Here is a 72,089-nt window from a genome sequence, read left to right as displayed (position 1 = left end):
TTACAATGTACCGGATGACTTTGGTACTTCTATCCAGAGCGTCAACGTGGTTAACCTGGGGATGATTTACCTGAGGTTTCGAGGTGGTAACTCTAACCCAACTGTTACTGAACCTAATGTTCCAGAGAAAGAGGGATGTGTGGCTAAAATACATCCAAACTAAATGAAGAGATATTAAATGTAATTCATGTTGTGCTTGAAATGTACCATGTAAATATGGTCAAACAGAAAAATGTAAAGCGAGTTATGCATTTATTCCAAATCTATGGCGGTATGTAAATTACCCCACGGCACACACACTCTCTGTAGGTCCCCAGAGAGTCGTAAGCTGAAGGCTTGTATAAAATAGTGTTGAAGTCAATACCAATGCATTGGAGCCGAGCAACACAATCATCCTCTTCCACTGACAGTGATTCATTATGTGTAATTGCCCTATCTGATTGTTTGAAATGGTCAATTTATAACTGTCAAGTTAGTATTATGCTATGTCTCATTGCATATTTGATTGGCCCTTTGTCTTTACAAAAGGACAAAAAGGGCAGGGAAAAAAATAAGAAAAGTCGAACAATTTCCTCATCAGAGCAAATAGCATTAGGAATGTATTACTTTGGACCTCAGATGAAGGATGAAGAATAGAACATAAGCCTGCTTCCTCTGTCTGTGTGAGTGGCCCTTGCTGATAGAATACAGACATGTCTGAGACAGCCTCACAGCACTGAACATCCACGCACCCCCTCTCAAATTGTCATGCGGTCGGACCTGAAGAAGAAGGAGGCTTTGTTAAACAAATAAAGGATATATAAGATATATATCTTATTGTTGATCACAGTGCATTTATTTATTAACATATTTATTTTTCGCTGGGTTTTTGTTTTACTTCATACAAAGACGTATGGACAATAATATTGAAAAAAAAAACTACAACAAAAAATATGCAACATGATGATTTAAAGGAGGATAAAAATTAATAACCATTTGGAGGCATACATTATTTACACTAGAACATTATAACCTACATATTGTAGTGTGAGTGAGGAGCACTAGTTAATCTGTCGTCTGATACACCTTATACGATTCACAAAGTGTATTCAGTCCTTTGTTGATAATATGTAATCAGGATTTGCAGAGAACATGCATGAAAACCACATGATGTACTTTATTTTTGTTTATTACCCTATAAACCGATTAGTAGTTGCAAGGAATGCTGTACTGTGGATAAACTGAGTCATTTGAATGTGATAGATGATCATTACTGTTGCCACACAATATCAAATTCACTGGTCCTGATCATTTCCAGGACCCACCTAAAAGTATGGTTGTAATTGTTATAAGCCCTGGGGTTTTACCTACCATTATCTTTACAATACAATGGTTTCAGGTTATATTGTCCTATTTTCTACAACAAAGGATGAATATTAACCTTAAAAAAGTCATGATAATGCCACTTTCGTGCTAATGAGACCACATAAGGCACCCATGCTACATTTGGCAGGCGGAAGTTGAATTTAATTTACTATAAAATGACCGAGGGCCTCTGACGGCCCTCGTTCATCAGCCCTCAGTTCATCGGCCCTCAAAATGTTTGGTGTCAATCCCCACATTGGCCCCGCTTCCAGAAACAACAAACAACACGTTGTGACGTTACTGACTTACTCACTTAGTGACTAACGTCCAGAGAAACATGGAAGCTTCCATGACAACAACAGCAATGCATAGTCCATGCAAACACGCTGTTGTCTCCCGGTTGAGAAGCAGAGCCAGCTAAGGACAGTAAATGTTGTTGTTTTTTTAAAAAGGGAAGCTCACATGTCCATCTGACGGTAGCACCTAATGGAATGTAAATCGGCTTTGCTCATCAGATTAGAGAGCGATGGATGGATGGATAAATGGACAGCAGGTCTGTCTATGACTTTCCTTAATGATAAAGTCCTATGATGAATGTGTGTTTGTGTGTGTGTGTGTGAGTGGGTGTGTGTGTGTGTGGGTGTGTGTGTTTGTGTGTGCTTGTGGGTGTGTGGGTGCGCATATGTCTTTGCACGGTGCGTGCATGTGGAAGTAAGCAGGGCCACTATTGGAGGAAGGCAGCAGACGAGAGAACTAGCAAGTGGACCAGAGGAGAGAGTTGAAACCGTGTTGTGGTGGGTTTGGTGGGGGATGGTTTATGTGTTAGGATGTGTGTCTTTCACTCACACAGTACTCTAAGTGGCTGTCTTTGCGCCTGGCTGTATGTGCAATGTGGCATATTACATGGCTGTCTCAGCTAGCACTCATTTGAATGAATTTAGAAGCAGTATCTGAGTTGATAGTTAGTGCATCAGTACATTTGGGAAAACTATAAATATACTGATGTCTTGATAATTAATTGTATTAAATAGTATTTTTTAATAAAACACACAATTTGCAATATATAATATTAATATATAATATATTATTCAGATATGAAACCACAATACAATTTATTATAATGAATCATTTTTTAAGCATCCTTGGTTGTTGGATATCCACCATTTTAATAATTTAAAACAACAGAAGCAAAGAATATACAGACTTAAGGAAGAGTTGGATCATGCTTAAATACAACACAAATCCCAATGAGACTATTACACATTTCTAACCACCTTGAACCCTCTGCTCTAAATGTGCAATGGTTTACTGAAGGCTTTCAAGTGTTGATTCACTCAGAAGCTAAAGTCGTCTCTGGTTGAATCCTTAAAACTTTAATCATATGGACTTTTTTTTTGACTTAGTAGCCAGCCTTCTCAATAGCTTGCTTGTAGAACTTTAGTATTTTGGATTACTATCAAAATGGGTGCTTGGTAACTTAATGTGTACCTGTGTGTTGTAAAGACACTGGTATCAGACAACCCATTGTACGGCTTGTAGACTGACAAGGGATTCTGTTCATGGTATTTGCACCAACCAAAGAAAAATGAATGCAATTCAACAAACATTCAAATGAGATTACACATATCTTCTTCGACACATCAAATATACAACATTATAGAGATGTGTTCACCACACATAACAAAGGTCTGGTCCATTATCTAATGCAAAGCAAATGTTTTGTCCGGAGCTATGAAGCAAGTCCTGCAGAAGCTTAGCAGGACATCAAGGTGCCGGTTATTGCTCAGATTTTCTTTTTATTCTTTCTTTCTTCTATCATTTCTAAATTTAAGTTTTCATTAGAACTCTAACAACACTGAAACGGTTATTCATAGTACACCTTTTATCTTTACATGCATAAATATTAGGCTGAGGCTCAAACTATAAACCTTGTCAGTTTTTTTTCCCTCTGAGCCTTGAGTCCTTGGTTTGATCACTGATAGGAGCGAGGGGCCACTCCGTTCTGTCACCAAAACAAAGAATCTATAGAGCTTTTTCAACAGCTCTGTTGTGGAAAGAGTGTTTTAATTACACATTTTGCATATTGGTGAATGCACATTGGTATTCATGCAATAGATGTATATTAATATTAGAGATTCCAACGATTTTGGAAGCGTAGGCCAATTTTGAGCCTGATAGAGCTAGTCCCCTTCCAGGGGAGGGCAGTTCCCATGAGGCTACGAGGTGAAAGTGCACATGGAATTAATAAAAAGAGCGAGAAATCTTTTTGTGGAATTTGAGGGTTTTTGATTTCGTTTTTAGAATATTTTTGTATTTGTAAAAATATGTAATACGGTTTATATTAATAAAAAAAAAAATTGTAGTTCTGAGTCTATATCTGAGGCGAATCCTGAATAGGATCCTTTTGTGCGCTTGCAGGATTGCTCCTTATCCTCCTGTCTGGGCTCAACCATGTCCCAGGACACTATCATAAATAATTGTGAATTGATCCTGAAATCACTCAATTACAGACATAATATTTGATATAGTACATCAGAATTTTCTTGATGAGAACATCGTAGAACTGACTATGTATGTAAATGAGCAAGGCAGGAGAGAGGGCACCGGCTTCTAGGGCTTGACTTCCAGCCGTTCAAACCAAAATTAAAACCCTCGAAGTATCTGCTGCGATGCACTGACAGCGACCCGGTTCAGTCCCTGAATGTGAACACACCCACACTGATCAGACAAGAGGCTGAGGTTGTCATCTAATTGGTCTTTGAAGTGGCATTCTGGCTGGAAATGACTTGGTTGAGATATGTAACATATATATATATATATATATATATATATATATATATATATATATATATATATATATATATATATATATATACACGCGTAGTTGAATCAATTAAGGAGAGTTTGACTCACCAGAAGATATATTGCTCTCACAAATGATTCCTGGAATACGTTGGAATAGCATATCCCCGCCCAGTTGTACAATAACAATGTGGTCATAGGCATCTCCTACGACCACCTCTGAATGTTTTCTAAGGTCTCAGTTCAAATGCAGCTCTAATTTACTTTGCGCCCACACCTATATTGTAACTGTGTAATGAGTCCAGCACGTGAGCTTGTATTTATAAACCTGTGAACAAACGGTTTGCCCATCTAAATAAAATAATAAAACAATCCCATTCCAATGAAATCAATCACCTAAACTATTATCCATTAAGTAATACTGTAGATTAATGGATGAATTTACCCTGGGCCAAAAAACAATAATAATTAAAAAACATATTTGCATAAAAATGTTTTACGGTGGATTTAAGGATGCAGAAAAGCTTGAGCTCACCCGTGTTCCATGTTTTAGACAAAGGAGTCCCACCTTAGAACATCTCATCCCAGCCTATCACAATCATCCAAGGAAAACACAAAGTAAATTACAAACTTTCAAAATGGCTTAACCCTTATTGTGTATTATTATGATATTATTATAATTAAACAAAATTTGCTAATGTCTAAAATCATCGCACTATATCATGTCATTGTGAAACGAATGGGGTAACAAGTACAAAGTCTTGTACAAAACAAAGCAAAACACTACTTAAACACACATACCCTTTATTGTTATACCTCATGAGTAAAATAATTGATAGGGTTGTAGAAAATTGTCCCGGTGCCGATTTAAATTTTAACATCTAGATAAAACAGTCGCTCATCCTCTTAAAAAATAATGATTCAATGATATAGCACAATCATAGACAAATATTGTGAAATAGCTTTGTGTGAATCTCTATGTTCCCCAGTAAGGCTGATATTCTACGATACAGGGACGTTTTACCAAATAGCTGAAGTCGATTGCGATTTTGCAAATCATTTGGAATATCGCCACAGACAATCTTTGAAACGTCCCGTTATTAAAGCAATGAGGGGTTTGTCCACCCTCACTCCCACCCCAACCCCACAGGGTGGGGTGGGAGACAGTCTAATTCTGTTTGCCTATGTCAGACTCACCCGCTCTGCAATTATCATTGTGAATGGTGCCTGTAGACAATAATTGCTTTGTTTTTCAATTATTTGATGAGGCTCCTGGTAATTTACTTCATTCTATGAAATATGCCAATTACACATTTTAATTATAGTTTTCACTGTATCGCTTTTTGCTGTCTCTGAAAAGATGTAATACCGCTATTAGGAGGAGAAGAGGGACAGTTTAATATTGCATATGGAGATTCACTGCTGTCTTACTTGTCCTTAATATAGAACTAGAAAAGACAGGGCCCAGGTAAAGAATCACTACAGCATTTGAGTTTGGTTGTTTGGTTTCTATGTTTTTCTAAATAAGTTTGAATGTGTAATGTGCATGTTTTGTATCCTGTGTATTTTAAATCTAAGCTTTGAGTTGTATTAAGTGAATGTTGACTAAGCCTATGACTGACATGATTGTGTGGGCTGTAATTATAGTGGCGCTAGCGAGGACATTCCATAGAGAGACAACCAGTGCCCAGACCCATGGCTCAACAAAGGGAATACAACATCACATGAATCATTATGTACTGATGATCCTGTCATCTTGAGTTATGTAGTGTTGCCTTCTTCACTTGTTGAACTTCTGCTTCTCCTTGATGAATAACAATGATTTCCTCCAACACAAACACATCTTTGGAGATGCCATCACTACACGAGGAACATCTTCATCATACTGTCTAAATAACAAAAGGACGTATACAAAAATCCCTATGGGAAGCAAGTACATTTTTAAATCTCAAAACACTTAAATTTCAGAGTTCTCGGTGTGTTTCAGTCTGGTACCACAGAAACACTTAATTCCTCTCTGGGCTCCCAAGATGGGAGCGCTTAAGAACCCATTTTATATAGTATCTGTTCAATGTACATTTTTTACCCTGCATAACTTTATTCACCTCATATTTTAAATGTTGTACTTAGACTGCTGCATTTCTTATCACTACTCACTACTGTGTTCTTTTTGTTGAGTTGATGACACTAGCTTTACCATAGATGGCTTTGACTGATGGTGGAAACATTCTTGAAGTATCTCATCTCCTAAGACCCCAAAAGGTGTGGAGAATACAGTGATGTAGTATCCTTTTAGTAGCATGGGATAGCATGGAGTGTGTTTTTAACACTTGTGAGACATACCATATCACTACACTGTCTTAACATTCATACATTTTACAAATGTTTTTTTAATTCAAGGTAATGGAAATTTAATGAATTCCTTATTTCAAATATAGAGGTCAATGTGTGTGTGTTGTGTGTGTGTGTGTGTCTGTGTGTGTGTGTGTGTATGTGTGTGTGTATTTGTGCATGTTAGAGTGTATGTGTGTGTGTGTGTATTTGTGCATGTTAGAGTGCGTGTGTGTGTGTGTGTGTATTTGTGCATGTTAGAGTGTATGTGTGTGTGTGTGTGTGTGTGTGTGTGTGCGCGTGTGTGTGTGCGTGTGTGTGTGAGCATGTGTGTGTGTGTGAGCATGTGTGTGTGTGTGTGTGTGTGCGTGGGCGTGTGCGTGATAGCTCTTTAGCGTGATCCAGACAATCTGGACACTCGGTAGAACTAACACACTTACTCGACCCCTACACCACTTCCTGGGAGGTGTGTGTGTATGTGTATGTGTGTGTTATTGTCAGTGATGCATTAGGGGAAATTCTGGATTTATGAACATGTAAACGTTGGGATCGTTTTTGGAGTAAGGTGGTGGTTGGAATAAACATTGCCCTTTTGTGATGTAACCTTTTAGAGTTAGACTAGTGATTAGAGCTCATGCATTGGAACACGTGCTGAAAATAATGTCTCATACGCCATTCGTCACAAAAATAACAAGCATTGTTCTTGTGGTTTGTATCCAAAGGCACAGCCCAGACATAATACATTTCTAAATGTTAGTATGTTCTGTGCACCTTTCTTCATTTTACATCCAAGTGGTTTAAACACCACTTCTTCTTCTGAATAACATTGATTAAATATTTGGGTTGGGAAGATAACGTGGAAATAAGCCAGACTTCAAATCAATAATAGGACATTAGGATTCCCCCACCCTATCTCTTGAAGCCGGTAACAGGCATGGCAAGTGTTTTCATTTCCATCGAAGAAAAGCCCAAAGGATTACGTCTCATCCCTTATATGTTTTGTTGTGCGCTATAATAAGCAGTTTTACTTGGAAAGTGTCATATTAGAGAATATACTCTAAAATACATTTCACATCATTGCACCCATTCTGAAGAATATCAGTTGAGTAGTGGAGAAGTTGGACCATTGACATCATTGGTCCAGAATTTGCATCCATTGGTTTGAATTGGAAAATGTATGTCAATGGTCCTACTTCTCCACAACTCTTTCATTATCTTGTTCTCTTTTTCAAAACATAAATACTGTGTTGTATTAGAAAATAGAAGAACGGGAAGACTCCCTAGGTAAGGGATCAATTAAACATAATAATTAGCGTGCCAAGCAGCAGGACTTTGCAAAACACAGCTTTTGTAAAGGTTAGGCGAGGCTTTTTTCAGGTCTATTGCAGCACCAGCATACTGCCGTGCTATAAATACTTACTGTAAATATGACACAGGGATAGTGGTTGTGTCAGCAGTGCATCTGCACTGCCTTGTTGTCCCTAATCGTGTCGCATACATGCTGGCACATGTTCACATGATGCACACTACAGATTATTACTTTTTCTTGGGAGAGAACCAAGTTCCATGTAGGATTAGACAGCTTGCTTTAATGGCACGATTTGGCCCCATCCACTACCAGCTCGACCATCGCTATTTGTCTGTACATTTAGAGACTAATGTTAGAATTTAGAAAGAAAGTTAAATGTCTATATTAAGATAGGCATAGTATAAGAGTTCAAAACAATTAAGTCAGCCCTGCATTGCTGTGCTTTGATTATTTATTTAAAGCTTTTCTCAGCTTTAGCCAACTAAGATTGAATGTTGTTAAAGGGCATTTCGGACAATCTTTTTGGCAAATGGAAGCAAATATATACTGGAGAGAGAGCACCAGAGAATGACCATATATGAAAACACACGCAGTCAACGCAGGGGTTCCCAAAATGTCTTCATGCCTTGACCCAAATGTGGAGGTACTAAAGACAGTATTAGACTATTGTCTTCAAACAACCAAACTATAGATGAATGAAACAGATGACATGCCTACCGATGATTGCATCCATATTCAGTTCATTGTATCCATCCCCTGATCCACTTGGCCCACTGCTGGGCCACAGTTTGAAAAGCGCTGAAGTAGAGTAGTGAAGTAATTAAGTGAACTGGGAGCACATTTCAGTCAGGATGAATTAGCAATGCTTGGCAATTCATCTCTCTGACAAATCTAGACTCTACAACCCCATTTGAATGGAGATGTGTTGTCCTTAAAGAACTGCAAGGGCTAGGAATCATAATAATGAAGAAAATAAATGTGCATATCCTTCCCTCCTCTCTTTGTATTGGTTAAGGACTGGTCACGTATGAGCGCGTATCACGTGTCTTTCTGTCTAGACGAGAACCTACGGCTAATCAATCTACATTGAATGTAGCGACGACCACCTTTCGTGGTGGTTTTGATAACGGTTGTCTAGATCTTTCGTTTTTGTTATGTGACCCAATGCATGTGGCATACATTACAAAATAACATTATCTGGCCTGCTTCTCTACCCCTCAACATTATTTCAGAACCAAATGTCTTTGCCTGTGTCCCTCCGATGCATGATGTGGAGCCTTGAGCAACTGTGGTTGCTCGAAGGGGTGAGAAAGGGTCACTGGTGGCAAATTTTTTGAAAGTAGGACATAGTGTTGAAACGCCTCAACCTCACCCGGTAGAGCTTGGCCCCTGAGCTCTGCCCAAGCAAGGTCACCTGAGGATCCTGATCTTTGCTTGGAAAGCTTGAAATGCACTTAGGTGATCCGGAACAACCCCCCAGTGGTCCAAGGTCAACCCTTTTTACCGGCTCCCCCTGATGTTACTGCTGCTTGCCCTTTGCTTTGCATGCTTCCTGCGGCCACCTCTCGCTTGGCCCGGCACATGCCATGTTATTAGGGGATGAACACATAGGAAGTCCCATGTTTACCTGGGAGAGGTATTGCTGGCTTTGTCTGCTTCCTTAGTATCTTCTTTACTTCACTTCAATTGGTCAACTGTAAAGGACTTTATATTTTTCGTAGGTTGTAGGACATATTATTTAGTCTACAAACAGGAATTACGTTTTTGCCACAAATTTATTCTATTGTTCGATCCACATTCGATAATGAATAAACCATATCATTGGTTGTAGAAGACATTGTGGTAGTTACACATTTAAATCAAAGAGGCCAAATTGAGCTTTTTGAACCAAATGATGTGACCACTTTTCTCCATTGAGGGGCACTTAAGCGTAATTGTCTCGCGGGATCTGGGGGAGCAAATCCCGTCACTAGTCCATGTTTGAGTTACTTGCAAGGGGGTTATCCAATTTCCTCCTGCCTCCAAATACCTGGAGGCCGGCTAATTGAAGATCATATCTTAAGCCATAGCCTGCGATTTACCACAAACAACTGGGCAAAGAGGATGACTTGGTGAATGTGGATGTCTCCATACGTCTGGATTGCACTCCATGTTGCAAATGAAACAATTAAAGGTTGTTGAAAAATGTGATGAACAGAAATCGTGCTGCTTAAATGACTTTAAATGTCTTTGTCTTTTAAGGTTTTATATATTTCTGCCCGGAGATTTCTCTGTGGAAGTCTGCATTTCTGAGTGATTGACATGACATTAATACAAATGCAATTCAAATGCAAAATATCATGTCTGTACAAGTGCTCTACGTGGCTTAAAAAGTCACTATAGAGGGTATTTGATATCCTTTTTTACAGTAATTTATTGATGTTTTTCCAGCTCTGCCTTTTGAAATAGCTTTAATATTCACAATACATTATATTAACGTACATAGCCAGGTTAATTTTAATTGGAATGATGTTGTTCCATTTTTCACTTGTCATTCTTTATGTCTTCATTTACGGATTAACCCTTGATTATTTAATGTTTCAAATAGTTTGTCAAATGTCAAATGTCGCATAGGTCATTTTTCTAATAACATTGTATTTAGATTTTTGGTTTACAATAGAACAGAATTAGAAATAAAAAGCACAAAATAGTTTAAATAATATTATACATATTGATAGCAAAGGGTATGAGGCGAAATGCATTTAAAGGCGGCTCTTTGTTGCCACGTTGGCTTCTATTTAACAAAAAGTACCTATAGATTTATGTGTAGGTTATGGCCCATATCTAATTGAGTGTTGTAAAACAAAGTCTGCTTGCTGGTATACCAGTGCCCAAGGCTGCAGGCAGACGTTTGGACTAGGCGACAGCAGCAGGAGCATCCTATAACTTACTGACTGCTGCTACTTAATATATAATGCAATATTCTACACTGTGCCATTTGTCATTTGAACTAAGACACAGATTATGGCTCAGGGCAGTGCATCTGTCCGAGGAGTTTCTCTGAAATTGGCTAAAAGCTCCCCCAGCTGAGGCTAACCGTTCACATGTTGGACCTGGGGTCACCTGCCCTACTCCTCCTCCTCCACCTCCTCCCTCTCCTCGTCCCTCTCCCAACCTCCTCCTCACCCCCCCCCTTCTCTACCCCCCCCGCCCTCCTCCCATGCACACACGTACACTGTTAGTAGTTTTACACTAGTGTTCTTCAACATGCTCTTTGATTCACTTTCCCGTTCTGTTTATTTTAAGCTACACCCCCCCCCAACACACACACACACACACACACACACACACACACACACACACACACAACACACACAAACAAAAAAACACACAGATATAAACATTCTAAACAGTCTATTTTCTTCATTGACAATTGCGAAGAAACATATCTGAGCTCACGCACCCAGGACCAGGGTTGCCAGATTGGGCGGGAAATTGGGCCCAATCTGGGCCCAGGAGCCAAGTTTGTTGTGGAGGTTCTGTCCCCCGCCCCCCCAACCATCAGCTATCGGGCACAGTGTCCTAAGATGCTGCGGTCCTACAACCTGCCGTGTCACTGCCGTGTTGTGACACCTCCTCCATCACCAGCCTCCTGGCGGGGAGAAGAGGTCCGGACCCCCGCAGACCCACGGAGGGGGGAGAACAAGGCACAAAAAGTGGGGGGGGCTTTAGAAAAAAAAGACAAAATAAAACGCTATTCAATTCATCTCTCCGCACACCTACCACCCACTGTTTGCCCTGCACGCAGCAATTTATGCACACGCGCCACAAATGAAAAGTGGAAGGGTGTTTGTGTGTGTGTGTGTGTGTGTGTGTGTGTGTGTGTGTGTGTGTGTGTGTGTGTGTGTGTGTGTGTGCGTGTGTGAGTGGTGTGTGGGGGAGGCGAGGCAAGAGAACTGTCAAGCCCCTTCAATTGGCTCCGACATAAGTTACAAGCAAAATTTTAATTAGCCGGGAGGAACGGAGCAGTAATAATTCAGAGAACGGAAGCCCCCCTTCCCCGCCCCTCTCGCTCTCTCCCTCTTTGTCAGGGGGAGGAGGTGGGGGGGGGCGGGGGTCTTGTCGACATTGTTGTCGCTCCATTCACAGAGCATCTGGATACTCCTCCACGGGCCCCCGGGGGGGGGGGGGGGGAAGGCCTGGGACCGCTGCTCAAGAGAGCAGACCTGCCTCTGCTGGAGTGTGTCATGAAAAGGTATAGGGCCCGCCTCCGAATTAGCACCCTCGTGTTTGAGGTTGATATTCAAGCTAAGGATGCTTGTGCGCTGACTTGTGACCTCACAGCATCTTCAGTGAGCGGACAAAAGGGTATAAAAAGAAACACTTTTAGGGCCAGGGCGGAGCAGGAGGGATATCGACAAGAGGGGCCGGCAATGAGGCCATTTTTGTCTCGGCTAAATTGGGAAATCTCGCCCGATTTTGTAATGAGGGGTGTAGTACAGGCAGCGCTAAGGAACGGGACCTGGCGGACGGAGACTTATCCAGACAGATATCTCTTCTGTTCAAAACGGGGCTAAGCTTGGAACCAATTGTACAGCAAGTTGCCCCTCAGTCGCTCCCACAGCGGGCTGTGAGGAGCGGGAGGAGGAGAGACTGCACGGCGAATCCACAGCATTCATATTTAAGCACGGCTGTCACATCCGTCCTTGACGATCCCAACATTTATGGTAAAGTCTGGCGGTTACTTCCATTATTTATTTACTCACAGAGTGCGTGGCCTGGTCTTCAGTGTTGGGGGGGGGGGGGTGGTAGTAAGAAAGGACAGCTTTGGGATCAGAAAGGTGCAGCCGCCCCCCTCATAGCCCCCATCTGTGACTGGCAAAATGATCCCTGCCCACACACAAACATACCTCTCCCACACTCACACTGCTCACCCCGCCCCTCCACACACACACACACACACACACACACACAAACACACACAGAGTAACGCACAACCAGGCAGATTGTGGCAAACTACATACACGCAGTGAGAAACAGACTAGATCCTAGACGGTGCTCTCAGGGGGGCCAAGGGGGCGATCAATATGGCGAGTCTGCATGGAGAACTGTTAAGAGGAGGAAAAGGTGTTTTCTACTTGTTCCAATGAGTTCTCATGCACAGATTTTAACTCACTTCAAGTATACACTTAATCAAACGACCAGGTACTATCCTGACCGTACCCTTTGGCCGAGGGGTTTGCTGCCAGGCTCTGGTGGCTCACACACCACACAGGACCGGCGTAGTGTGTGTTCTGCCTCCCATTGTCCCTTCCCCGTTAGGGGTCAGGGACACTGGTGAGCTGTCTGTTTAGCAACCCTCCAGCTCAGAGCTCAACTGTTGCCATATGGCCCCCTGAGCTCGGCCCCCCCTTCCCGTCCATGGTAGCCCTGATTTATCCACCGCTAGCCCTAGGCTAACTGTGGGCTCGTCCTACTCACCCCCAGTAGGAAACAATTGGCCCATTGATTGATGATTAGCCCGAGATTTATGCTTTATTGTCTTTACAGTCTTTTTAGCCCTCTCACAGTGACACTAGCCTGGGGATGTGTTCTCTGTCTGTAATCACCCCTCAGAAGTACTTAGGGATAAGCCCGCAGCACACGGCCACATCGGGATAGACTCAAAATCATGTTTTTGAATTTTGGTGTCCAGAATAGACTTGAACACAATAACAATGTACAGCCCTAGCCAGATTTGCTTGGTTGTGTTAAGTCGATATGATTATTAAAAAATGTATGGTCGCGCTCCAGATATGAATCGATATTCGTGCACTGTGTGATTTCTGCTTAAGTCAGTGCATTTTCTATTGCGATTTAAAATGCTCTGTGTTCTTGCTGGTGACCAGATCTTCAGCGGCTGACCCTTGTTTGTCTGGCAGTCACGTAGCAACTACCAAACGCTGGCTACTTTGCATGAGCACTAAATTAGCCCTCCAAATTCATAACTGTTATTAAAATGCTATTTCCTCACAAATGGAATACTTTTGTTTGGATTTAAAACGCTATTACTGCTTGAATGCTGCGTCAAAGTTCAACAGAGAAAGTAAAAATGCGAGCATTTCCATAAATTTGCCTAATGCAGCCATCGGGCTCAGACAAAGGACAACGTTTGCAGGATACTGTTAGGTTACTGCCTTTCATCCTCAGCTCCTGATTTTCATATAAAAGTCTTTTTTTGATACTCTGTGTTGGCAGACAGTGCACTGATGGTCAAGGGACAAAAAACAACTGTGGATATTTAACATGTACCATTGCTTTGAATTAGAAAGGATGGCAGGAAAATGTTATATTCATCATCAGATAACAAAAGGCCAATTAGGAGGTCTGTAGGATATGGGCAACTGACTACTGCTGGAGTCAGAGCAGCACAGGGGAGGTTTCCAGAGCACAGCTACTCCTTTGCTTCCCTTTATATGAGAGTTATTTGCATCATTGTTTTGGTAACACATAGATTTCCATTGAAAAATATTTATTTGCACAGATTTTGGGACTAATTCGATTTTTGGAACAGGATTTTTTTGTCCTAGGTAGAGTGAGACATAAGAGTTATCAAATCATGTTGACGTGTGGATTTTACATGTGAAATATCGAAAAAACTGTTTTCTTCTGTTTGTATTGTTGGAAAAAAATCCTTAGATCTATGAAACAGAAAATAGTCTCTTATTAAAATTTAATCTAAACTGTAAATTCTGCCAAAAGGTCCTTGAAATAATCAGTTGAAAACAATCTCCTGAAAGGGCTTTTATGTACGCATTTTGCTTGATGTTTAATTTCATAAAGCAGTTTATATTCAGACAGGAAAAGGAAATGCATGAATGCTAATGGCCCTGAAATCAGTTTGAATTATTATGAAATTGAATATGGCTAACATGCAGTGCAGCCATTGCATTGTTTCTATCATATGTTGTTCCTGCTATCGTATCAGATGTTTTCTTTGACGAAGACATCAAGGAAATATTTAATCAAACAACATTTCACAGAGCGAAATGTAAAACTCAGCCAAAGCATAGATGTCTACGTAAACCAAAACATAGAAACTTAGAAACATGGATGCCGTAGATTAATTTAGCTGTCTGTCCCAAGATCTGGTAAACATTTTTTTTTACCTTACAGGACATCGTCTCTTATTACTAGAAAGCATTTTAAATGCGTTACTTTAATAATCAGCCACACTAAATCCACAGCTGTGTATCACACATCGTCCATTTAAACTCGGAAGGTGCGTTGAGGAGTCGGTGGAAAGCTTTAGACGGAGGCAGCCTGTGAGGTGGTGTATTTACACCACTGCACCACCAGACACTGTGACCATTAACATGAAGAGTACCAAAAAGCTCCTCTCGTGCACTCATAATTAATCAAGTTACATTATTTATCATTGGTACGGTGTGGTATTGCTGTGGTGTGGTTTATCATGGCGTTACTTTAAATCAATTACAGTTCATTTGAAACATTCTTCGACCATGTGTTTAGCTGCGTCACTTTATGAACGAGAACATATTATAGTTGGATGCTATGAGCATGAGTGAGTTGAGAAAAGAGGAGGGGCCGTTTTTAAACCAAGTGTCTGCACTGAACCCAGTAAAGCCAGCCAGCCCCGACGAGGCCCCCCAGGTCGTTCGGACCCCCGACACCAGCCAGCAACAGGGCAGAACACAACATTTGTATAAAAAAAGAGAAAGGGGGAGGATCTGATTATGTATTCTCTAGGGGGAAAGGAGACTGGGAATGGGCTGGGGGGGTCCTGGTTAACTAGATTGGGTTAGTGTTGGGGCACCAGGAGGTATAGAGAGGGAAGAATGGCTTGTGGGGGGGGGGGGGGGGGGGGTTGGCGTGGTTAGTACAGCTGGAACAGGTGCCCCCCCCACCCTCAGCTGGTGCCACTTTGAACCCTGAACTCTTACTTGACCTTGTGTGAGGCAAGGCCACTTTTCTTTTTCTCTCTATCCCTCCTCCTCCTCCTCCTCCCTCCTCGTCCTCCTCCTCTCCCTCCTCCTCCTCCCTCCTCCTCCTCCCCCTCCTACTCCTCCTCCTCCCTCCTCCTCCCTCTTCCTCCTCCTACTACAAATTGTTCTTCTGTTGCTCTTGCTCGGCATACCTTACTTCATCTCCGCTTGGAAAATACTTAAAAGCAGCGAAGAAAATCAGAGGACCTACAAAGAGAGAGAGAAAAAGAAATAGAGAGAGAGTGCGGGAGAGAGAGGGAGCAAGAGAGAGAGAGAGAGAGAGAGAGAGGGAGAGAGAGAGAGAGACAGACGGAGAGAGAGACTGAGAGCGGGAGAAGAAAAGACAGTATAGGAGGGGGTGGGAGGGGTTTAAATGTTACTGTACTTGCTGTGCAGAAACAATTTCAGAATGAATAATGCTTTTTCAGTCCCTGTGGGGCACTCATGTCTTTCTCACTTTCTCTTTTTAACCTCTCTCTCTCCCTCTCTCCCTTTCTCTCTCTATCTCTCTCTCTCCCTCCCTCTCTCTCTCTCTCTCTCTCTCTCTCTCTCTCTCTCTCTCTCTCTCTCTCTCTCCTCTATCTCTCTCTTTCTCTCTCTCTCTCTCTCTCTCTCTCTCTCTCTCTCTCTCTCTCTCTCTCCCTCCCTGTCTCTTTCCCCAGAGGAGGTGTAGGAAGAAGTCGGCATTAGCATAAAGGAACAAGCACAACAACAGTGTGTCTGAAAGGGCTAACTGGTGGGAGGATTAAGTGTGCCATTGAAAGGAATTCTGTGGTAAATGCAAGGCTGGGGGGAGGGGGGGGGGGGGGGTTGGGGGTAGGGTACAGCCCCCCCCTCCCCTCCCCTCCCCTCCTCTCCATCTCCATCTGGTCTTTTTAGAGAATACCTTGTAGTAATTACCCCCCAGATGGCTTTGTGTACGCGCGCAGGCCGTCCGACCAGGTGCCTGCAGGACCCGCTGAGCTCCGGCTATTTATCGGCACGGCACCCGGTGGAGAGACATGAACCAAGGTCACCGAGGGACTCTGTCTGCCACGCGCCCCCCCCTCCACTGAAACACACACACACGCATACACACACACACACACACACACAGACACACACACACACACGCATACACACACACACACATACAAACACATACATACAAGGATAGCCACACGCATATACACGTAGACACAAGCAAGAACACACACACACATACGCACACACATATGCACACACACACACACACACACACACACACACACACACACACACACAAACATACATACACAGATATACAGTGTATATCAAAAACACAAAATTACAGTACTTTGTGCAGCACCCACACAATTCTTTTTTCAATTACCTCAATGGAAGAAATAAATATGACTAAATAATAAAACTAAATTATCTTATATCATATATTTGTATGTAATGTATTTTATATAATCATGAATAAATGGTAAGGAAAACCTATTTGCATAATGTTTATTTTGAATGCCTTGGTCCTTTCAGAGTGGCCTTCGATTTTTTCGGTCTTTTCTGTCTCGGACGTCCGTTCCCAAGTGGCCTGAAACTCCCGGGAGGATTTTTCTTTCTGAAGGAAGTTTGCTTTGGCCACCCTTTATGCACAACTCAAAGCAATGACTTCCCCACTCTTGACCCTCTCAAGGGGACACAACATGAAGAAGCTACAATCAGGAGTACAATCTGCTGTTCACTTCTTTATTTTCAGCATCTGGTAGCCAAATGCACACACCACAGGGACATTGATCCTGTCTGATGAGATCTAAAGATCTGTGTGTAGTCATTGGCCTGACAGAAAAATAGCTTTCTTCTTAAGCACAGTTCAGGATATTGACGTTCTGAGAGGGAAATCAAAGGACATAATGGCCGCGTCCTTGACACAGCTTTTCTCTCTCTCCGAAGGGCAATGAGTGATTTCACATTTTGGAGAACGTAAAGTAAAGTTTCTCACTAATGGTCAGATTCAATTAGGAAGATAATTCCATTGGTCCTGATTTATGACCAAGGAAATCTGTGTGAGATGTGTACATTCATGGTCAAAATAATATAAATATAAGCTAATTGATCCTCAATACATTTCATTTTGAAATTGGGATTGAAATTGTTTAGCTGTTTTTTTTTTGCTGTCCCTTTACTATACCATCTCACCTAGGCATATATGTATGGTCCTGTCAGACGTGTGATCCTCAACCCCCTCCTCAAGTCTTCTGCACCCCCTCCCTCCAACCATCCAACAGAAATGTGTCGTTCTCTCAAGCTGAGCTCATGAATAACAGGGTTTTTAGTAAACAATTGGTGTTTGACCTCTGCCATTGACACTTATAGAGGATCCCAGGGCACTCATCAGTGTGCCGGAGCTTTTCAGGTTTATTAATGGAACAAAAAGATGCACCAAGATAGAGCAGCAGAGGGTCCCTAAGGTGGTCCTCACTATTATACTCCAGGGAAATTCCATCCAAACCATAAACAAAATGGCTAATGTTAGGGTATTGTTGTTTGTGCTTATATTACTTTGCAAAGTACATATCATTAAATGACTTATTATGTGTGTTTTCCTGTCAAAGGTGTCTTCCCTTTTTTCTGCCGTGGCAGATATAATAATATATAATAATTATCAATGTTTCGGAGCACAACAATTGATGGAGAAAATAAGGCAACAGTATCACACTGTTTAAAACATTGTTTATTTATAGTGCTGAACGTTAAACGCGGCGACAGGGTTTCACAGAGCAACATGTGTGTCTCCTTTCATATTTCCTCTCATGTTTTCTGCCTAACATGAACCCCCAGTTGATTAGCAACAAAACTGGTGGCGGCAGGCAAAAGACGCTAGGGGCATGTAGCTAGGGGCTAACGCTAACACGGTAACCAGGACTGTCTTCTACAGATGGCAGAGCACTCCCTTAGCCACCCGGCCCCCCCACATGTTCCTCCCCAGCGCACCCAGAGGGATATTGATTCTTTATTAAGGTCCATGAGGAGCGTGCCGAGGCAGTTTGCTCGGAGAGAGAGGTGCCATTTATCTGCTGGGACAAAGTGCACCCATTGGGCAGTGCAGGTGTCCACCGTGCGGCCCTCCTCAGACGTATCTAACCCTGGTGACATTTATTGGGCCCTCATGACTCAGCTGAGAGCCTCAATCTCCCCGATCTGCCCCTCCCAAGAGCAGGCAGCGAGGAAATATAGTTTCACACACCGCGCACAAAATCAAAATAGAAAAAGTTTGTCAGAATGGTTGTTTGTGATTATTTGCGTTGTCAATCAATATACACAATGTATGTTTTTTTATTTATGCTTTAAGTGCACCCAGTGTTTATGGCATAGCTTACCTCCGAAATGCACTCACTGTTTACTGATGTCCATCCGTGCTTGGAGAGGAAAACCAGTATCAATGGATTAAAATCCAGAACAGGCAGACTTGAATCCGTTTGCTCGACAATAACCACGGTAATCTGCTCCAAAGGGTTCTAAAATATCCTGAATCAAAGCCTCTACACATGTTTCACTGTTCCATTCCCATCCCTTCCACAGATTTAGTTCCCGTATTTCCAATCTTTCAAACAGTAGGCATTTTACTTTTAGTTCCATATTCAATCCAATTTGCTTTGTGCATTTTACAGCAAATCCTTTAAATACATATTCCTCAAGATAAATATGTTGTAGTGTTTTCTGGTCAAATTATTAAAATGTTAAAAACATATTTTTGAGATCTTTAAGTCAACAAAACCTTTGAAATATAACCATACCGTTTTACCATACTTTTTCAGTATTTAATTTATTTCTCAATATTGGATTATGAATATAACTAATTGTGTTTCGGCTATTTCATAAACTGAATTTGAATTTGTGACAGCTTTGTTATGATCTGAGAATTAAATCCATATGTTATGTTGAAAAAAAATTAAACATTGTTTCAGCAATACCTGGCCACACCAGCCATTGATCCCTCTCGGTGTTGTGGAGGGTTACATGATACTATATTTCAGGTGAATATTCCCCTGGCTGAGATAGAGTAGAGTCATGTGTGACCCCACCATTAGAAAGCCCCTCCATCTCCTCCACCTCCTGCACCACAATGAACCCAGCCATGTACTACTCCATCCTGGCCTATTGTCAGCTGACAGCCCCCGTCCCCCCTCGCCCCCAAGGTCTCCACGGTGATTATTGAGTATTGGCGATTTTGAGATGGTCCTCCACGGCTCACAAAGGTTGGACAAAAGAGAGAGGAGGGGCCGTGTGTCATACACAAGTCAGAGGGCTCAAAGTACACATAATTGCCCCCCTCCTGATCATCAGATTGCCGTGTCAGGGACTAACTTGTTCTGGCCATGATTGTCACTCTCACCGGGGTCCAATTCATTTCAATATCTCTAAATGAGGATAGCATAACAGCATGCTGCCGCACACCGAGAGGCCCACAGACGTATTGATTTGAATCAGAGAAATTATGGCTTCGATAATTAATTTACCAATTAGTTGATTCATTCATTTGATGCTTAAAATACAAACCAAATGACTGGACAGTTGAGGTCAGAGCCATGTTTGGAAAGCAAAATGTACAAATGATGGCATATATAATAATTAAAAAAAACAAAAAGATAACATGTGTTTGTGAAGAAACAACAAAAGAGCACCAATAATAATGCTGATGGCCATATTAATATTGGTCATTATAAGAATAATATTACTGATAGTGAGAGGACTACTACTTATAACAATATGAAGAAGAAGAAGAAGAAGAAGAAGAAGAGGGAGGAGGAGAAGAAGGAGGAGAAGAAGAAGAAGGAGGAGAAGAAGGAGGAGAAGAAGAAGAAGAAGAATAAGAAGAAGAAGAAGAAGAAGAGGGAGGAGGAGAAGAAGGAGGAGAAGCGGGAGGAGAGAGAGGAGGAGAGGAGAAGGAGGTGGAGAGGAAGAGGGAGGAGGAGGAGGAGAAGCGGGAGGAGAGAGAGGAGGAGAAGGAGGTGGAGAGAGGAGGAGGAGGAGAGGAGAAGAGGGAGGAGGAGGAGGAGAGGAGAGGAGAAGAGGGAGGAGGAGGAGGAGAGGAGAAGGAGGTGGAGAGGAAGATGGAGGAGGAGAGGAGAAGAGGGAGGAGGAGGAGGAGGAGAAGCGGGAGGAGAGAGAGGAGGAGAAGGAGGTGGAGAAGAGGGAGGAGGAGAGGAGAAGAGGGAGGAGGAGGAGGAGAGGAGAAGGAGGTGGAGAGGAAGAGGGAGGAGGAGAGAAAGGAGGAGTAGGTGGAGGAGGAGGCGAAGGAGAATAATAAGAAGGAGGAGGAGAATAAGAAGGAGGAGGAGGTGGAGGAGGGGAAGCTAAATACAAGAATACAATATCAATAATAGATGTAATGTGCAGATGTCTTTCATAATACATTATTGGATGATATTTACCGGTTTAAATTACAAACTGGTCACCAGAGGATCTGTGATCCATGTGAATGTCCATCTCAAGCATTTCTCCGGCCACATATTCAAATTACCTTATTTTCTTTGTATATTTCACTTGATCATTCATGTATTCCCCCTACAGGTATCATCATCATCATCATCATCATAAGTGTCCCCCTCACCACACAAGGGATTAGTGTTAGAGGGAAGTTCAGCTGGATGCAACAAGAGGATGCAGCCCCGACAACAAGCAGAGCGGCTTTAGAGGGAGTGAATGCAGTGGTGGACGGGCTACATGTCCATCATTGGTCTTTCTATTGATTCCGTTGGGGTGTTTAAAAGGTCTTCGGTCGTGCCCTTACCAAAGGATACTAATTTGCTCGATCAAGTCTGTCGGCGTATCGACTGGGGGGAGAGGGCGGCCCCGCCCGCCATTGTATTTGTTGCAGCGGGGGAGCTGGTCTGTGAAACAGGATTACCAGAGGTCAGGGGACCAGTGAAAGGATGTCCATCACTCTGGTGGGAGAGCAGAGAGGGGCGTGGCCACGGAAGTGATTGAGATGTAGGTACTAGAAAAGAAGCGAGGCCAGGGGAGGGGGGCCCCCCAAGCCCTCCCCTTCATCTCTCTCTCTCTGACATACTCACAGATGCATGCACACACATATGCCCATTTCCTGTCAAAGGCGACCTATGTAAAACATTTTAAAATCTCATGATTTATGACCCGCATTCTTTGGTGGATAATTTATAATTTCAGAAGCAAGTCAGGCTAGGTGGTTTCAAATGTAACTAGCCTTCGGAGATAGCGGCTAACCCGCTAACCCTCCCCCCACAGTGATCCAGTGTGTGTTGGTCCATGCTTGTCACACCACTGTATTAACATGCCCATTGTGCAGGCGATCTGGTGCTCCGATAACCTCCCCAACCACATGAAACCCTAGCCCGGCCTCCCCCGCCACCACAGACAGTCACGGCCACCACCCTTTGTGGAAGGCAACGCTCTCCCAGCCTTTGAGCAAACACTCAATTATCATCCTTTTTTATTAATTTTTCTGGCGGCTGTGCGTACGTGTGTGTCCGCACCCGGCGCGCGTCTCTTTGGTGCGCGAGGTGGCCGGCCCCTCTTACCTCTATAGGTGGGACATCTGCCGGGGTTTCTTTGCCTAGATAAGTGGCGCTTCCATGCAGCCCGCGGGCCTTTTCAACCCGATCACATAGGTATTTAGACCTGGGCCCTCTCCGCCATCGTGTTTGTTTTATTTGCAGAGCAGGTGTTTTATAATGATTAGCGACTCCATTACAACCCCGTCCCTAAGTAGTAGGCAAACAGACAGTGCAGCCGCACGGCCCCACCGCGCCCCTCAATGGAACCATCTGGTGACAAGGAGGGAGCGATGGCTCTGTGTTGGGCGCCAGTGTTTGCCAATGGTCACATAATTGTGTTAAAGGGGAAAGCTGGCAGATACCAGACAGGCCACACTTAAGTGGTGTGGGTTTTTATAGAAAGGCTCCCAAGTCTTTGTCTGCTTGTGGTGTTTGCATTTATCAGTTTACATTTGGCCTTCTTTTCAATTAATGGATATTTATTTATTTCTTTATTTATTTTGCAAAAAGGAAATTATTGTGAGGCAGTGTCAATCAGTTATTAACATGACCTTTCTGCAATATGTAAACAAAACGTTTTTTTTGTGGGTTGGAAAATGTATTTGTTCATTTGTGTATATAAATTCCCTTTAATATGTGTTCAACCATGATTTACTGCACTAAACGTTGTTCATGCATCGATGAACAAACTGTATAATATAGGTGAGGGCTTAACTCAGATCCTAATGCCAGGCTGTTATTTATATAAAGCAGTTTCTATGTAAAGTCAGTGTGTTATAAACATAAAGCAATATCTTTATAAAGCCTTTGTATTATTCATATAAAGCAGAATCTATGTAACACCAGTTTGTTATTTAAATAACACAGCTCCTGTATAAAGCCAGTGATTTATTTATTTAACGAAGTATCTATACAAAGTCAGTGTGTTATTATGGTGTGTGGGGTAATTTGTGTATACTCTCCATGGCCTCTTGGGGTTCTGCTTGTTTGTTGTAAATGCTGTCAATGGTGATAATTATTCCAAAACAAAATGCTTCCGCCACTACACATAATTATTCCACTGATGCTAATTACTGCATAAGTTATTAATGACTCATTAAATGATCACGGTCACCGTCAACGATATGCTAATGAATTTCACATGGAACATGTATAAAAGTACGTCAAGGCCGCCGCGGAGCCGCCTGCCCGCCACGGCAGGGCCACGGCAGGGCCACGGCAGGGCCACGGCAGGGCCAAGGCAGGGCCACTAGTGCCTGACATGGATTGAAGGCTTTTTAGTGCTCTTCATTGGCTTGATTAGTGTGTACTGATATATGTAATGGATGTTGTTGATGTTGGAGGCACACTCGACAATTCACATTCATCAGCACTATCACAAAGAAAATGCTTAGCATGCTGTTCTATTTGAATTGCATTTGAATTACATATTATATATATTTTTAGAATATATTTGACCTAAGAAAATAGCATCTTCATAAGTAATGAATGGATGGATGGGCGGGTAGTTGGAGGGATGGATGGTGGGAAGAAAGGAGGGCAAAATGGATGAATGGGTAAATGGATGGAGGGATGGATGGAGGGAAGGAAGGGTGAATGGATGGATGTATGGAGGAGGATGGATGGAAGGATGCTATGTCAGTGATATGAGCTGTTGTGTTTATGTGTGTGTGTGTGTGTGTGTGTGTGTGTGTGTGTGTGTGTGTGTGTGTGTGTGTGTGTGTGTGTGTGTGTGTGTCTAGGCTGGGGAGATGGAGCCCTAATGACCTGGCTCTACTAATTCTAAATGATGCCTACCCTCCACAGCCCCGGAGAGGAAACCTTGGGCAAATTGATTCATGGCTCCTCTGAGCTGCTGTTTGTTCCTTCTCTTCCTCCCCCCTCCAGGAGCATTATGGGTGGTTTTGAAATATTAATATGAGAGTACATTTAGTGGTGAGTTACTCGGCTGGGTATTCTCAAGTGACTCCCCCCACCCCCACCTCCATCCAGGTCTCAAGGGATCCCCCCCCCCCCCCTTTCCCCCCGCACACACACACTCACACACGGATTAGCTGATTTACTCTAAATGCTGCTTCCCTTTCTCTTGTGAAGCCCAGTGTAAAGTGGTGTTTTAGTTTTAAGAGAAAGCTGTTCTTTTCTTTTTTTGGTTATTGTTAACATTCGATTTGTTTGGATTTTTATGTTTAGGAATAATAACAGCCATACCTCTGAGGACACATACAATGAGTAATAAATGCATGCACATTCACACACACAAACGCAAACATAAACATTTTTAAATAAACACACGCATCGAAACACACACAAGCACACAAAAGCATGAAAACATGCAAGCACACACACATTCGCACACACACAAATATACACACAAACATAGGTACGTACACATATGCACATATGCACATGCACACAAACAGAAACACGTACCAGACACACAAACACATATAAACACACACACACACATAACGACAGAAACACACACACATGCACACATGCACACACACTCATACACCCAATTACCTACACACCCATACACACACACACACACACACACACACACACACACACACACACACACACAAACACACAAACATACGTACACACATAAGTTCTCAGACACACACACACACAAACACACAAACACAAATACACACACACACAAATCGCTAAGCATGCAGAGAGTCAGCGTGCTGCTGTGTGTTCCTGGCCGGGCCCCAGCAGAGCTCCACACAACACTGATTGGAATAGACTGGGTGTCATATCGGGTAAAAACAAGAGACAGACAGCACCGTTCTCAGAGGGCTACAGGGACGATAGGGGATGCACACAAGAACACTCTCCACCCACCAGCTCACAAACAAACACCCGAGGTAAACATAGCACACACAAGCACACAGGCACGCCAAGGAAGAACACACACAGAGTCACACAAAAAACAATGAACATTAGATTCATCCTTAAGGAAATGTTTGTTTATGGTTGGAAATGTTTAAGGGCAATGCAAGATTGGGAATCGTGTCTAAGAGGCCAAATTGAGAATTATTTCAAATATTGATTTGAAATTATTCGGAGTATGTCGAAGTAGCATCCGTTCAAAGGGAAGAATCATTCAGGTTTGGATGAGGTTGCTATTTTCTTCAACCAAGCTAGCAGTGGATGCCAAGGAGCATAGTATATGTATGGCTACACTGGCATGCAAACCAAAGGAAAAATAAGAATTATCTATTGAAATATTGAATCATTAGTTTATTCAGGAAATGCTTATTTTCTTTCAGTTAATAATTTTTCATCAATGTGTTGACCTTATTCCGAAAGTAAATTGAATCTTTCAAAGTGTCCAAATTGACACTTGTATGCATTTATAACCCGATCCCTACACATATATCACATATATGTAGCCGTATATTAAAATACTATGCGCACTCGATGCACATATCTAGAATTGAGGAGCAGAGACGAAGCCGAGATAAACCGGGACATTGTTTGTGTCCAGAGGACAGATGGACTGATATGGATCCCCTTGCTCAGCCCGCCTGTATGAGATGTGGATGGTGGGAGGGGGGGGGGGGGGGGGGATGTACATGTCTGTGTGTGTCTGTGTGTGTGTTTGTTTCTTTCTCTGTGTGTGTTGACAAAAGGAAGGGGTTCGGTCCACTATTGTTGCTTTAGCTATCCTCTCCCCATTTATTCTTCTTACAAACGTTTTTACTCTATTATTAACGGTTTATAGTCATTAGTAATATTAATTATTAGGAAGTAGTATGACAATTATATAACAAGTATTAAAAGTTATCATTATATGCAGCACATTAAATGTGAAGAAATGTATCATTGAAAAGTTATTCTCGCCACTCGTAAGTGTCTAGTTGAACAATTAATGTTTACTGTCTTGTTATGGTCAGGCGATTAGGGAAGACATCCGAATTAAACATCAAGGTCACCCCTTATCATGTTTTACTAAACTATCAAAAACCAAAGAGGGAAGAGATGACGTCTCCCCTTCGAAGATAAGATTGCTATTGACAGATTGGCAGAATAGCACACACATACACACACACACACACACCCCGCCAGCCTCAGCCTCACATCTTTGTTTACATGTAGCAGTCATCCTTGTTGACTTGGTGGTGAAGGAAACAGTGTCGATCAGGCTGCCACACTAAACATCGTTTGACAGTTGTTTGGGCTAGCTCAGTAACATATGTGCAGCACGTAGAAAAATGGTACTAATTTGTTAGGAACACGGTTACTTTAGCAGCTCTCGCACTCAGCATGGATCTGGGTGTCATATATGTAGAGGCCATATTTCCATGTTATGACAATATACTAGTAGGTATTATTGGGTGTTGTTTTAGTCTGCTGTCACTGTCCAAAAGAAGCTTACGGACTCACATGGTGTTTGGGGAGGTTTATGTGAAATTATATTTACAGACCACAAGGATGCACCATAGTCTTGACGGATGAGAAACTGCTGTGTTTTTATTCTTGATTATAGAGTTTGATATGAATAACAATGTATTTTTGTAATATGCAGTACATTTAAAGCCTTATAATGTATTTAAAGTTGGCTAGCATTTTACTCAGTGTTCTGTTGCAGAGAAATTACACTAGCATGTAATGTGTACTAAGCAATGTTACAACGTGTAACAGTATGTACTTAATTAGTAATAACGTTATGGAAAAGCACATAACTACACAGTGTGGTAAGGATTAGGAATTTAGATTAGGAATAGGCAAAAATTCTATTCCCATTTAATATATTACAAACATATATCTACATGCCGAAGCAGGTTGTTACATTGCTCATTACATGTGTTATCTTGAACACGTACAGAAAGCACATTAGGTACAAACATTCTGTTATAGTTAGGGTTGAGATAAAGATTGATGGCCCTGTGTTCTAGTTGTTTCTTTGTGTTAATTGGAGTACAGACTGATATCGCATTAGTGAGAGGAAACATAGGACAACAGCAAGCATGGATCTTTTATTGAACATCTTTTATTCGCTGTCACAAATTCAACGTCTCAGAGTGTCTTCATTGAACAATATTTGATTGAACAATTACAACCTTACTTTTCTTCTTGTGAATTGCAGTTGCATTTCTGCCACTTTGATTTCTAACAAATAAACATAACGCTATAACAAGCCCTGCTTCTCATAGGAATATCCTTTGTTGTCATTCATTCTATCTCCTCCACAAAATCGTTTGTAAAGGGTAATAAATACAGGGCAACGCTGCCAAATTCAACAATTACAAAATGTAGTCTAAAAACAGGTTCATAAAAACACAGGGGCTTTGATGTGTGAAATGAATTGGATTAACATCCCCTGATATACTTTGCCTTATGTACTGAATGCACTTCATGTAGAAAACAAACCTATAATTATAGGGCTGTAGCCAATAAAGAGATCTAATTGTTCCAAAAAAAGAAAGATAAAAAATATATATTCTGTATATATTCTGTATTTATATTCTGTAAATAATTGTATGCATGTATTACATATATGTTGTTCTTAATAATATGTTAATAATATTGTTAATAAAAATCATATCATATTTGTTCCCTGTTCATGTTAATGCAAATATTTCAGAGATATTTCACAGATTTTGTGAAAGATGCACTCCAATGCCATGGGGACAAACAAGACACTTTAGCTGAAAATGTCATTACTTTCATTTGGGAATGTCATTGCTCCCGATCCAATTGAAGCTAAAATCCCTAATATCTATTGCAAAATTGTATACAAATGATCTGGATATCATACTTGAACAATGAGATATGTCTCACATCTGGTACTTAATTACACTATCTGTAATTGTATATTACTACAAGAATCACGTTCATTGAAACATTGTTATTGGTATTTGTTTACGATTAATTTGAGGTGTCTTCAACCACTTTACACGCATCACCTCATATTAATTAGAACCGAAAATGTATAATGGCATCCTCAGAAAAAATTCAAAGACACCTCTAAAGAAAAAATCACCAGCAATCATCAACATCTTAACAGTTGCCATGTATACCATTTAACAGTCTCATCAAAAGTTGAGCTAACTTTTCACTCAGAAAGGAAAACTTTAATTTGAGTTCATCAAAAATTCAAATAATCCGCAAGCTGAGCATAACCAGGAACTAATGGATGCATTGGTTGGTTGAGTAATTTTTGTTAAATGGACAGCAACACACAGCGAGTTTATATCTGACTATTGCACCTGCTTGTCCACAGATGAACCATGTGAACCATAGTTCTGTAAATAGATCCTATGTTATTAAGGACAGGTTTCTCACATATACTGTAAGTTTAATGTAAACAATTAAATATATGTAATATTGTTTAAAACTCATCATAGCATGGGCAGGTGAAACAATGGAAACACATATTAAATGAATAAATACAGCATAACGGGGAAGCTATTTTGAAAGTCTCCTAGACACAAGAAGCCCAAGAGCTGAGAGCTTGTGTTGGATTGTTGAATTATTGAGCACACAGCACCAGTGATGGGGCGAGGGAAGTCAGGCAGAAGATCAGAATAGGGTATGTGTGTGTGTGTGTGTGTGTGTGTGTGTGTGTGTGTGTGTGTGTGGGTGTGTGTGTGTGTGTGTGTGTGTGTGTGTGTGTGTGTGTGTGTGTGTGTGTGTGTATGTGTGTGTGTGTGTATGTGTGTGTGTGTACGTGTGCGTGTACTGTGTGAGTGCACTGTGTTGGGAAGAGTGTTAACGGGAAGGCGGTAGCTAGGGGATGGGCAGCAGAGAACCATCATCATGGCTTAAAGTCGTTCCCAATCCGATATCTGCAAACCATTGGAAGTGTTTCATGATGGAACATACGTTTTCTGAAGGGGGTTGGGTGCTTTGAAAGCCGAGACCTATATTCCCTATAAACAGTGATTGTGATCATCGATTCACATGTATTCCCAAAACACATCTGGCTGTGGATCATCATAAGAAGGCAGGCGTGCCTAATGCGCCGTTGTGTGTCGTCTCTCTCCCCCCCCCCCCCCCCCCCCCCCCCCCCCCCCCCATTAAAGTTTCAGGCGGCATGGGCCCGGGGCTTATGCGCATTGGCGTTTGGCACTCCTGTTTTACATGACTGCTTCCCTGTAAGTGAATCAGCAGCCGCTGGAAGGCTGCCATGGGGCAACAGCATGTCAGAGCCATGCCACAGTTGGTCTCCAGGTGCTTCAGTGGCCGATACAAGTGTCAGATTAGAGCCATTGGGAGCGTGGAGGTAGGGATGATAACACCGGCCCCGTGCTGGTTGGATGTAGGTAACACTAGTTAAACACAGAGACCCAGAGGTCTAGGCGACGCTCACACCACTTTGCACCATCACACACACTGACTGCAAAACACACTGCAAATTGAAATGAGGACGAGCCAATATAATTCTTAAATGTTTCAAATATGCGTTTAGTCAGCTGAAAAACATCCACTTAATATCCACAGATGCACATTTCTTATATTTGTGCAAGCAATGCATGAAAAACATTGGATGACAAATGGATTGTAAGTGCAATGTACAGTAAATGATCGACGATCAACTGGGTCTGATCTGCATAACTATCAGATGAGCAGATTTGATCAGCTCCTAGAAGTGTGTGTATGTGTGTGTGTGTGTGTGTGTGTGTGTGTGTGTGTGTGTGTGTGTGTGTGTGTGTGTGTGTGTGTGTGGCTGTGTGTGTGTGTGTACGTGTGTGTGTGTGTGTGTGTGTGTGTGTTTTGACTTTGGCAGTACCTCAACATTTACCACATCACATTTTAGTGAACACCTTATCAGCAGTGCATGTTACACTACTGTTGTGTCCATGATCTAGTTCATTTCATTACTACATCTATATCCATGAAAGAAAAAGGTTTGGGTTGGTATTCATACTTAAGCTTACATTACATATCTGTTCAACTATTGCAAATTATCTACAGGTATAAGTTGACATTTAAAACTAGTACTATGAAATATTTTAAAAGAACTGATCAAAAGAACACACTGAAAGTAAAGGCAAGCAGATTGGAATATACTGTACACTAGCACCACAAATGGAACACTAGCACACACCTATGAACACATATGCACGTGCGCACACACATACACATAAAAACATGCTAATACACACACACACACACACACACACACACACACACACACACACACACACACACACACACTGCATTACCAAAGGAAATCATATCTCTTGGTCACAGAACCATCTTTTTGAATGGACAATGCTGAGGCTGTCTGAAAAGGTCTCATGAAGACCCAGACCACACCAGGGCAGTGAAAAAAAGGAAAAATGGAAACCTCCAAATTGCTACTTCAAACTCCAAGAGCTCTAAAGTGCTGTTTTCTTCCCATTTCAACCGAAAATAAATGTGTGTTTTTATTAGGACATGTGTCGGGAGGTGGCTAATGGGTTTGGAATAAAAGACAACGTTGTGATTCATCTATGCACCGGTGGCACATATCTGCTTTTCATATGTGCTCATCTAAAGCCTGAACAGGCAGCGTGGGTCCCGCCTTCGCTTCCCTATCATTGGCCCGAGTCAAAGATGACAACCCACTCCCCGTTAAGGCTTTGTCTGCACTTTTTTTTCTATCCTGGATAGGGGCTGAATACACTAGGTATCTCATGCGAGGTTCCGCTATCACTAATGGGGGTTCACATGCTCACATTGAACATTCTTGTATTGAGTTAACTGTGGAAGGTGAGAGCTCACTCACAGAATGAATCAAATGGACCGTGGAACAATACAGGTGACTGGAAGATAGGAGCCCTCATGATCACATGGCTACGCCTAAGAGAGTCATGTCTGTTCAATTAAAAGAAGATATAATCACATATGATTTTTTTACATTTACCTCTCTGTTGCAGATAGAAAACGTTTTATGAATTTTCCATTAATCAAGACAACAAGCAAGCATCTGCTTGATAACAATTGAGACACCCCTGAATATTCCTGTCCTGTTTAATAAATAATGCTGGATTAAACGGCTTGCATTTGGAAAAAAGATGACATAAAAGAATGAACATGTTGGAAAGCGTTGCATCGAAAGTGTTCCGACCAGATCCTCAAAGTCATGCTTTGTTCTGATAATGAACACCACCAAGATGTCCCACGGTTTAAACACATTCATGGGTGGGGTGCTATGGAACTATTCAACATTTAAGAAATAATAGGAAAGGCATTATTTGTAGACGTCCACACAATACCTAGGGAATTGGTTATTTGCGGGAGAAATTGTTTTAGACTAACCGAAATGCAAGTTTTCTCTATCCTGAATGGAATGTAAATATAAATAGTTTGACTTAAATAAATGATACATGAACTAAATTGTAATCATTAATAAATAAAATGATCAAATGAGCTAGCCTACATCACAAAATCAAGTCAACTTCTGCGTTAAATAATAAAGAGTAAACAAAAAGCATAGGGCTACATTGTTTCAGCCCAGTAATGTACAACACTTTAATCTACAACACACAAATATTTGGATATTAAATTATTTTTAGCTATAAGGTATTTCAAAACGTGTAAAGATTTTTTTTTCTAAACGCCAATTCTAATTTTTTTAATTAGCCTACATTGGTCCACGTGTGCTTTCAAACCCATTTCTCCAGCATTCTAAATGTGAGTAAGAGGGTGATTTATAGCCGATGACAAGGATAGTGTAAACCATGTCCGCTTCACGGATAAAAACAAGACCATGTCCATTGCACAAAAAGGAGTGTTTTTTCTGATAATAAAGACATGGTCCCATCACACTGTTGTCCAAAACTTCCCGCGTTATCTGCTGGAGGACTCAAGAGCTCTTGAGCTCACGCGGTGTTTGCCGAGAAGACAAATGGCGCGGGGTCGTCCGCCTGTGATTTAGGCCGTCCACGGAGTCCGCCGCGCTGGAGCTGCTGTCTCCATTTGTCACGCGTGGCCTCTTTATACACCAGCCAAGGCTAAAATGTCAAAAGTTGCTTGAAAAGTTACTTCCCTTGTGGGGACTGCCATTAATTGTGTGGCCTTTTAGTTGGGAGTAACAAGCGAGTAAAAAGAGCACTCACCCCCCCCCCCCCCCACCAATTCCCATTTGAGAGGCTTAATTTATGCTGGTTTCCATGGCAACTATCTCCCAGTGGGGTGAGAAAAAAAACATCCAAACCAGTCACCTGACATCATCCATTAATAACTGTATCTTTTCCTTAAGAAAGTACATCAGTATTTCTGTATACGTGGCGCGTCTCTGCTGGTAGTCTAAACACAGCCTACTTCAGCTTTTCATTTTGCCACCTTTAAGTGATGGGTTCAAGTTTCCCTGCGCTGAGGCTTAGTGCTATTTGAAAAATGGATTCTATTTATCCTGGGGGGAAATGACGTAGTGAGGGATTCAAAGTCTGCTTAATGTCTGAACTGGTATTAGAAAGAAAGCCAGGGGACCATTATAACGGGACTTCCTATTCCAAAAATCTGCTGATTCAGAGATATGAACCAAAAATGTTTGGAATGACTTGGATAATACAGGCTGTGTATGAATTATTGAAAATAGAAGGCTAACCGTCCAAACTTTTAACAGAACGTTCAAACTATTTGGTTCAGTGTGCTCAAACCCAATTAATAGAGTAAAAAAACTGATTGCGTTACTATGCCGATTAGTAGGCTAATTGTTGCTCAGGCTATAAAATCGTAATTACGAATAATCAAATTTGGCTATTGTTAAAAACATAGAGCCAAGCCTATATCAAGAAACAAATAGGCAAATCATGTCAACGAGTAGCCTTGAAGTAAAGTGTTTGTCTAGCTTCTCTTCCTAAACAATAGAAGACTAATCAGGTAAGCGTTGAAGCGGGGGAGAAAGTTAAAGTTGAGTCAAAACCAGGAATCAAATGCCGTTATTCCTACTTTCATAGCTTTGACTATTACAAAAATATGCAATTGAAAATATACAAATACAAATTCCAATAAAAAAATGGGATTGGTATGATGAATTATTATTATTATTATTATTATTATTATTATTATTATTATTATTAATAATAATAATAATATTATAATTATTATTGTTATTAAGCAGAATAGGTTATCTATAGAAACTAGAACAAATGTATATCGCACATAATTAAAAGAAAGAAGATTCATGGTGGGACATGACTAGTGGGCTTACTTATCCAACCACCGTTCACAAGAGAACTGTTTAGAATCTCAGCCACAATGTACAAGTTATGCCTATATGTATGATTTGTTTATGTTGATGTAGTACTAGTGACTAATCATTAGCCCGTTATAATTCCGCTAAATTAATATGAAGAATGACAAGTAGCCCAGAGTCACGAGCCGTGACAGTAATAGGGTGATGAGAAGGAACGCTTATTTATGCCTGCATGGCCGCAAACCAGCGGCGTTTAACGAGCCTTCATTACGGTCCTGTTTAGGCCGAAATAGTCAGACATGAGGACGTCTCTTTGTCTTGCGAGCTCCTCAGCCTTGGCGTCAAACTTTCAGTGGCTATAATCAATAAGGCTGCCCCCCCCCCCCCCCCCCCCCCCCCGCACACACACACACACACACACACACACACACACACACACACACACACACACACACACACACACTCACACACACACACGGGCAAGCACACGCACAAACACACACACACACACGAGCGCGCGCACACACACACCACACACATTCACACACGCACACACAGGCACGCACACAAGCACGCACACACGCGCGCACACAGACACACGACCCCCTCCCCCGTCTCTTACACCAGGCTGTGTGTGATGTAGACGGCCCACCTTGTGATTAGTGAGCCCATCCAGTGTAGTGGGAGGTGGGCGTCAAGTTGGGGAAAGATGAACAGCCATTCGTTGGCCCCCGCTGCAGTAAACAAACATTCATATAACTTCAATTAACACACTATGAAGATTAGTTAATTAGTAGCTACCGCTCATAGAGCACAGCCACCCCACTCAGGCGTAATGACCGGGTGGTGGTGGTTGTTGATGTTGTTGTTGTTGTTGTTGTTGTTGTTGTTGTTGTTGTTGTTGTTGTTTTTGTTGTTGTTGTAGTTTGCAGGACCATCATGGGCGGGACAAACAGGATGTTTTGTGTCGTTAAAACTGCAAATGTAGCTGATTTTGCTCAATGATTAAGAGGTTTAACAAGATCAAAAATCCTGGCTGTTTATCTCCTCTAACATTACAAAAATTAGACTTTTGGTAAACTGGTAACTGCCAATTGCTTTATTTTTAATTAAATCCTTAGTTTACATTTTCTTTATGTCATTACTATTGCCTGACATACATTCATATGGACAACCACTATAGTACAAAAAAATAAGACTTGCAATATTGTTGAAGTGAATATTGAGAGGAACTCGAGGGATTTGTTTCTCATTGTCACAACGGGGCAATGAATAAAAGAGAAAGAAAGGAAATAAGCGGTGAAAGTTGTAGACTAGGACTCGACATCTAGATCAGATTAGTGCTGCTTTACTACAGCCTATTGTGTACGTGCTCTCATGGCAGCCTTTGTTTGACACCAATAGCCTACTTTTGCAGCTCTAGACTCACCGGCTTTATAGAAAAATGCCCAGTAGGCTATATGAAATCCGCAAGGGAGAACAACACATGTGTGTGCAACTAAACTTTGCATATTTATGTTGCACATAAAAACACACAATAAATCACACGAGCCTATCCTTTGACAAGCGCGGACCCAAATACGATTTAGCCCTTTTTTATGTGTACAAGTATAACTAGTATTTTATTATTTTTTAGTAAAATATGTATTAATAATATTTCTAAAAGATAGTGCCCTTAATAACCTGAGCGACAGCCTTTGGGCTCTCGGCTTATGACTTGTACCTAATCCTTGCTTGAGTTTGCGTGGTTCAATATTACTAATGTCCATTGTCTATTCTATTGGCTGCATTTAACAGATGTCTAAAGTCCTCTCGGTCCGATCCCCATAGCCTACTTTTACTGCTAGTAAATATACCAGAGTAAGGACTGGGCAAAGTGTAAAACACACAAGGCAATGTATCAGATGAAACACAATTTTGGAATGAAATCTTAAATTATACAAATAGTCCTACATGTTCCAATAAATCCATTAATCCTGCCGATATAGGCAACATTGACTTCTAGAATATAGGCCTTTTTGCAGCAATAAAGTTTGGAAAGGTGACTTATAAAAACATCTACACAGCGCTCCAGACCGGCCTATTACTTCCAGAGACATCATTTAATCTGATGAAGAAATTATTTATTATCTTCTTTTTTCTAAAAAAAAAAAAATCCTAATAATTTAAGGCTTATTAATAGGCTAGCCATTATACAAAAGCACCGTTTGAAAATAGACCAACTTAACTTTCCGGCGGTTTGCTCCTCCTAAGTGTGAGGATTGTAGCGACACTCTGAAAACAAGTTTAAGCTTAAAAAATAGGCCTAGGTATGCTATAGTGGTTCAACTGCATCTTACAATCCTACTCATCGAGCGTTTGGGTATTCAAAGGAAATATTTAAAATAATAACGTACACGGTATAAAATATGATAAAACAAACAACAGGTTGGCTGCAGTCTAAATAATTAAACGTAGGTCCTTTATAAATAAATAATATACTTATTATTAATAATACGTCTAACATATATTCTAATATTCCCGCCAGCATCAAAACCAATACCTATAGAATATTCCATTGCACTCCCCTCGTCGTCCATACATACTGTGATCTCGTTTCGAGGTTGCATGTCAGTCTACCTCCGAAAATCTTTGCGCGATGGTCCTTCTGAAGGGGCTTTTATTTTCAACGCATCCAGGTGTCTGGTCGCTGAATGCTGCATGGATTCAATGGCTCCTTTCTCTCTGTAGAGCAACCCCAACCCCGTGCAATTAATGTGAACTTACTGCAAGCACCATACCATTAGGGGCCAAACTGAGAACTATGTCATGACTCATCAGAATGGATGATTGACTTGCTGTTACACAGTTTCTGCACTTTATACAAATGAGTACCCAGCCTGGCTCCAGATGAAATATATATGCCTATAGACCTACATGTTACAATCGTATAAATACACAAACATACAAACACACACACACACACACACACACACACACACACACACACACACACACACACACACACACACACACACACACACACACACACACACACACATACACACACACGCACATAAATACATTTTCTTGCCATTCTATTGGGTTTTTGTCGACCAAGCACAGACAAAATATCCAAGCATTGTATTATTCAATGAGATAGCACTTACACCGGAGTGGTGCAAAATTTACACCGGAAGGTTTTTATGTTAGCAGTAGGCTATATAAGGTAAACTATAACCTACAACTGTTGATAACTAAAGATAGGGTTGTCTGTCACAGTCTTGAGTAAGCTGCAGACCCATGACTCTGTACTGCCACCCAGTGACGACAATAACAGCATGTGTCCTAACGAGACCAGTGGGCGGTACTGTGCTGCCTTCTTGTGGTAAAATACTGTTAATGCATCCCATTTTACGGTTGGGTTTGAAACAGCCTTGGTGCTATGAGATCGAAAACGAAACAGAAACTATGGCTTTGCTGTGCGGTTTAAACGCGTCTCGCTTCATTGTTCACAAAAAAAATTCTGTATAGTTCAGTATTACTCATTGTGGGCTTGATTTAAGAACTAGGCCTATCGCCTGTTCCAAGAAGAATACACGCGGTCCTGTTTGTTGCAGTAGGCCATGGCAGAAACTCCGTTTGAGGACGTAAGTTGCAAAGCTCACATGTAAATATAGTATAGATACATTTTGTAAGATGCATTGAATTCTTTTGTCACACGTTATTCCTGTTTATTGATCTGATTTGGACAGCTGGAAGATGTGACCCGATAACTTTGTTGTGTTTGTTGTGTAATGTTGTCTCTCTGCACTTCTACATGTCTGTTTGTTTCTGCCGCAGTATTTTAGTATTTTCATATCTGAGCGATACAATTTCGCACTCATTTGGCAAATGATTGGTTTACAATCCTAAAAACACAGCTATCATATTTTACATATCCACATAGGCCTATAGGCATAAGTAATTATATTCCACTTCAGCAGACCCATTCCTGTGTATGAGTCAATCTATCATTGATGCCTATATAATAGAGTAAAGATTGGCATTCATCAAAACTTTGAATATGTAAGACTTGTTGATTTTTTTGCTCTCTTGTAGCTCATCACAGATGTCACAATCCTTGTTGATGAAACTGACTACACGGACAAAAGTCATCTAATGGAGATTCTCAGAGATTCTCCTTCACCAACTGGTAAAACACGTTCCTCTTACAAAATAAGGGGCTCTGATCAGGAAATAGAAGAGCTTTTCATGAAGCTGTGCACCCTGCGGCGTCCCATGAAAGCAGTTGTGGCCGCACCTGTCATGGAATACATCAAGAAAACGCATTCTGCGGAACTAAATAATATGAAAGGAAGCCACGTCCTCACAGAGGAACTCCTCAACACAGAAAGAGATAGCATAACTCTGATATTTAAACCCTTCAGCAGTCGTGTTAAGGAATCTCGTGTGCGTCTAGTCAGAGAGCGATTTGTCACATTCTACCAAAGAATTGCCTCAAACCTGCATGTGACGAATGTGAACATCACACAGGACCAGTGCAGAGACATGCAGAAACAATTTCCAGAGCTTGTTATCCATCCCCAACAGTTTGGGGCCACAGTAAGAGGATCTTATGCTAACATTGTGTCCTTGCAGGATTTCATTCAACAGAAATCCTCAGGCTTGAGAGATAGGCAGGCAAGGAGGGCGCTTGAAGCACCAATGCATTTCACCAACAACCATGTCCATAGCTCTTCTACTGCTATCTGTGATCAGGTAGATGAAGAGGAAACATGTGTCATTTGTATGGAGGTCATCCGCAAGGCAGTGAAAAAGACTCTTGACTGCAAACACTCATTTTGCAGGGGCTGCTTGAATGAAGCTTTTGGTTACAAACCTGTTTGCCCAACATGTGGAGCCCTCTATGGCACTCTAAAGGGAACACAACCTGAAGGAGGGAAAATGAGTTGCAGTTATCAAACATCTTCTTTGCCTGGTTATGAGAAGTTTGGGACCATCACTGTGCATTACTATATTCCAAGTGGAATTCAGAAGGTAAGAACATATTTTGAAGGTCATACGATCTATGCTTGTTTAACACAATTTGTTTTTAGCTGGAAGGATAAGCCTCTTGTTCAAGAATGTTTTAGGATCAGCTGTTTTTATGTTATTTAATATATTCATGTGCTGCGGATGGTACACACACAGCTTGATACTTTTCTACATAAGGCCTGCCCCCTCTTCAAATCCGGCCTGGCACTTCAAATTAAATTATAGCCTGCATGCTCCAATTTTAATTTTCCTTCAGGACATTATTATGGAGTGAAAAGAGTATTAACTGTATTTAGTATATGCTACACGTGAACCTCCTAAGATTGCGCTATTTGATTGGTTTGCTGTCTCAGGATATTGGGCAATATCCCATGATTGAGATCTCAAACTCAGGATATTGTTTTCATCACAAATAAATAAACAAATAAACCACTTATAAAAACAAATAATTCTTAATTATAAGTATTATCTTGTTCATTTAGTGTCCTCAGGCTCCGTGAATAGTGGGGAATAGCTATTCCCCACTATTTACTTCGCCTTTGATGAATAATTGTTAAATGTTCCACCTGTACACATTCATAAACGTATAAATGTGTAATTTTCCCAGCAGAGGAATTATTCCTCCACAAAATAGGGGGCAGCATATTACAATAAAGTGATGGTGTCCAGCCCTATGGTTAAAACAAGGAAATGCACAATGCATCCAATGCATCACCCAGCTGTATATAGCATAAAGCTTACTGTTTAAACTTTACAGTGAATCTGTGCTATGAAGTTGTCTCTTATTCACAAGTTTTTCTCATTCTATTGAACCGGAATTGTTCAGTTGTTCGGTATAGAAACAAGGAGGTGCAACATAGCGTTCCGTGAGCCACTCACTATGTATATATATATAGGTTGTATTCTTAGTAACGAAAACAGGATTTGGATTTTCATGGGATTATACACTAATGTAGACGTGCTTGGGGATGTAAAACTCCATTACTGCCTAGCCTGTTCCATTTGATCCCACTAATACTACACTGCACCTTTAAATTATTTGAATGAAAATACATAATAATTGTAACATTTCAGAATCTTGTTGTTAATTTGACCATCAGGTACATTTAACTCATACAAATATGTGAATATGGTTTATTAAACGACAGGAGGACCACCCTAACCCAGGACAGACCTACGACGGAGCGTCACGCGTAGCTTACCTGCCTGACTCATCCGAAGGACGGAAAGTTAAAAAGTTACTCCAACAAGCTTTCAAGCTAAGGCTCATTTTCACTGTGGGACAATCCTCCACCAGCGGCAGAGACAACGTGGTGACGTGGAATGACATTCACCACAAAACCTCCATCAGCGGAGGACCCACTTGGTGAGCATGTTACCGACTAAAGATGCTGACCCAACTCAAGAACAATAAAAAATGTATCCAGTTTTATTTGTGTAATTATGCAAAACATTCTCAAAAACCTTTGAACATGCTTTCATCTTATGTATTAAAATCTTGACGTCAGTAGCAAAATACAGCAGGCCCTGGCATCTTGAAAAGCGCTCAATGGTTTGTCATTGTCAACTTTATCCTTCATACTGTAAATGCCAAATTTGATACTTCCATCATTTGAATTGCTTATAATTCAAATGAATTGAATTCAACATTTTTATTAGGCCTACATTTAACCTAAGTGATGAAAAAGTGTTTATTCTAGGGAAACCTTTTGACGGCAAAGTAAGTCAATGGTCAAAACACCATAAATTAACCACAATGTATGAGAAAGCACCAAAAGAATGAAAAAGCATATATGATATAATAAACTACATAACAATGTTAATAAACTGACATAACAATATGTAAATTAACTGAGATAATATGTTAATAAACGGACATAGCAATGTTGATAAACTGAACTTTGTTAATAAACTCTTGTAACAATATGTTAATAAACGGCAAGTAATCTAACACTTTTTGTTTTGCAGCTATGGTTACCCAGATCCTGATTATCTCAAGCGTGTTCAAGAGGAACTGAAACTGAAAGGAGTTGAATAATGAGTCTAACAGACGGCCAGCAACTTACAGAACAAAGCTTTATGCAAGTTAAAATTTAATGAACATAAACAAGTACATAAGCTACTATTTCCATAACTGTAATTGTAAAATGCCCAAATTAATTAATTTGCAAAACAAGGAAAACTTCATAAAAACTTAATTGGAAAATTGTCTTGTTGCGTCGGCAATATTTACATTATATACAATGTGTATTTTCATCCTTTTACCATTACTCCATATTTGTAAGGCACCAAATGCTAACACAGCATAATTGTATGTACTTGTGCACAATATAAAGTAAAAGGTACTGGTTGACAATGTAGAATGCTAGCAACAATCATCAAATGAATGCAAAGAAAGCCTGTACATTAAGGACTGCTTAGTTTGTTTTTTGCTATTTCAAGGGGTTACATTTTTTGATGGTGTAAATGGTGAATGCTTTATGTATTAATTGGAAGGAAATTTTTCATTCACAGTATTGAAATAAAGATGTTAAAATTGTATTTGTGATTTGTTTGTTGACATGATAGGTGTTTTGCATTCTTTAACATGCTCTGAAAACTGTGTGAACTGAATGTGACGGATGACATTTGATTCCACCGTGTGTACTTCAAACTTCATACCTTTTTTTACATTATATATATATATATGAGTTACATTTTTTTATTAATTTTGTAAAAGAAAAATGATTACTATATTGCTCAAGTATGGCAACAGGTACCAAGACTGACTTTGACTGTGGCGTCTGTAGTTGTGGGGTGTGTGGTATGTTTTAAATAAATAAATTATACTGGGGAAATGTAGCCACTTAAATCGTTTACCTGTTCTAAATGTAATGGGAAGATTATATAAGGATCATATAAATATTCAACATTGTATAAGGTTATGATTCACTATTTCATGGAATAGTATGATCTTGCTTTTGGTTCTCTTCGTCAAAATTTGTGACTGCCCAAAAATGTATATAGGTAGACAGATAAAACACAATGAGCATAAGTGGCATACGCAGTTCTCTGACTTGTCTTTAAGCACAACAATATATAAAACCACTAGCAGAAAACACCAATTGTTTTTTATATATAATAGAACAAAAACATTATCGAGGATGAAAGGATCCCTTACAGAATGCTTGTTTGTTTAACAAGGGACTTGAAGCCAGCCGAAATAAATGTTTAAAATGCAGTACAATGGGCTGCTGCCTTTTATTGACTTTGATTCTACGTTTCAGGTGTTGACATGATAGATGGGCTGTAAAATGTTTGACAGGAATGTTTGCAGCCAATCTGCATTACGACCAATCCAGCCAACAAAGGCCACCTTAAATGCATTTTTTTTTCCAGATCATGATTTGTTTGAACAAATTTTACATCAGAAAAATACAGTGCATGAAGCACCTTCTATACATAAAGAACATTGTACTTTAAAGAGTACAACTCTTTGTAAACAAGGTTGGACTGTGGCATCTTTTCTGAACACAAACCACCCTTTTCAGCACTTATTTTGAAAAGCAAAGCTCTCAAAATAATATTTTATTTGAAATTGTTATTGTCTTCCAAACACCAAAAAGGTTGATTGTAACATAAACCTAAAGAGTTTCATTCTACATAGTTGCTCTGTTGTGAATGAAAAGTGAAATGTTCCAATGGGAAAGCCTTGTATTTAAAAGTATAACGTATACCCTTCTTTCTCATTCACATGTATTAAAGTCAACTGGGAGTTGACTGTGGGGTCAAGGGATATCTCCAGGTCCGGACTCTAAGAAGCAGGGTGCCGGATCATCCTGTGGCGGTCTGGTTACCAATCACACGGAGGATCTCGCGGTGGATGCAATTGTCTTGAGTGTTGAGGCTAGAGTCTCCAACTTGTCCGTCTTCATAGCTTCATTGTGAGAATAAAATCAACATTGGCAGTTGAAATTCTGTTATTTGAAATTAATAGTAAATGCCAGACATGTCATAGATGAACCCATCATTTCACTCATTCAACTTACACAAAGAAAAACCTTGTGCAAACATGGTCGGTGCTGGGAACGACCCAGATGTCCCCATGCTTGTGCAGTTCAGGAGAAGTAATCACTGAAAAAGTAAAAATAATCTAATTTAAGAATGAACTTTAAAGACAACATGCATCCTGACGTTATGTTAAAGCCGCTGTAGGTATTACGATGCCAGAGATGCAAAGAGAGTTCAGAAAAGAGCAGAAGAGAGCAAAAATAAAAATAGTCCCCTCCCACTGCTCCCTCTCACCCTATGTTTTGCTGCCATTGAGAGTTGCATTTCATGCACCTTTGGTTTACAGGCAAGCTGTACAGACGCCCTTATTGGTCAGAAATTGAAGAAACTGTCTCATACAGATGCAAGTTGAAACAGATATTCTCACTGCGCATTCCACTCAAAAACAGCTGACAGGTGGCTGTACTATTTCTAACAAATCTCCCTCTAACAATAGCTCTTTAATCGTACTTACAGCACCTTTGATTTAGGGTGTATCAATTTCCGAAAACTTGGTAAGTGAGTGTTTACATGAAAAAATAACATCGGATAAGGATTGGGTTAGGTGTCCTCAACAGGTTTCGCTCTGGCAAGAAACCGGTTTCGATGTTTACCTTGCAGTTTCATGGACTCATGGTTACAATCGGGTTTGTCTTACCTTCACATAAGGCTATGCACTTCAGATTACGACTCTGCAAGAACTGAGGCTGCTGTCCTTTCTTTTGTGACTGAAAATAATAAAACAAACGTGCAAAATATGAAGACTTTTGTCAATGTTTCTAATTCCTCAATTGTGCTCCTAAGGAAAGACCACTATTAAAGGCTGGCCACCTGCAAATGGATGTTGGTCTTGCTGCTTGCTGCCATTTCATCCTTTGAAATAACTTTTTGTTGTCTTTTGTTCATCCCTGTTTATTAAAAGATGAAGGTGATGTAAGTAATTTTAATCAATTTTCATAACAATCTATATTCCTGGCTATAAAAAGTGTTGACATGTGTTCTATTCCTGGCTATTTGCCTTATTGTTCTTTTCATGTCTTTTGAGATGGTGTTGTCAAAATCCCCTTTGACTGTCACCTACTAGTGGTTTGAAATGGACCACCTAGTGGTTAACTTACATGATTTTCTCAATACTCTCTCTACTTCTTCCCCAGTGAATACATGGTTACCTGGATGTTTCCATCCAGCAACATTGTGTATGGGGTAGAGATAACTTAATTCTCTATCACCCGCCTTTAAGTGAATCAACTATTCAGTTCATTGCATTGTCAACTTGTGTTCATATATTCACGCTCAAAGTACGTGCTGGGAGGCATTTCAGTTGTTACCTGAGTAACCAAAGGATATGCTTGATAAAGGACTGAGATATATTCCATTCCCATAGATGGCACCATGTAGCTGTGTGAAAACATAATTGCTGGATTTTAGAGGGTCACATAAAGAAATACAAATTGTAAAAGTCAAGCGTCTGTCAAGGTGAGGAGAATGTAAGTACCTGAAGTCTGGTGTTGGAGGCCACAACCAGTCCATTCCTCAGAATAGAGTGCCAGTTCTCTATGTGGGAGCCACTAAGCAGATGGAGTTTATTACTTCTACTTAGAGAGTAACCAAATACTTCAGTGAGAGAGCCATCTTAGTTGAACACAAGTTAGTGCCATTGCTTTTTTTGTGCCAGGTGATGTGACTTGCCAATCAAACTAGGTTGTTTCGTTGAAGATTTATCGAATTCAAAATCAATTTGAAACTGAGATTCGAAAAGACCATAAATCACACAGTTCAATTTGTGTAGTTGTGGCTTATTTTGAGAAGTTACCAAGATGGTGTCTATGCCAATGGAAGGCTGTTTTTCTTAGTTACAAAACAAAGTGGGGTCTGTAATGTGTTGCATTCTTGTCGTTGGATACAAATACTGACAGATAATGGTGTCGAGAGATGTGACTATGTAACCATGGCGTTTATGCCAATCAGAACGGGACACTTCATATTCAGCATTGCTATATAACAGTAAGTGGTTCATTTCTTTTTTTTTATTTGTCTAGCTAAACCTTCCCCATTTTTACACTTAAATAAAGTTATGTTTTTTGCCCCACAATACACAGTTGTATTTGGTTTGTTTATATAGATATATTTAATTTGATAAGTTTAAGTTTATATTTACAGAATATAGATAGCATTCACACCTGCACAAAAAGCACATACCTCATTTTGATAAACTTACTGGAAAGCAAACGTGCTCCCAAAGAGATTCTTGGCTGCTCTAAAGTTGGACTCTTTGGCAGGCGGGCTGCTGAGCAAGAGAAACTGGTGCGGCGTGTGCATGAACTTGAGTTGCTGAAAGAATCGCACATGGGTACATATAAAGCCACATCTTCAATGGTGTTTACCAGGTTAGATATACCTCCAAGGTTGTATCAATGTGCTATATTAAAACATTGCATTAGATTCACTTACTCTGGGAACTGGAAGTTTAACAATGTGTGACCTGTTACTGGATATTACCCTACAATGAAGAAAAGTATATTAGTTTCAAAATGCAGAAGGGTAAAGCAAAAGGGCTGCTAGATGTCTTGTGATTCAAAAAGAAAACCATTGTGATTACACTTGGTTAATCACAATGGTTAGTCATTTGATGAGCAAAAATATTGTTTTTCGTTAGCTTACGGTAGAGAACAATATAGGCCACAACTCATCAGCAAAGTAGAACAATACATTGCTGTCAACTAGTGTTATATTGATGGTATTATGGAATTTTGATTCTGGTAGTAAATCGGTTAGATTTTCTTTTTTATATATTTGATGGGAAAATGAAGCTGTGAAGAATCATCCAAAGTATTTTTAGTCAGTGGTTTGTTTTGCTCTCATAGTTCTGGAGCTCACCACTGAAGGAGAGGATGTGCCAGTGGGTCGTGCTTGTCCATCTGCTTCTTTATTTCTAAGTAAGGCGCCTGTGAGGAGCAAAAATAAAAAATCAATCTGGCTGTGTGTTCCCAAATATTTTCATCAGCCTCATTGCATTGCAGAGCACATCGACAGATTGTACCAGCGATGGGAAAACAAGTGGTGTGGTGCGCAACTGCTTCAAATGCTGCCAAGCTCTGCTGCAGTGCTACCTCGAATCTAACGCTGCCAAGCTGTTTCTGCATGTTTGGACTGCCAGGCCCCAGCAGAGATACCAGAAGGGGGTTACGGCCAAGCTATTATGAGCTTTCCCCCCCTCCATGCACACTTTTACTACTAAAAACATCTGTCCATGCAACGGCATGTCTTACAGAACTAAGATGCTCAATGTGAGATAACAAAGATAAGAGCTTATTAATACATTTTTGTAGCCTGGAATAAGATTACTTGTGCATGGATTCAGTAACAGTAAGAGGAACAAGAGAAGGTGTTGAAGTGGAACGGCTGCCATTGTTTCTTATATAGTTCAATAAGTATTTTATGTCTTCCTCTGAATCCCTTCAGAATACCAATGACTGAACTCACAGTCCTGTGTTTTATGATCTACACAACATTATTCCGTGCTGACATTTCTGAGCTTGAATCCAAAAATGTTAATTGTCAGCTTGATACTGAAATATACATGTAATAATGTTAATGCTATGACATTTATTAAGACAACTAGATCATTTTGATCTAACCCAAAACATCACTCCCCCATCAACACTTGCCTTGTTAGTCAAACTAGGCCAGCTGTAATTCTTAGTCTAAAAAAAAGAAAAATATATTTAAAATCGATTTGCTTTACATTAATTAATCAGGGACGTTAACCTGCTAGGGGGTTCTTTAAGCTCTATGACAAATGTCTGACTGCAATAAAAAAAACTCACAGTAAGCAAAAAGCATTCCCAAATGAAATAAACAGCGGAAAACATTAACAGATAGGAATAATGAAAACACAATATGGCTAAGATATGTCAAACTATATCATCAAATGATGACAACTACATATATGAGAAAAGTAATGAAATAATAAATAAATAAACAAAATACAAATGAAGAATAAAGTGGGATCACATTCAGTAATTTGGAGGCCAGTCTCTTTAATTGACATCTGAACATATCTAGAAAATACTTTCAGAGTTCAAGTTACATAAGGATTTAGGAAATCTAATATGTAGTCTGGGATGCTCCTCCAAAGTTCTGCATATAAATTTGAAGTTTTAAAAACACGTGCCATGAGAACCATTAGAGAAAACAAACGCCCAATGGTTTAGTTGTTCTCAGACCTATGACATTTCTTTCATTTTTTGAGTACATAAATCAAAAAGGTTGGGGTAGACCGGTCTACGGTGTCAAGAACTGCTAAATACAACAAAGACAACCCTTGTCTGTTCGACCAAAACCCAGACTGAAGTAGGTTATTTTATATTCAATAAGACTATCTAAATAATCTAAATAATTTTGGTGAGCCAAAAAATAAGAAAATAAAAAGATGAAGATGAAGTGGACATTTATTTTATGTATTAATTATTAATTAATGATTAATTTAGAATTGATTAATAATCAGGGTCAACATGGTAATATGTTAACATTTAAAACCAAAAATGCAAGGGATACCTACTAACTTCTGCCCCCATAAGGAGATCTTCACCTTTGTATAAATATGCTTATTATGAGGAGTTATGAAGATACCTGGGTCATCTCTCGGATGGATGTAAGGCTGTCAAGGGCTCGCATCACCCGGTCATAATCCTTCTTCTACAAAATACAAAAATGCTGATGCACAATTCTGTTTTTGCAAAGTTAATGCATTTTCACAATTCTAGACAATTGCCTTAATTGGTTATTACAGCCAAATTAATTTCTAATGGCAACTTTGATGATTATTATTTCTTTATCAGAACGTTTTGGGGGATTTTTCTAGATTCGGCCACTTACCCTTGGATTGAAGGCTAGGGTCTGAGGATCATTGGGGTCCACAACAGAGGGATATGGCTCGAAAATAACAACCTTCCTGGGAGACTCTAGCGCTGAGCGACACATGGAGACTAATAGATCAACCACCTATGGAATTGAAAGAACCCCATGCTTCATTCAAATGAACACACATGGCATACAGTTTAGCGTTTCTTAAACTATGGGTCGGTTCCCAAAGTGGGGTCACGAGACATGACAATTCACAGAGCACTCAGAAAACTGGGAGTGGTGATCTTGTCATGTGCTGGGGTCAGGGCCCACGGACTCACTGAAATTGTATTTTGGGTCTTGAGATAAAAAAAGTTTGAGAGAATGACGGGTGCAGTACCTGCGCACCGGTAGCTATCTCGTCTGCAGCTTCGTTCATCACGCCCAGGGTTTGGAAAGCAAACACACACAGCTCCCGCTCACACACCGTCGGCTGGGATGGGAACAATCCACGCACAGCGGAAAAACCAACAAATAATCTGAATCTACGAAGCTTGGGGTACTATTAAGCATTCACCAGCATTTGAAAAAGTAGAGAGTGCGGTTGAGAGTGCGGCTGAGCAGGTCCTCTCGAATTGGGATATTTGGTCTTATGACACATTGATCTAAAGAGGTCTTAGCACTACCATCGGCACCAGACTGGTACCCATTGCGTTTATCAAACTCAAAGATATTTAAGTTAAGACGGGACGTTTCTTCTTGGTTACTCACCCTGAGCATTGGCCCATTCTCAAACACATGAGGTTCATCACAGACCACACAGAACTCATTCAACACTGGAATCCTCTGCTCCGCATACTCCATTATCTGCAATGAGATCATCCACATGAGCACCCGAGAACCAAGTGCTGATCCACTAATAATGTTTGTTTTATTAAATATATCTCATATGTGAACAATATGACCATATGCATGTATCTGCTCAGCTCATTTAGAAGGGATACACAAAAACAAGTTTTTTTTTTAAGGTATGTTGGTTAGCTTCAATGTTTCACTTGTTCACTTTAAATCATGGATTCTAGCGTGAACATGCTATGTAGTCTCTCATAATTGTGGTTCAAACTGAGAAAAAGCATCATCATTTTTTCAGCAAGTCAACGCTTGGCCAATTGGAACGAAAACACATTGTTTTGTATCCAATCTGTTGGGCTCCCCTTCATATTTAGTTGTTGTCCCCTGTTTCATGTCTGAATCTTGTGATGAGGCATGGGCGTATTAATAATATCATGGATGATTTATGTTATGATCTGTTCTCTTCCGTCCAGTTTCTCCTCTCTCCTATGCTATGTTGTGTGAAAATGGATGACTGGGTGTGACAGGATTTTGGCTGTGTGTGCGGATGTGGTATGACTGTTGATATGACTTTCTGTCTGTCTGTCTGTCTGTCTGTCTGTCTGTCTGTCTGTCTGTCTGTCTGTCTGTCTGTCTCTCTGTCTCTCTGTCTGTCTGCATGACGATTGCATATCTCTAGAATTGTTAATCTGATCTACTGCACACACAACTTATTTGGCCTCAGGCCACGTTCAATATTAATAAACTTTTAATAAAACAAACAACCAGCTGCGTTCTGTGCAGCAGCGGGGCTTCAAGGGAGCAGGGCTTCAGGAGGTGGGGCTTCAGGGTTCTGCAGTATAGCAGTTCCCTTGGTCCCTGTACTTGTGTGCTGGATATACAACCATTATATAAATGTAACTATAATTATACAAAGTCGGATACGAAGGAGCATGTCGTTACGAAGCTGTCATTATTGATGTTGGATGTGGATCTTACAGATGTTGATGGTTGAATGTATATGTATGCTGACGATGAAGGGCAAAATAAATAATAGGAAGAGGCTCATGTCCATTTCCCGCCCTTTGGATGCAGAATGCTTTGTATGCTCATTGGAAGTTGAATGCATTTGCACTTAACAAGTGTCTGACGTGGTTTGTCTGAACACAATGCATCCTGGGTGCATAAACACCTGGATTTGTTTGCATCTTGGCGATATCCGACTCATATCCGATTGCCCAAAACACATGTTAATGCTGGGTATAAAGGGTGTCTTATGTTTTATCCTTTCTATTGGCAACATTTCCTTGTTGAAAATGTGCCCTCCAGGTTGAGAGGAATTTTCAGGGTACTATGTTATTTAAGAGAGTAATGCTTCATATGCGTGTCTGGTCTGCAGAGCTCTTGTGTTGTGAAAATATCCGAGGGTGACAGAACCCCTTAAGCAGGTGGCGTCCACATGTGTCAGGAAGGACATCCTTCGTGGTTATGTATAATCAAATTACATTCGAAACCATAACATAAAGTTGACTGTTTTTGCAAGCTTCTGCAAGTTTTTATGTGACACGCTGTGTGTGAAGCCATTAGAAGCCATTCGATTTATTCTATGAAACATACTGTAGTAACTGGGCTTCAAGAACCATTTTCTTGTACCACAGTTGATTGTTCTTATTCAGCACAACACTTCTTCTGAGATAACCTGATGTTACAAAACAAGCAACACAGGTATTTTTCGAATATATTACACCAAGGAGAGATTGTACTGCTGTCTTTATCTGTATCTTTGTAGTGCAGTAGAAACACATGTTGCCAAAGGTTCTTACCTGTACCAGAAAGCCTTTGTCTCCGATGGGTACCAATTTGGCACCATTGTTTGGCTATATAAAAAGCAAAACCTCAAATTAGTGGAAGAGTTTATAAACATAGACATAAAGATTAACACATTTAAAAGGATTAACTAGTAAATATGAGGCACCATTTAAAAATATATTTTTATACATAATAATCAATCATTTTAAACTGTATATATGGTCTGAAAGGGCAAGGATGCATCACCTAATGAACCATCGTGGCAACATGGTTTAATTATACATTTGGCTCTGAATGTGGGACTGCGCTAAAGCTTCCAGTGAGTGTTGTTACGGTACAAATGCATTGCAGTATTTGAGTGTGCCCTTATTTACCGCTGGTGGCATGGCGAGTGAGGGGGCCAAGATACCGATGAGCCCTGAGGTAAGAGAAAGCCGCCTAACTTCCGGCACCGAGTCCTTGAATATGTCCGCTCGGCCCATCTTGGTGCTGCTGGAGTAGGAGCGGCTGAGCAGGCGGTGGTGGTGCTTCAGCCCGTCCAGCTCCTCCGTCTTCATGGAGCCTGAGCAGGAGCGACTCAGCAGTCTTTGTGCCTTCGGCCCACCTCCCCCCGGCCCCAGGCCCGTGCTGATGCCCCCGCTGATCCCGCCCACGCTCACCCCTCCACCCGGCGCGTCGCAGTGGGGGTCGCCCGGGCACGAGCGAGGGAACAGCTTGCCGGGGGCCAGCCGCAGCCCCGCCGGGCAGTCCTCAGGCTTGACGGCTGCGGGACAGGGACCACGGCCCAGAAGGCGGTGAGACTTCAGGGGGCCGGGATGAGCGGGCTCCATGCGCAGGCTGCCGGGGAGCGGGTGGCCCAGGAGCTTGTGTGCGGACTTGCCGGGTCCGGGGCTGAAGCCGTCCACCTCCGCCTGCTGCTTGACGGCGCCGGAGCAGCTCCTGCGGAGGAGGCGGTGGGACTTGGACACGCCATCCTGTTCAGGCTTCAGCTTCTTTTTGCTCTTTATGCACCCCGGCGGGGGGTAGCTGGGAGATCTGAGGCGGGGGACAGGAGAGAAGAGAACCGTGTGTGGGGGTCCATTTAAAGTGATGGGCATTGTGGGAAATCTGAATGTTTTTTAACTGTTCCCTGTTAGATATAGATATAAATATAAATATATAGATAGATGTATAGATATTGTAACTGTGTTTTACATTTTGTGCTGCTTGTCTTGACCAGGTCACACTTGAGATTTTGCAATTCAACAATTTTTAAAAAGTCTAACAACCAGCTTCAATGCCACAGATGAAAGTTAGAAATATATCTGTTACGGCAGATTTGTGTGTAATAGAAATGTTTACCTCTGCTTCTTGCTGTCAATTCACAGTGTTTTAAAAAGGCCATATTATTATATGCTAAATATTCATCAAGGATAGATGGACAACACATGACATCCATGCTGTTTGGACTATAGCACTAACGACTAGCAATACCTACACTACAGTATATTTTATTAGACATTTAATACTTAAATTGCATTTCATTAAGATCAGATCCTGTTTCAACAGGAATGAATCAGGAAATCATTTACGTAATCAAAATGAATCAGTTTGTTTCTTGAAAAATTTAGAAATCTTTGAAAATCGCAATGTTTTTGTGTGTCGTTTATTCTCTCACCGGCGAAGAGTTGAGAAGATGTGAAGTGGAGACTTGACCTTCTTGTCATTAAGCTTTTTACTGTGTGGGCAGTTGAGCTTCTCTTTAGTCTGGTTCTTCCACTGCTGGGTGACAAATGTTTGCATGATCCTGACAAAAAACAAGAAGGCATCAGAAAAACCTGTTCATACAGAAGGCCTGCATGTTTCAAACATTACTTACTATCCAACAAAAGCTGCTATCAGCAATCAAAGGTTTTCACTTTAATCCAAACACTACCCTGGCCAGTATTCAAACCAGTACACGAGAACCTGCGAGGGAGAAACATTTACTCCTGCACTTATCAGGGTCTGCCATCTCTGAAAGGACACAGTGCGAACATCTGAATGCTGCTTTATTAATCAGACCGTCCAAACCGGCAGATAGGAAGATCCATCATTGCTATTTGATAGCAATAATGGATGATGTGGGTATTCATGCATCAAAAATACCCTCATGTTTTTAATAATAGCAGATGTCCCTTGGGCTGGGCAGACCGTAGTTCTTTGACTTCTCATTTTTTGTACTTGAATTTGGACAAGGTAAAATTTTTGAATTTTTTGTAAAAAACAGAAGAGCTGACACAATTGTATCAAAACCAAGGGGGTGAGCAAAAATTGCTGAGGGTATATTGTTTTACATTAAATGGATTCGTTATAGCACCATCATATATATTAGGGGTGATCTTTTTTCTTGATGATTTGGTAGCGCTGTCATTAATGAAAAAAGCTTAATTGAGCCAATCGTATATATGATAAATGTGTTCATTGTGTGAAGAACCGATGTTTGATACTGATTATTATAATTGCACCATTTATTTATCCAATTGTCCATAGACACAAAACAAAATATTCTCAGAGCACGTAGCTCTGTAAGCAATTGTGCTTACTTTCGGGACACCACAGAACAAACATTAGAACAACACCACAAAATAGCGTTGAATCACACCATGAATTTACATTTTCCCTCACTTTTTAAGCTGATGTCCCAGTCCAAATCTATCCTTTGTTGATACCTGGAAGACATCAACTGTTGGGACTGTAAAAAGAAGAGAAAAAGGTTACATTAGTGTTTATCATTTATAATGAAAAACATGAGTTTAATGGGGACATATTATACCACCAGGTGTGAGTGGGATTAGCCTTACAAGCCGTTTTGAAAATCTGCCCCATATGACATCACTAGTGGGCGTTTCCACCTAAATCTGTGCTGGATAGATCAGTCTACCAGCCTACCCAGTGGACTGAAGTATACATTGCTCATCTATCCGGCACAGATCTAGGTGGACACACCCACTAGTGATGTCATATGGGGCAGATTTTCGAAACGCTTGTAAGGCTAATCACACTCACACCTGGTGGTATAATATGTCCCCTTTAAAGACTTTCTAGAAGAGCAGGTTTAGTGTCCTCACCGGTTCCATTGAGGTACTGTGTCAGTGAACAGTGGAGTCGCACTATAACTGGTTCCCTCCTGACTACATCCCATGCCAGTGCAATCTCTTCCTGAATGACAGCATTGAGAGAAAAAAAATGTGAATATATAAAACGTTTGTCTTGGAACATTTCTTTGAAATACTGTTGCTGCAAAGGCACTCCCAGATATTTTGACATTTAAAAAGTTAACTGCACATGATATTGCTGAAAAAAAAGGACAAAGGTCCCTTTGCTGTTTAGTTGTTTAGGTCATAAGAACATAAACAAATATATATATATATATATTAAAGTTTAATTTAGTAATACGAGACAAAAGGGACGGGCTGCCAGATGGCCGTTTGCCACACCAAAGGTGCGCCAATATTCCCGGCATGTGTTATTGCTTTTATACAGTAGCTTCAATGCCGTTGAAAACCACAGACGGAAATGTCAAATTTTTATTGTTTGAATCGGTTGGATTAGGCTACATTTATTTCCCCATGAACAATCAAGAGACATAGTTCCCCAAGTGTTCACCATTGTTAAGCAACTTCATGCAAGTGTTGTGGTAAAAACCCCTGCCAGGGAAAGCCATCCTTAGCTTGTTAGTCATTAAAGTGTAAGTGAACCCCATGTTTCAGCTTGAAATCAAACAATATTAGGAAGAAATAATAGGAGTGTTAGGCCTATGGATATGAGTATTTTACTCCATCTCTTTCTTAATTGCTGTCTTATTTTAGTAACCGTTTTTTGGGTTCAAAACACACCCCTTTAATATCATGGTTAGAGTGAAAAGCAATCCAAAGATGCCAAAGTTTCAATTGAGGACCAACACAGAGTTATACGCTCACATGTGAAATATCCGTTCATATATCTTGGACATTGCCACAGCTGGTTAGGTAGTCAAATGTAACTATGTTTAACATGCATTTTATTTTACATGTTACTTTCAATTGTATTTCAGTAGTATAAGTGTTGCGATGAGAAGACGGACCCAAACACAGAACAAGACAATGGAAAGAGGATAAATGAATAGGGTTCTATTGTAGCGGAAAAGGGGAATGAGAATGTTAGAGAAGTGAATGAGAAGGCAAGGCAGGCAGGAGGTTGAAAGGGTGATGACAGAGGACAGAGCTGAGCTGAGAAAGACGGTGGATGAGGGAGATGAGAAGGCAGGTAGGCAGATGAACAAGCAGGAAGGCAGGCAGGTGGGTAGTGATCATCAACATGAAAAGATCAGCTTTGGCTGAAACAATGATCTGGCGATGAGTGAGTGAAGAACCGGGGTAGATACACGGCAGAGTTGATGAGCTGGAGATGTTTAACAGGTGTGTGGCTTGGAACAGGTGAACTGGATGAATGGTATTAAGTGGGCCGAGAAGAATGAATGGACTTCCTTGCCCATTGCGCACACACACATACACACACACACACACACACACACACACACACACACACACACACACACACACACACACACACACACACACACACACACACACCAAGAGAAGGAGACAGAGCGCAGAACACAGGACGCACAAGGGAGAGGAAAAACACAAGGATCGACAGGAGGCATGACCGTAGCCGTTACACTTAGAGTGTCACTACAGATTCAGTGTGACATGTGAAGTCATATTGGATGTACTCACATCTAGGAAGCTAACATCAATGTGCAGATCAATGTCCACATCATCAATGGCACCATATTCCCTGCAGAACGACAGAAATGCATTGGCTAAATCTGTAGTGTGTGTGGGTGTGTGTGGTCAAAGATTCAGAGAACCTCCTACAAATAGACAGAAATTATAGGAGGCACTTGGCCCTCAGTATTAGATTGCACTAAATCCATTAGAAGTAGCAGTAGAAGAAGCTTAACTGACAACCAAAGTATCCTGCTCGCGTATGATATCGTGCCAGTGCAGCGGTTAACACAGCTTATGAAGCTTATGCACACATACACATAAAATACATAAACGTTTGACATGTATTGGTATGAGGTTTATTATTTAGCCTCTCCAGATAATCTTCAATTCTTAAGAATAAAATATTAAGACCTTTAGATGAGAATTCTTAATACATTGAATATCTCCGCGGGTGCCCTGCCATAGTTCTGTGTACGTACCAGAGGGATGTCAACACAAATAAATACTAAGTAAAGACCTGTTTATTGAGATCTTTTCATGTGGGTTAAGTTCATTGTGTCCACCTGTTCTCTGATTTCAAAACAATTTTAAAACACATTTTTATGTCCACAATGTGGACATACCTTGAAAAGCCACCTTAAAAAATTGACATAGCCATCAGGTAGGAATTATGGGAAAATCGACTAAGTATCTCTGTACTCTGTACTAAACTTCCATGCCCTTCCAACATATTGATGTAGTAGCAACATTGTCAAATAAGGGTTGTGATCTCGAATGATGAATGTAGGATTTCCTATGGGAAGAACAGGTTAGGGCTGTACCTGAGAGACACTGCATGGGTTCCATATAGTTCCTTCACTGCCTGCAGGTCTGCCTCAAGCTGTGGATGCTTGTGGAGTTCACCATCATAGTTCACCTACCAGAAGGTGAAGAAAGTTAGCTAAAAGAAAACATATCTGAACTCATAGAGATATATCTGAACAAAAGATCAGGGTTTTCTCAAACAAACACACTGTTTTAAATTTTGGCATTTAGAAATATAGCACGAAAGCCCCTTAAAAAAACCAGGGCCTGTACAATGCCTTTTGAAAGACATATCATTGATACTTAAGTTGAAGTTGATTGTATGTTAAAGGTCCCATGGCATGCTACTTTATGGATGCTTATTTATGTGTTAGTGGGCCCTTAATACATTATTGGAAGACGTTCAAGAAATTCAACCTTGGTGCAGAATTACAGCCACTACGAGCCAGTCCCACAATGAGCTTTCCACAAACACGCCGTTTTTTAGAGGCGGGTCAAGGTGGAGGGTGGGGTTGCGGCCCTAAGCAGCTTGCGGCCACGGTACTATGCGCTCGTATTAACAGGGGATGTTTCGCAATGGCGAGGCGCACACAGCTTTTGGCCGTGTTCTGTAAATATTCTAGAACACTCCTGTTCTAGAATAGCTCTATATCTAAATAATATCATATTATACATATATATCTATATCATATAATATATATTAGGTCTCTGGTTCTTCCACTTCCACATCAATCTGAAGTAAACTGAACCACGACATGGAGGAGAAAGGGATTGCTGCCCGCGATTGTTGACCACGATTGTCTCCCGCTGGAGACCCGTGGCGGGACCCCACCAGGGCCCCCCGCTTCCGAGGCAACAACGCCTCGGAAGCAGGCAGCGGGCAGCGCCGAGGCACCACCGCCCCGCGGCGGTGGTGCCTCACGGCGTTGGTGCCTCAGCAGTGGGCAGCAGGCACCACCGCCCCGCGGCGTTGGTGCCCCGTTGGTGCCTCAGCACCTGACCGTGATTGTCTCCCACCGGAGCCCCGCTGCTGAGGCGGGGTTGTGCTGAGGCGGGGTTGTGCTGAGGCGGGGTTGTGCTGAGGCGGGGTTGTGCTGAGGCGGGGTTGTGCCGAGGCGGGGTTGTGCCGAGGCGGGGTTGTGCCGAGGCGGGGTTGTGCCTCACGGCGGTGGTGCCTCACGGCGGTGGTGCCTCACGGCGGTGGTGCTTAACGGCGGTGGTGCCTCACGGCGGTGGTGCCTCACGGCGGTGGTGTCTCAGCAGTGGGCAGCGGGCAGCGCCGAGGCACCTCCGCCCTGCGGCAGTCGTGCCTTGTGGTGGTGGTGCCTTTATGCGGTGGTGCCTTGTGGCAGCGGGCAGCGGGGCTCCAGCGGGAGACAATCGCGGGCAACAATCCCTTTCTCCTCCATGTCGCGGTTCATGTACTTCAGGGAGTCAAAGCCAAAGTTCCTTTCCCCCAATTCCTTCTCAAACATGGCTGAGATAACCCCCACTACAGTCTCGTTGTGGAAATACCAGAGACGTCAGAGAACCCGACATGTTATGCGCCATAACACCAACAGCAGAACGGTTATCCAAATACCAAAGAAGTGTACAATACTTGCGTTACAGTGTGTGTATTCACACACACACACAGGATACCTCGTTATACACCTAACGCCGTTGCTAGCTAATGGGGGACCATAGGCAGGCTAGGGGAAGTCATATTAATGTCAGAAAACCTCATAAAGTGAAATGTTCATGCCATGGGACCTTTAAACAATGATACCTGTGTTTAACTTTACATCTCCCCAACAATAAAGATTCCCCCATGTATAGTTTGTTTGCATATCCATGTATAGTTTAGTAGCCTCTACCCTGGATTATTCTAATGTTATTACTATGTAGAAAATAAACAGAAGATCAGTGTGTGAGACTTTTGGGGAACTAAATTAGTCAACAGCACATTGAAACCGAAAGTAATCTATTAAATGATCTAAGTAAATTAAGATAAGAAATGCTACATAGTTATCTGGCAGGATACCTGGATTACCTAAGTTAATTTACTGGGGTTGTACATATTTCTGAGTTTTCTATGGAATCGTGAATGAAGTGTTTTTTGAGCCATGTCATGATACTTATGCTGCCAAGCATAGTAGCTCTGTGTCAGTGCAGTGTTTCCCATACATTGATTGATTTCTGTTCCACCATATCAACAGTGCCACGTATTGAATTTTTAAATTGTTCAACTATCTCAGATGGGTAAAATCGTAATGCATTGATGGGCTGCACACAAACACATCTGTAAATAACCCCTTCACTCCGAGCCCACTCTGAGTCAAAACATGATCATGTTCGGGAGGAAAGATTGTAAACGGCTTTTCCTTGTAGAGAAGACGGCTTCCCAAATACCTTAATACAATTAATCTGGACATCACAAATTGTATTCAGGATATAAACTTAGTGGTACGCTTACATAATTAACTTAATGATCCAAACCTGTCTTCACCCCTGCTATTACACCTCTTTGATAAAGGCCCATTGGCTTAATAGAGAAATCAATCTCAAGGTATCAAAAGCAAGGCTTCCTTATCAGGTAACTAAAATGTGAAGAAGGGGTTGAAAAAGAGAGACAGCTTAACCAAGTAGCATCACGTGGCCGCAATAAGACACGCTGGGCATACGTCTATTTCAATTAATTATGTTTACTAAGTGTAGGAAACATGATAGCAATCAAATAAATGTTATGGTACATTATACTTCACACTGTGTAATATGTAATTATGCCTTTATATGCATTCATTTAAAAGAGGAAGCGGACAACTTTCATTGCTCTTGGGGCCACACAGCCTTATTGGTAATCCTTGCCGAAATCTATGCTTCCTACTGAATCAGGACTGTGATATGTTGACGTATTACCTTTATTTTCCACCTATTTCAGAATCATTCTTGCAATTATGGTAAACAGCCTTTTGTATGTTGCTACTACACTACTGTTGCGATGGGTCAGCAGCGACTATGTGCTATGCCTGTGCTGGTATCTCTTGCAAGAGGTGAACAACTGCATAAGATTTACCTGAGCAAATACTGAATACATACTTATACTTCACAGATAGATATAATACTTTTTTTGAGAGTCGGACACAAGAACAATGAGTAGCATTTACATCCCTTTTTTCCTTACCTGACCTCCATAGTAAAACTCCTCAGAGTCGTTGTCACCCTCTGAGTCTTCTTCTATGGCATAATGATACTGAACAACAAAAACACAAGATTCAAACACATCAATAGGATTTAAAGTGAGAATGATTGAAAAGTATGTTTGCATTTGTAATAAGATATTGCTAACATGTATAAACACTGAATAGGTGACACAATTTAAGTCCAACCTGGTTTTTTTCAAGCTGAAGTTTAGACTTTACAAACAGACTGTTAGCAGGGTCGATATTTGGCCTTATCTCTGTTGAAAACACATTAGGAAAATGTTCAAATAACAAAACAATTAGATTCTCTTTTGATATTTCAGTATAACACAAAGTAATAGTATTTGTTGCAAAGCTTTGATTCCAAACTAAAAAACACCCTAAAACAACATTATAGCGAATTTATGAAATGTTTTCTCACCTGATGCAATTCTATGAAAAATGACAGGAATAGCATCTGTTGTGATTAAAACATCATCGTTGTTATCAGAGTTTGATACGTATGTGTTATCTGTAAAAAAAAAAAAACAAGAGAAGAAAGAAAGAAATAAAGACAGATTTAACTTTGCATTTTAGTTAGGATCCACTCCAACCGCTGGAAAAACGACTTGCAAAACAAAGAATGCGAGATGAAATGCCAACTAAGGGAAGCCTGCGATTCTTCAAACCAAAGACAGCAGAACTGCCATTAAACCCCGCTTTGCCAGAAAGAAGCATCCGTCAGGACAGCACCAATGTGAAATATAACTGTGTTCTGTCTGTATACATGATATACAATATATGAAGTATACCACATATATTGAATGCGGCTTAAACTGATATGTAACTGAGGTTGAAAAACACGATAAATACGATTATTGTGCGGTTTTGCGCAACGCAATGCAACCAGAGTATGGCTAATGTCCTCAACAGCTTGATTCGTTATTATTAGTTTGTTTCTAAAAATATATATATATGGATCAATGATGGTGTGGAAAGATGAGCACCACAGGGATTTCAGCTAGACAATATTTGCTTGCAAACAAAATAGCACTCCATTAGATTGATGATATTGATATTCAATGTGTATTTCTCCTGATATCAAGGACCTCGTTTGTCAATAAGAGAAAGATGGGCTAAACATAGTCCAATGTGTAAATAAAACTAATTTGAAAAAAATCGTCTTTCAAGTGTAAAGAAACCAAATAGCAAGTAAAGTAAAAATGTCCCCAAAACAATTTGAATCTAATTTCAAAAAAGGCTTTAATATAAATCTATCTAGGCCTACAATGAGTTTCTGTGTTTTTGTGTCTGACAAACATCGGCATTTGAGCAGTGCGGAATCCTCAACAGCTTGAAGCGTTATTATTTGTTCGCCCTTATAATTATAACTAGAGTTTGCACGCGCATTGCGCATGCTCAACCTCTAGTTGTAATTAAACCCATAGATATTATGTGGAAACCTCAGTCGACTCGATAATGTAAGAAATCTCTGAGCGCATCATATAATAACATTTCTAATGAAGCAAGCATAATAATTTTCTCCTTACATTATGAAGCAAACATAATCATTTTCTACTTATAAGCCGTTTTCACACTTTTTTGCCTTATTTGTGTATCAGGAGATTCAACCCTGAGGGTGATTCACACTTGATGCTTTAGATGCGGACATCGATGTCGTTTAGACATCAGTAGAATCAACGGGGGGTTTAGGGGGGCGGGATATGACATAGGGTTTAAGTTCGCAAGAGGTTGGATAAGTGTGGCCGCTGTCACCGTAGTTTGTTTTAATTTGACAGTAGACAAAGTGGAGGCAGAACGGGCAGAACTCATTGTGATCATCTTAAATGTTGCTAAAATGATCAGCATCATATATTTCGTTGCATCCACAAAATCCGAAGCATCGATTGATGAATGATTGGAGCATGAGTTAGAGAAAAATAGAAGAAACAACCAAGAAGAAAGGCGTCGCAAACGACTGCTTTACCGGAGAAAGAGAGTGTATTTTTTTGCTTCATTTCACATGTAACTAACACTTGGACAAATGTAGTTGATTTCTGTGTCTAACTGAGAAAACAGGGAGTGGAAGTACAGGACCCTATAATGTTCAGCTGACTGTTGTCAATAATAATAATAAAAATTAGAGCTGTGCGTTAAACGCGTTATTAACGGCGTTAACTCAAACCAATATTGACGGCGTTAAATTTTTTAACGCACGATTAACGCAAAATATATATTTATATATTAATTTTTTTTGCCTTGGCAAACGTAGATTATTCACCTGCTTTCTAGCAATAACTAGTCACGTTAGAAAAACTACACCATACCGGATCTAGCTACACCGGAAACAAAACATCAAGCACGCCGCACACAAACCGGTTGGGGCAAGCCACGGCCAAAAGCTAATGTAAAGTCAGACATGGACGCCAAAACGATTCTTAATGGTAAGTTTATATTTAAAAAGTTGCCAAATGGTTCCATTGACAAGAACAAAGTAATATGTGTGATTTGCCATTGTGAACTGAGCTATCATCGCAGCACGTCCAGTCTGAAATACCACTTAATGGCCAAGCACACGAAAGAAGCAGTAGCCTGACTGCAATGTTCAAGGCAGTATGTTTGTTTGATTGCACTATAGGCTGAGTCCTAGTTTACCTTTGCACTTTGTAATTTTTTTTGTATTTTTGATCAGTATGCCAATGTTGTTTTCAATAAAGAAACATTTGCACAAGGCAAGCTGATGCACTTCTCCATGTTGATAAGAGCATTAAAATGAGAAAGAAATCAAGGGATATTTAGCATAGGAAAGAATTTGTGATTAATCGCGATTAATCAGAGTTAACTATGACATAAATGCGATTAATCATGATTAAATATTTTAATCGCTTGACAGCTCTAATAAAAATGCATTTTCTATACGCGGGCAGCTGTGAACTCATGTATTGTAATTTATTGTATGATATGTACTTTTAGGGTTATGATAAGACCTATCTTTTAGCGTTGACCACGAATGACTCTTAAAAGCAGTGCCAACATTTTAATATTTTTTAACCATTCAGTGAACAAAAGGCAATAGACTGATTATCATTTAGGGGCCACGCAATGACCTTTAGAAACGTCATCAACACTCCCACTCAAGTGGTGTGAGAAATACCAACTTTCTACTCCTCATTCACATATAAGGTAATTTACATTTCCTACAGAGAAAATACTACCTCAGGGGTAGTATTATTCAGGAGATTTTCAAGGTACAAATGTCAGGATATGTTGTTCACACATACGGCCCATCAGGAGAATAGCAGGAGAATATCAGGACTTAAACCTGTGTCTGAAAGCAGCTTGTGTGTGAGCATTTGATTACATTATAAAATGAGTAAATTTATGGGTTACAGGGGTAATTGTTCATTGGAAAGTGTATTATACTACGCATGCAAATCAATTATTAAATAGCTTTTACTGTTATTCAGGGATCAAAGTGCATTGACATTTAAAAAATTCATTGCAACTATTATTGGCTAGTTGAAAATAATAATAACAAACAGCTGAAAATTGTGTTAATTTACAGAAGCACCTTAGTGAAATCAACTGAAATAAACAGCTAAGGCAGCAACCTAGCTAACTATAGTGAAATAAAGCACGGGCTTGTGTGGGGGAGGGGGAGAGGGAGAAGCAGGGGTGTGAGGGCAAGATTTCGGATTGTACATTGGCTACCTGACGTGAGAGTTTAAGATGTTTAGTTTATTTATTTTTTTACCAGAAGAATACGTCATTGAGATTAAAAAACTCTTCAAGTGTCCTGGCCAATATAGGCAGCAGTAGCTTGCAGTCACACATAGCATACACACAAAACATTAAAAATAAAAACACTTAACAGTCGGCAGGGGGGAGGGGGATATCAAAATTGCAAGACATTTCGGGAGGCTCAAGGAAGAGAGTAATATTAAGTATGAGCATACTGTGTTGTTGACATGTTTTCGTTCTGTGCTATAGGGACGCTGTCTCTGTAAGATCACATGACTTGTGTGTTGATATGCTGGTCGGCACGATGTTTGAATTTAACGTTTTTTATATGATCAAATTAACGACCTGCCATTGCATTGTCGACGTGAGAAATTGTCTCTTCACAGCTTTTATCGCAATTTCTACATTCTCTAGACAGAACGTCTTACCTGGGAGAGTTTGTCGACAGCGGGGCCATTAAAACAGACAGAAGGGGGGAGGGGGGGATATCAATATCACAAGACATTGCGGGATGCGGGATCGATTACCGTTGACTTTGAACGTATGGGTTCGCGGGTGTGTGTGTGCGGTGTGTGTCTTTGCGTGCATGTGTGTGTGTGCTTAAATTGTGTTATTTAGATTCAAAGATTACCTAACTGTGTGTACTAATGCCAGACACACATTGCCATATCAAATTAGTCTCACCTGGTCTCTGTATGTGTGCGCCCATGATACTTGTAAGTCTACCCAGACAACCCACGACACATTTGTGACACTTTTTTAGTTCCATTATTGTGTGTGCGCATTATAATGAGTGATGTTGCATATGCAATGCATCACATACCACACCAAGTGTTAAACTATAGGTGTCCGGGAAGCCAAACCCTCATTCGGACGAGGACATAAAATCTATCGCTGCTCAGATGGAGCTTCCCCAGCCACAAACACACCTTAGCATACTATAATTGACCAGAAAGCCTAACCCTCGCTCGAACAGAGGCATTAAATAAATCGCTGCTCAGACGGAGCTTCACCATCCACATTCATCTTGGTGTTAGAATATCTGAAAAGCTTTACTCTCTCTCGGAGGCCACAGCAAATGTCCACACACACCTTGCGTTTCCCCTTGGTCGTGACGTCTTGAGTGCCTCGGAAAAGGCAGTCCAGTGTTTAGCCAGTGCGAAATACCCAGGTATTGTGTGTTTGTTAGTGCTGTTATATTGGGTTTGTTTGGTGAAGAGACTCAGCTGTGTGCTTATTCCTTGCTCATATTTCCTTAATTTGTATGTCTATTTGGTCCATTTATTCTGAGTGGCGTGGGTTTATTGGGGTGCATGACTAGCCATATTTCGGAGAGGCAGTTGTCGGCAGCCCCTTGAATCACTACAAACCTTAAGCCATCACTAGAAAACAAAACCTATACAGTCCTTCAAAGGTCCCATGACATAAAAATTTCACTATATGAGGTTTTCTAACATTAATATGAGTTTCCCTAGCCTGCCTATGCTCCCCCAGTAGCTAGAAATGGCGTTAGGAGTAAAACGAGCACTAGGTATCCTGCTCCGCCGTTGAAAAATTAAAGCTCAGACGCTCCGATCTCGAATTTGGCCCCATATGTCATCATAAGGGGCCAAGTTACTTCCCGTTCTCTGCTTTGCTAGCCCAGAGAATTTGGCCCGCCAATGAGACAATGAGCTACGACTGTTGTACACTTCTTTGTTATTTGAATAACCATGCTGCTGTTGGTGTTATGGCGCATAACACGTCAGATTCTCTGACGTCTCTGTTATTTCCACAACGAGACTCTTAGTGGGGGTTCTCTCAGCCATGGTTGAGAAGAAATAGGGGGAAAGGAACTTTGGCTTTGACTCCCTGAAGTACATGAACCGCGACAAGGAGGAGAAAGGGATTGTTGCCCGCGATTGTCTCCCACCGGAGCCCCACTGCCCGCTGCCGCGAAGCACCGTTACCAAAGGGCGGTGGTGCCTCGGTGCTGCCCGCTGCCCGCTGCAGAGGAACCACTGCCTCGGCGCTGCCCGCTTCCGAGACGGTGGTGCCTCGGCAGCGGTTCTCCGGTGGGAGACAATCGTGGTCAACAATTGCGGGCAGTAATCCTTTTCTCCTCCATGTCGTGGTTCAGTCTACTTCAGATTGATGTGGAAGTGGAAGAACCAGAGACGTCGGAGAACCCGACGCAGTCATTTGAGATTCATAATATCGTCTGGAGGCGCACACAGCTTTTGGCCATGATAATATCTATCATATGAAATAGATATCTATGTATAATATGATATTATTTAGATATAGAGCTCCAGGACTCCTGCCGGAGCACCCGGAATGTTCTAGAATATTTACAGAACACGGCCAAAAGCTGTGTGCGCCTCGCCATTGCGAAACATCCACTGTAAACACGAGCGCATGGTACCGTGGCTGCAAGCTGCTCAGGGCCACACCCCTAACCTCTACCTTGACCCGCCTCTAAAAAACGGCATGTTTGTGGAAAGCTCATTGTGGGACTGGCTCGTAGTGGCTGTAATTCTCCACCAAGGCTGAATTTCTTGAACGTCTTCAAATACTGTATTAAGGGCCCACTAACATTTATATATAAGAAATCCATAAAGAAGCAGGCCATGGGACCTTTAAAGTCCCTCCACAACAAGTGTAACGTTTTCAGCTTTGCAGATATGGCTCGTAGAATCCGCGATTTCCTTACAAAGCGAGTTTGCGAGGAGAATCATGAGGGCAGGTGAAACAGTGCAGACATCATCTGATAATTAATTATCCATGTTACTGTCGACGTGCGGTGAACGTATCAGGTCTGGAAGTAGCAAAAGAGCAACTACCCCTCTCCAAAGTAGCGCATCACTACAAGAAGAGGAAGGGTCCGGTGATAGATAAGATCAGAGTCAGGATGTACCGGATAGGTGAGTGCATTCAGTTGCCAAGTCATTAGGAGTATATTAACGCAAAGTCGATGTTAATGTTGTGATAAAATATGCTCCCAGAATGGGCACAAAATGTTCGGCACATTCTCCACTTTGTCTGCAGAATGGGCCTGGGTAACAATTCTGCCTCATTTCAGCCAGGGAAAACCTTGCATACATGTCATATATGTCAAAATGATCGGTTCTTTCAAGTATTTATCTTACTACTATATAATAGCAGGCCTGTCGCACAAGTTGCTTAAGTTGATCAGTGCGCATGTGCCAAGCAGCCTGCAGCTCACACACAGCACAAGCCAACGCACACACGCCCGCGCTGACGCAGACGTTTCAAGACAAAGGCAGTACAGGACCCCGCATACACACACACACACACACACACACACGCACACGAGCACAAACACACACGCGCCCGCTAACGCAGATGTTTCAAGACAAAGGCAGCGCAGGACACCACATTACACACACAACGCACACACATGCACACAAGCACTAACACACCCGCTCGTTGAAAGACAACGGCAAGTTCCATCCTGCATCCCGCAATGTCTTGCGATATTGATATCCCCCCCCTCGCCCCTTCCATCGGTTTTAACAGCGTAAGACGTTCTGTCTATAGACTGTAGAAATTGTGATATAAGAAGTGAAGAGACAATTTCTCACATAGCAACGGCAGGTTGTTCATTTTGTCATATAAAACTGTTAAATTAAAACATAGCGCCGACCGGCATATCAACACACTAGTCACGTGATCTTAAAGAGACAGCGTCCCTATAACACAGAATGAAAACATGTCAATAACACAGTATGGTGAATTATGTCTATAAAGTCCACCACAAGACTACACTTTGTTGCTCAAATGTAATATAACTCTACTCCTTGAGTCTCCCTAAATGTCTTTACACTTTGTTGCTCAAACTTAATATTAATGTCCTTCTTGAGCCTCCCGAAACGTCTTGCGATATTGATATCCCCTTCCCCCTGAGGACTGTTTTAGTTGTTTTATTTTTCTTAAGTTTTGTGTGTATGCTATGTGTAACTGTAGGCTACTGCTGCCTGTCTTGGCCAGGACACTTGAAGAGATGTTTAATCTCAATGATGATTATTATTTTCAACTATCCAATAGTAGTTGCCATGCATTTTAAAATGTCAATGCACTTTTCATCCCTGAATAACAGTAAAAGCTATTTAATAATTGATTTGCATGCATAGTATACTACACATTCCATTGAACAATTACCCCTGTTACCCATAAATTGACTCATTTTATAATGTAATGAAGTGCTCCAACACCAGCTGCTTTCAGACAAACGTGTAAGTCCTGATATTCTCCTGCTATTCTCCTGATGGGCCGTATATGTGAACAACGTAGACATTTGTACCCCGAAAATCTCCTGAATAATACTACCCCTGAGGTAGTATTTTTTCCGTAGAAAATATAAATTACCTTATATGTGAATGAGGAGTAGAAAGTCTGTATTTCTCACATCACTTCAGTGGGCTTGTTGATGACGCTTCTGCATGTCATTGAGTGGCCCCCTAAATGATAATCAGCCTGTTGCATTTGTTCGCTGAATGGTTAAAAAATATTTAAATGTTGGCACTGCTTTTAAGAGTCATTTGTGGTGAACGCTAAAAGATAGGTCTTATCATAACCCTAAAAGTACATATCATACAATAAATTACAATAAATCAGTTCACAGCTTCACGTGTATAGAAAATGTTTTTTATTATTATTATTACTGACAACATTCAGCTGAACATTATAGGGTCCCGTCCTTTCACTTCCTGTTTTTTCAGTTAAACACAGAAATCAACTACATTTGTCCAAGTAATGGTTATTTCTGAAATGAAGCAAAAGAATACGCTCTCTTTCTCTGGTAACAGAGTTTTTTGCGACACCTTTCTTCTTCGTCGTTTCTTCTATTTGTCTCTAACTCATGCTCCAATCTTTCGTCGTTCGATGCTTCGGATTTTGTGGAGGCATATGGTGCATTATTTTAGCAACATTTAAGATGATCACGATAAGTTCTGCCCGTTCTGCCTCCATTTTGCAATGTTCAAATCAAAACAAACAACAGTGACAGCGGCCAAACTTAGACCCTACATCATATACCGCCCCTTGCAAGCTCACCCACCTAAACCCCCCATTGATTCTACTGATGTCTAAACAACATCGATGTTTGCATATAAAGCAACAAGTGTGAATCACCCTCAAGGTCGAATCTCCTGATAATCAAATGTGGCAAAATGTTATACGTTGTAACATTATAGGCAAAATGTTATTATATTATGCGCTCAGAAATTCTTTACATTATTGACTGGGGTTTCCACATTATTGCTATGGGTTTATTTACAACTAGAGATGCGTGCAGAAAATCTAGTTTATTTAAATAGACAAATGTCACTGTTGCAATTATTATTAATAATTAATAATAATCCTACCTTATCTCCTACTCAACTATGTAGGCCTTTCCTTGTTTATCCCCTCAAACACTACAGCCATTCTGTCTTGGGCAAAACAAATATTGCCACAGAAATAAAGAGAAAATAAAAGAGAAAAGAAATAATCCGGTCATTGTCCCACGTGGAAGTGATTGGTAGTCGCTCAGTACTCTTACTCTTGCAAATTTTAGCCCTTGCATTGATAGGTGCACATGCTTTAGTTATATGTGCAAATATCTTAACAAGGTGTGGTTGTTTTGGCATCCTTTTTAAAAAATGTCATTTTTAGTAGCATTAGTATTTTAGTATTATTATTTTTTTGTATTTTAAGTTAACACTTTATTTAAAGATGTTCGTAGGTTTAATACAAAAAGTATTTGTGAATCTATGTTTGTACTTGTAACATGTGATATGCCTGCTCTTGCAGTGTTGATCTGGCCGGAGGGCAGACCAAATCTGTAATGTTTTTGCCTGCCCTGTTCTGACTCTTGAGCTGCCCTCTCTGTGGGCGTGTCGATCGAGGAGTGCATGAGACTGTGCTGCATGGGCTTCTACAGCACTTCAAATCATTCGGGGCTGTAGCCCAGAAGTAAGAGTCCTTTTAAGATGGAGGTTCGGGGGTTTATCCCCCGAGAAAATTTGAAAATCGGGCTGATGAACATGCAATTGTAACATAGTTTCATAAGGAAAGGAAAGACCAATTGTCATGTTTGACTAACGTCGGGGCAGGCCTACTGAATAGGTTAATGTTTACGCTAAGGATAAGAAAGTGCACCACATACACCAGCAGCCAAAATGAGACTACAATAGCCTATAGCCTAATAAACACTGTCATGCACCTACCCGATGTCAAGTGGACCAGGTTGAATTCACTGCGGGTCTCTTAGTTTGCACTGATTATCTCCTGAATCAGTGCAAACTAGAAGCTATCACTGCTCCAACGGACGTTTTCTTCCCCAACCGGCAAATAAGTCTGCTTTTAAGTTTCATATTTAAGTTATCACTTGTCAGTGTGTGTTAGTCGCTAACTGGATAGCAGACGTGTCAGTGTCAGTCTTTGGGGTAGATCTCAAGCTCATGAACGCAATATTGCTATTGCAGGTAGGCCTAGGTAGGTAGATTTATAGGGTGCGCCTTGTTGGCTATCTAGATAGAGGATGTAAAAAACTTTAGCTCACTTGTCGCCAGCTGACTGCAGTTCCATATCTCACCAGGTTTACAGTCCTATGAGAAGTTAGGGGCGCTATGGAGTTTTCTTGAACAGAATGCATCAGACCATCAAAGAAGGAAATGTATACAATATTTCCCTTCAGTTGTCAAAACGAACGCCGGTGCCCATATATGGACACGTCAAAATCGTTGGTATGCAAAAGGAGAGAGCAGCAGTAGGAGGGCCAACAAAAGCATAGACAAGAAAATGGAAAAAGTTAGAGGAGGATCCCAGTGGATAAGTCCAGGGCCAAGTGCACCCCATCCACACAACTATTCCTAAACAATAAATATTGTGCTTTTCATCTGACTGCCTCAAGACCATATGTTTTCCTCCACACTCTGCATTTTAACTGAATTTCCTTCACCACTTTCTTTGAATTTGACTAATTAAAGGGGACATATCATACCACCAGGTGTGAGTGTGATTAGCCATTACAAGCCGTTTTCAAAATGTGCAGCATTGTGACATCACAGGTGGGCGTGTCCATCTAGATGTGTGACGGATAGATGGACACGCCAACCTGTGATGTCACAATGCTGCACATTTTCAAACCTGCTTGTAATGGCTTATCACACTCACACCTGGTGGTATGAGATGTCCCCTTTAAGTCAACTTTTTCACACCTATGCTGTTCCAGGTCTCACACCTATGCTGTCCCCCCTCCCCGAACACACACCACTGAACCCACGATCCCACAAGGACAACATAAATATGGGGGGGAGAAATGAACATTGGAGAAATTTATAAATTAAAGGAACAATCTATATTCAATGTCAATTCTCCGGTATCCAGCCAAAGAGAAGGTTGCATTAAGTTTCCCATATTATAAATGAAGTGCTCATGCTTTGTCTGTTATACAAGTCCTTACCTGGATAATCATCTGAAACATGCACAGCATACGTCACCCTAAGGGATTAGAAACATGGTGTCATTATATTATTATTAATTGTAAGAAAGACCAATGGGTACAGGTGTCTCACTAGACCCAACAACAGTCCTTATGGATAGAATTTTACACATTGAATTTGAATTGTAACAACACATTCATAGAAACACATACCATTTCAGAACAGAGTGCATGCACTGCAAACTATATTACCACTTATTTCTTTAAAAATGAATGCAACTAGGGCTGGTTGTAGGCAACAGCAACACAGCAAATCAAAGATGCGTGTCAAAATGGGCATCTCCCGGGAATCCCTTCAGATAACATATTGCCTTGCCTAAATTCATGCAAACCACATTACAAAGTGACTGAAAAGTGTTTTATGACTGAAGTGAGTTATAAATATCATACCTTGTAGATCCTTTTGCATAGATGAATGTGAATGTGGAGTCAGTGTATCTAAAATCTGCAAAATGGATAGAATATATTAGATGAATAATATAGAATAAACAATATCATCAAATAAAACAACACAATTATTACAACTCGTATGGCTTTTTGGAAAACGATCACAAGTGCAGTTTCCATGGCAACAACAAAAGGGGTTCGAGGCTAGTACAGACACGTAAAATAAGGCATGCAAAATTGTGCAGCTTCACTGCATTCAAATGAACTGTCATGACTAAAGATGGTTTGAAAGCATACAATCGGGGGTATACAACGTCAATGTCGTTTGCGTTACGTTTAGTCTGCATTCTTAAAAACATTGCATGGCCTATCCGTCCTTAGAAAACACAACTATATTAAACGGAGCTAGGGTATTGTGTTGCTTTATTAATATTTCAGCCGGGCCTGGGTAAACGCTGTGTGTGCTCCCACACTCGGGTGTGATCAGGGACAGGAGAGGATGACACTCACCGGAGAAAGGGCAGTCTCTCTCTGCCTTGCACCTCTGCAGAACGATGTCGACGTCTTTTTGTATTCTCTCCTGCCTTGAACACATCCCCATGAAATAAAGCCCACTGCGATCACCGGCTTCGTTTTTTCGTGTCTTCTTCGTTTCAGGCTGAAACACAAGAACAACACATTCGCTTGAGGCCGTTCTGGTAGGGCAGGTGTGTCCCACCGGGCACACAATCAGTCTCGGTTTGACGACGCTTTCATCTCGGACAACGACAGATTGTGGGGACTCGAGGTGGTAGAGCACATTTGAATGTCGATCAATTTCAAAAAGAGAATCCCTGATCTCTATTCGTCATCCCTCTGCTGAACCTAACAATGGCGGGTGGTGTTGGATGGCGTTAAGGGAAAGAGCTTCTTAAAGTGAAATCAACCTCACTGGCCGGTATAGGTGGATACACGTTATTATAACAGAGTAGGGTTCCTGTGCTGCGCTCTCCTCCTCATGGCTCGACTGCACAGTCAACAACATTGTATCAGTTTATCAGATTGGGTCAAATTGGATTCACAATCGATTCTCAGTCGTTTTAATGACTTAAAAAAATAATTCCGACAGAGACAGAGAAACAATAAATAATAATGATTATCTTAAAATGCAAAACTCGGATCTATAAAATATTTCGTGAGGATTGAGTTTTTAATGTTATGACGTTTATATAAAATATGGATAAAATACATACTTAATAAATAACGGTGTGCATCCAACATTCACAAGGCTGAAGAATAAAAGAACGAGTCAAATTTTCCCATAGTAGTCTCAAACGCACACATAGGCTACATAAAGGTCGATAGGAAGTATCACTCAAATACTTACAGGGAATGCCATAGAAGAAGAAACCGTGAACAAAGGGCAGCATAATAGACATGTAAACGGTCTGGAGTACGATTCCTTTTACTTCCCCTTTTGAATCACTTCCTGAGTTTCATAATCTCGGGACCAGTGTTGTGTATGTGTGTTTGAGTGTTTGTGTGTTTGTGCGTGCGTGTGTGCGTGTGTGTGTGTGTGTGTGTGTGTGTGTGTGTGCGTGTGTGTTTAGTGGGGATTGTTTTTGAGGGGGAACGCTTTTTTAAAGACGTCATCACAAAAGATGCGCGTATGCTCGCGCACACACGCACTCGCACTCAAAAGTAGACTTAAAATAATCGCCAGATTTAGACGCTATTGTGCTTACTTTACGATATGACAAAACGAACTTTATCAACAACATTCATTAGGCCTATGTGTGTTGCATTGCTTCATTTAATCACACAAATCATGCCAATTCATAACAATAGCAGAGAGACAGGAGGATCCGAGAACTAATTCAC

At 40.9% G+C, this 72,089-nt stretch overlaps 2 protein-coding genes across 3 annotated transcripts; one reads left to right on the top strand and one right to left on the bottom strand.

Annotated features, from left to right (window-relative positions):
* Window positions 1-36,835: 36,835 nt before the first annotated feature.
* On the top strand, window positions 36,836-42,193 carry LOC307077548 (E3 ubiquitin-protein ligase DTX3L). Its single transcript, XM_079738976.1, has 4 exons — window positions 36,836-37,016; window positions 37,468-38,406; window positions 39,552-39,769; window positions 40,372-42,193. The coding sequence occupies exons 1-4, from the start codon at window positions 36,993-36,995 to the stop codon at window positions 40,439-40,441; spliced, it is 1,251 nt and encodes a 416-aa protein (XP_079595102.1). The 5' UTR covers window positions 36,836-36,992; the 3' UTR covers window positions 40,442-42,193.
* parp8 (poly (ADP-ribose) polymerase family, member 8) lies at window positions 42,179-71,731 on the bottom strand. Of its 2 annotated transcripts, XM_079738962.1 has the most exons (27): window positions 71,596-71,731; window positions 70,740-70,887; window positions 70,233-70,287; window positions 69,804-69,841; window positions 59,058-59,147; window positions 58,823-58,893; window positions 58,618-58,686; window positions 55,472-55,566; window positions 54,657-54,717; window positions 53,007-53,097; window positions 52,564-52,630; window positions 51,575-51,703; window positions 50,292-50,952; window positions 49,932-49,985; window positions 48,049-48,144; window positions 47,678-47,770; window positions 47,311-47,436; window positions 47,065-47,130; window positions 45,310-45,377; window positions 44,884-44,932; window positions 44,651-44,763; window positions 43,928-44,000; window positions 43,761-43,830; window positions 43,264-43,340; window positions 43,091-43,160; window positions 42,432-42,516; window positions 42,179-42,319 (listed from the first exon to the last, which is right to left on the bottom strand). In XM_079738962.1, the coding sequence occupies exons 1-27, from the start codon at window positions 71,605-71,607 to the stop codon at window positions 42,217-42,219; spliced, it is 2,730 nt and encodes a 909-aa protein (XP_079595088.1). In that variant the 5' UTR covers window positions 71,608-71,731; the 3' UTR covers window positions 42,179-42,216. The 2 variants fall into 2 exon arrangements, 1 of the variants encoding a protein (XP_079595088.1); XR_013811946.1 differs by lacking the exons at window positions 42,179-42,319; window positions 42,432-42,516; window positions 43,091-43,160; window positions 43,264-43,340 and having other exon boundaries at window positions 43,819-43,830; window positions 44,632-44,763.
* Window positions 71,732-72,089: the final 358 nt, after the last annotated feature.

The sequence above is a fragment of the Pollachius pollachius genome (genome assembly GCF_949987615.1).
Source record: "Pollachius pollachius genome assembly, chromosome: 1".
Taxonomy (NCBI): domain Eukaryota; kingdom Metazoa; phylum Chordata; class Actinopteri; order Gadiformes; family Gadidae; genus Pollachius; species Pollachius pollachius.
Note: the sequence above shows the minus strand (reverse complement) of the source record. Positions and strands in the feature narration are given on the sequence as shown.

Bases quoted from the DNA above. Each gene is read 5' to 3' on its own strand.
- LOC307077548 (XM_079738976.1), top strand. From the start codon at position 36,993: ATGGCAGAAACTCCGTTTGAGGAC. The intron at 38,407-39,551 runs GTAAGAACATAT...ATTAAACGACAG, and splicing joins TTCCAAGTGGAATTCAGAAG to GAGGACCACCCTAACCCAGG. The intron at 39,770-40,371 runs GTGAGCATGTTA...TTTGTTTTGCAG, and splicing joins ATCAGCGGAGGACCCACTTG to CTATGGTTACCCAGATCCTG.
- parp8 (XM_079738962.1), bottom strand. The intron at 44,764-44,883 runs GTAAGTGAATCT...CGATTCTTTCAG, and splicing joins TTAAACTTCCAGTTCCCAGA to CAACTCAAGTTCATGCACAC. The intron at 42,320-42,431 runs GTAAGTTGAATG...CTCACAATGAAG, and splicing joins TGCACAAGGTTTTTCTTTGT to CTATGAAGACGGACAAGTTG.